This window comes from Phoxinus phoxinus (genome assembly GCF_949152265.1).
Source record: "Phoxinus phoxinus genome assembly, chromosome: 7".
Taxonomy (NCBI): Eukaryota; Metazoa; Chordata; class Actinopteri; order Cypriniformes; family Leuciscidae; genus Phoxinus; species Phoxinus phoxinus.
In genome coordinates this window covers 13431680-13503768 of record NC_136882.1, presented here as the reverse complement: position 1 = coordinate 13503768, position 72089 = coordinate 13431680, and the positions used below count along the sequence as shown (strand labels likewise).

General features: G+C 38.3%; 2 protein-coding genes across 6 annotated transcripts; both read right to left on the bottom strand.

Moving 5' to 3' along the window:
* Positions 1 to 28454: 28454 nt before the first annotated feature.
* On the bottom strand, positions 28455 to 47798 carry cbsb (cystathionine beta-synthase b). Of its 3 annotated transcripts, none has more exons than XM_079618141.1 (15): positions 47575 to 47798; positions 45338 to 45670; positions 44233 to 44339; positions 39441 to 39575; positions 38895 to 38974; positions 38579 to 38783; positions 37784 to 37875; positions 37379 to 37504; positions 36738 to 36822; positions 36519 to 36624; positions 35156 to 35233; positions 34824 to 34958; positions 33150 to 33258; positions 32707 to 32791; positions 28455 to 29560 (listed from the first exon to the last, which is right to left on the bottom strand). In XM_079618141.1, exons 2-15 carry the CDS (start codon positions 45661 to 45663, stop codon positions 29427 to 29429), a joined length of 1803 nt encoding a protein of 600 aa, XP_079474267.1. In that variant the 5' UTR covers positions 45664 to 45670; positions 47575 to 47798; the 3' UTR covers positions 28455 to 29426. The 3 variants fall into 3 exon arrangements, 2 of the variants coding, with proteins under 2 accessions (XP_079474267.1, XP_079474268.1); XM_079618142.1 differs by having other exon boundaries at positions 45338 to 45665; positions 47575 to 47727; XR_013798263.1 differs by lacking the exon at positions 28455 to 29560 and having other exon boundaries at positions 33150 to 33463; positions 47575 to 47710.
* A 1143-nt stretch (positions 47799 to 48941) lies between these two features.
* Positions 48942 to 59051, bottom strand: u2af1 (U2 small nuclear RNA auxiliary factor 1). Of its 3 annotated transcripts, none has more exons than XM_079618143.1 (9): positions 58785 to 58970; positions 58179 to 58266; positions 57997 to 58060; positions 57828 to 57877; positions 56506 to 56604; positions 54794 to 54927; positions 54507 to 54599; positions 51721 to 51780; positions 49190 to 49733 (listed from the first exon to the last, which is right to left on the bottom strand). In XM_079618143.1, the coding sequence occupies exons 1-9, from the start codon at positions 58826 to 58828 to the stop codon at positions 49544 to 49546; spliced, it is 822 nt and encodes a 273-aa protein (XP_079474269.1). In that variant the 5' UTR covers positions 58829 to 58970; the 3' UTR covers positions 49190 to 49543. The 3 variants fall into 3 exon arrangements, with proteins under 3 accessions (XP_079474271.1, XP_079474269.1, XP_079474270.1); XM_079618144.1 differs by having other exon boundaries at positions 49378 to 49733; positions 57828 to 57874; positions 58785 to 58940; XM_079618145.1 differs by lacking the exon at positions 51721 to 51780 and having other exon boundaries at positions 48942 to 49733; positions 58785 to 59051.
* Between the last annotated feature and the right edge of the window lie 13038 nt (positions 59052 to 72089).

The following is a 72089-nucleotide window of genomic DNA, read 5'->3' as shown; positions in this document are numbered from 1 at the left end:
CTATTTCCCCCATTGTCCAAAAGCGTTGGCCTAATAGGCCCACATCTGTCTTAGGACTGCTGTACTGGAAATGTCTGAGAGAAAAGCAAGTGTCTTTGTTGCGTTGAAATAATCTTGGATTATTTCCAACCTTACACCATCTATCCTAAATAGTATTACATTAGGTGTGATTAGGTATGATTACCTAATTGTGTCCCAAAGCATAGTACGTTGAAAAAATTATCTCAAAAGTCCCTGGATGGTTTACTAATGTAAGGCTGGAGAAACTGGTTGGAGGGATAGACTGGTCTATGAAACAAAGGACCTTGCTGGAAATTAACATCTGACCTCCCCCATACAGTCTCACTCCCTCTCACGCCTAAAGACTCACACAAGAATATATATGTGGTTTAATATGAATGATTATTATGTTTAGTATCATTTAAAATGTCTCAGACTGAGTGCTACAAATGTCTAATTTCCAACTTAGTTAAACAAAAAGAAATCAGGTTTTGAGAAGTTTAGAGAAACTGGCACACAAAGGAAGGTTGTCTCTAGGCAAGTGGTCTCCTACCCCAAAAAGGTGTCAACTCTGAATGTAATCCCATTATTAACATGTGAAAGAGGTTTTGGCTATTTAATGGAATGCAGTGGAGGGATCAGGGCGTGATGGCTGGGAGTGACCGAGACTTCCAGCCTCATGTATTTGCATCAGGTTGGGTTCGCATCTCTTCTTTTTATTCATGTTTTATATTGATTGTCTTTGAATTGATTATACAATTGACCTGATTTAATAAATTGTTACATTTGATTATTCAAACTGATTTTGACCTTGTTCATTTAATAGTCTAAAAGTAATAATCAAACATTCGCTCACTTTTAGTGATGCATAGATATTATCAAACCCTTTCATTTATGGAGTCAGATGAAATAACGAGTAAATACATATGAGAAATGTATTGCATTTAACCCAAATTACTTTGAGATGCTGGAAAGACGGAACGCGCAAGAAACCTTCCCCGTGCTATTGGAAACCCCCATTGGACCAATATAGCGCGGCTTACACTAATTACGGTAGATGTTCGAAATGTGGATCCGTGCACATATTGCCCACAACCCATTGCGCTTTGGAGGAGAATTCGGGTAACATGAGTAGAAGGTGTTAAAAAACTACAAAACATGGCAGATTTGCGCGAGGGTTTGAAAGGTTTGAGTGACTAATAATCAAAGTTTAACCTGATAAAAAATATTTATTTAGAGTTATCCGTGTTATATTTCATGTGCAGTAACATTGTGGACTTTTATAAAGAACCGTTTGGCTTTTAAATGCATCGTTATGCATTAATATGAGGAGAGTTTTCCGCATGAAAGACCTGTGACTGCAAATCAACGTGCTACATGCATTTCTCTCCGACACGGTAGGAAATTAAATGAAATAACAAAAAATGTGGATGATTTTTACTGTGACAAGATGATTGATAGGCCAGTTTATGGTGACTTGATGCGTGTCGGGATGTGACTGAGATTAAGCGATGAAAACGCTATTTTATGACGTGATATATGTCCCAAAGTAGTGCTGTGTTGAAAAAATCGATTCACCAATTCTGAATCGATTTTCATATTAATTTCTAAAGATCGATCCGTAACTCAGAGGATCAATTTAATAACAGGCCTACATTTTCCCCATAAACACACAGAGACATGGCGACCGGCGGCGCTGCTAATGCGGTCTCTCTGAATCCACTTGTTGACCAGAAAGGAGGAAAGAGCCGTTCACATAGTGCGTTTTTTGCGCGCTTTTTTTGTGGAGAGGAGAAAGCGGCGCAAACTGCGCTCTCCATGATGACGAGGAAGTATCATCAAAAAATGTATTGATTTCTAGCCCTTGCATTAGCTTTACTACTAGATATATTCATCGAGATGAGAAATAAAAAGCCGCCCTGTACAGCTATGATCAGCTGTTCGGCCGAGCTTTCCATGTTGTTACGGAAAGGCCGCTGGTTTTTGTCACATGACCTGTCCTGTTGAGATGCACTGAAGTGCTTCTCACTGAATTTGCACGCGCATAAAACGCGATATGTGAACGGCCCCTAAAGTGGTATCGTGTGCGGTTGCATCTTGTTTAAAAGGCCTTTTAAATCAAATAAAGTCAAGTCAAATAAAACACGTTTTATCTCCTGTTTAGTTGGTAACACTACATTAAGATACCATTCATTAACATTAATGCCTTATCTAACATCAACACATTGAGTGAACAATACATTTTTACAACATTAATGTATGTTTGTGAATGTTATTTAATACAAACACTTGATTGTTCATGAACAGTTAAAACTTTTGATTTTAAAAATATAAGATCGGATCAGATCGGATCGAATCGAATAATGATAATCGATTCAAGATCTTGAGAATCAGAATCGAATCGATTCTTGAAATTTGAATCGATACCCAGCACTATCCCAAAGCATGTCTACTCTTTTGCTACACGCTCAAAAGTGTATACATTTTCTTCATAAAAAGAGTACATTTAGGCTACTATAAGTAGGCGAATTGGGACGCAGCGCATCTCTGACCTAAGCCATGTGTACAGATATGGGCCGGATCTGGGCCGACACTATGTTGCTGTCTGGGAGGGTGATCAAGACCTTGATGTGAGTGGAAGAATCTTATATCACACTTTTATAGTTTACAGTTTATTGTGAGATAATGACTGGCTGACTGTACAATTTCAAATACTGAGTTGCTATCTTACTGTTACTTATGTAGCCTAAGTAGAAAGAGTGGAGTGCAAGAGAAACAAAACTGAGAAAATGGATTTGGACAACAGTCAAACTAAAGCCCATACTAGCGGGAATATTATTAATAACAGGCATAATGAAAATATTTGAGCACAGAAAGCAACGACTGACCAATCAGAATCAAGTATGTCAGAGAGGCATGTTATAGATGTTCTGTAAAACCTAAAAGTAATTTAGAAGATTGAAACTTCAGTATGTTCATCTCAAAACCAGTAAGCAGTGACTGCTTGTGTACTGTGGCAGATTTATTAAAGTTTAAATATTTATCTGGCAAACTTAATACATTTAAGGTCCGATTCACACAGAACACATTTTTTGCTTTTAAAAAATTGATATTCAGGGCAGTAGAATGGGGAAAAAAGCAGGTTCTCAAGCACCACGTGTTTAGTGTGTGTCATGTATGTGTCAAGAGCGCAAAAAAACGCGAGGTGCAATGGTTAATTCGGACACTTTGGTTTCCCATAATATGATGGAAAAGATTGTCACTTGCTTCTCTGACAAGAGTTCAGACATGGTCCAGATGACCAAATTATCAGAACATTTAGTGTATTAGTGCATTTGTTCTACACTTCATAATCCCTGTGTCATAAGCTGCACAGTACAGCCTATGCTGTTGGCATGAATCACATCAACAGCAAACAACAAGTCCAACCTTACTAAACAGTTCTTTCTTTTCTGAGCATTTTGATGTAATGGATATATCTATTTCACAAGATTTGGAAGTAGAATGACAGGATTTTTTTTTTAAAGCAGAGTACAAAAATCACTTTGACCAGAGTTGAGAAACAGTGAGGGGTTTAACCTTTATGAAAATGAAGTCATTAAGAGACCATTCCCATTCACTCTGTTGCATAACTCTTTCTTCCAGTCCACCGTAACACTCCCGGAGATTATTAAAGGAGAATGTGTGGTTCACAGGTTGAGAAAAGTTTTGCGTCACTAACCAGAAACAGCCGGTACTGGGTTGGATGTAATAAAGTCTTTCAGAAAGTGGAAACACCTTTCTGAAAAACACACTAAGTTTGCATGATATTTGCATTGACTTTTTCTCGTCAAAGGAATTTGTATGTTTGCATTCCAAAACTCTTAAGAGAGAAAAATGTAAGAGTTTAAATATAAACAAACTAATAAACTTGTGATGCAAATGTGAAATTTTAATGCATATTAAATGCGTCACGAACGATTTCTGTATAAAACAGCATTGCATAGTTTATTAAAAACTATTTGCATATATTTGATTTGAATATAACTTTTTTTTTTTTTTTTTACCCCAAAAGATACAGAAAGCTTTGAGAGAGAACGCCAAAGCATTGAGATATACTTTTCCCACCATCATGTTCCAGCTTTAAGGGCTTAGTTTTAATCTGTTTATTGTGAAAACAATTACATTTACTCAGTTAAAAAGTATGAACATGGTTAAAACATGGCTAGCTAGAAACTAATTAGATTTATTGGTGATAAATATATAAACCTGATTTTCCGCTTTGTCATACACACGTTCATAATATTGAACGTGAAATATTCATAATATTTAACCAAAAATATATATATATTTATAACAAAATACTCCATGTTATGTCAACTACTCATGTACAATATATAAAACAGTATGGCAAAGAGGACCAAAACAAGCTGTTAGAATTAGGCCAATTAAAACTGCTGTGCAATGAACTCCTCTATGTTATGCCATTGATCTGCATTATGTCCCTTCTATGTAATGTTGGTAAATGACCCAGACTTTGATCTCGGGGCAGATAGACAGAGAGAGAGGCCAGCTAAATCAGCACACAGCTGCTTAGTGAACTCAGCATGAAAGGCCTGTAATGGAATGCTCAGTCAGACGCCAATGCCTCCTGTACAATATTAACTGGGGCTCAATGTGCGTCATTCAGCAAACAGCTGACCCTGAGAGCACTGAAGCAAGTGAGAACCTCTCACCCTCTCCCTCTCTCATTACTTTCATTTTGAAATGAAAACTGCTCAAACTGAAATACGCAACAGTGTTTAATAATAATAATAGCTAGCTCCTGTTGATAATACTATTGTATTGACGACGATCATGATACTGAATTGTTCTCAAATGTCCTTAAATCTACATTGTCATTTTTTTGGTAAAACTTTATTTTGATAGTCCACTTTAGACATTACATTATAAGTTATTTTGCAAGTGCAACTACATGTCAACTATCAATCATTAGAGTATTAGTAGACTGTCTGCTTAATATCTGCGAACAGTTTATTATGATGGTCCCCCAACAGACATTCTACTGACTAGAAGTTATTTTGTAAGTACATGTCAACTTATTCTACTAACCCGAACCTAACAGTCTACTATAATACTCTAATGAGAGTTAGTGCATTGCAAACATATAGTTAGTAGAATGTCTAAAGTGGACTGACCAGTTCAGAGTCACCTCAGGTTCTCTGTCAAGGCCTTTTTTCCATTGCACCAGTTTGCATAGATGTTTTTTTTTTTTTTATAGAAATAACAAAATGTTATTAATGGGAGAGTGCAAAGAAAAATCCATCTTCCAACATGTCTTTACCCAAAGACATGCTGATAAATAATTATGATTCATATTTTAGAGCTGTCGGGATGGATTTCACAGAAATGGAGTGCATTCGTCATTTTGCGTGTGCATGTCACATTATCCGTACACAGAGAAAAGTGACTTCGGCTGTCGGTATCACAAAGCTGTAAATATTTTTCATAATAAATGAGAAAAAAATTAAACAAAAACAACAAATTATTTATTTGACCATTCTCTCTGACAAAAAATGTCCTGCATCTGTACATCGGAGCATCAAACCACATTTATCCGAGCAAAGGAGCAGAGCTGAAGCACAACTAAAACAATGTTGCATAGTTTACTTTTAAGGACCGTATAAAATCAAGATTATTATTGTTTTGTTGTAGTCCTGGGGGCTGTTCCATAAACCAAGATTAGAGTATAAGCCAGACTTATTTTGGTTAGTCAGACTTATTGTCGGTTGATTCTGTTTCATAAAGCAAACTTAAAATAGTTCAAACTCAGTTACCCTGGCAACTTATGCTGGGAAACTAGCCTGGTCCAGGGCAGGCTAACTGTCAGGCTAAGCCTCAGTTGTTGCACAGATCCTCTAACACTGACCAATAGGAACACAATTACTGACAATCTCTCATACCATTATTTGACTTTATTAACCACTATAAGTCCAAAAATAAATATACAGTAAAGAAAATCAACTTAAATAAGGCTACAATGATAAATTAGACAATATAGACCTAAAAACATAGGCTATATATGTCGGGGTTTATATACATATATATCTTACAGGTTTTATTTTCTTACTGGCTGAATGTTTTGTGATTTAATTAGATAGTTTTAAAAATATGAAACACAACATTTAAAAGAAATAATTACAAAAGCACAGTATACATTTAAACTGGTAAGATGAATCTGAGCTTAGTAATTGCTATATTAACCTACACTTGATTTACCATTACAATAGTCCCTTTACAGTTATTATCCTAAAAATACACTAAATTGTAGATGTAAAATTCTAAATAAGGCACATCTAATGTCCAACAACCAATATTTTAGCATATATATATTTTATGTACTTTATTATGTCTTTCAATTCAAATACAATTGACACAATTATACAAATGGACAGTTCCTTTAAAGACATAATATTTTCCCCCAATAAATCTTATTTTTCCTTCTACTTTTTTCTTTTGTGATAATACCCACCAACACATAAAAACAATTAGAACAACAACCATTAAGTACATAGTTAGACACTTTTACATATGAAAAAAAGGGAAAAAATCAAACATTCACATATTTATATCAAACTCTTATAATGACACATAATTCATAATAAGTTATTAAAGTAATATTATTTAAATATCAAATATTAAATAAGTAAATAAATAAAATAACAAATAACTAGAATTAAGGGAGGGAAGGTTATTTAGTTATAGGCTAATATGTATTCCTTTATTTTATGGAATATTCTTTGATTTTAGAGTTGCACATATCTTTTCAAAATGTATACTTTTGCTCTTAATTTCATGTTATCCTCTCCATAATAAACTGTATAAACTAAATCTAACCAAACATTCTTGCTTTCTCCAAAAAAAAAAAAAAAAGATTGCTTTAAAAGCTGTAATTCTCAGCATTCTAATTGAATAAGTATTAATTACTTATTACTTATTTCTTACTTTTTTAAAGTAGCTTAGGTCCTAAACCCAAAACTATATTTTGTATCTTTATTATATTATATTTGGTTTCTTAAAAAAAAATTCTTCCCTGAATTAGGCCTACTTCTGCAATTGTTTCATAAGTATAAAATATATGAGTTTAATGAGATATAAGTTCACTGCAACTGATCCAACATCCTAAAGATAAATTATTATAATTAGAAGATATTTCTGGTGTTATAAAATATCACATAGCCTATTAATTTTCCAAGCAAAATGTATAGTGAGAATTATTGCGCTCCTATTTGGCGCGCATGCGCGCAGCAGCGCTCGTTCAATGTGAAGTTTACAGCAAAATTGAACTATTTGCACGACTTTCTAAGATTTTCAGATGGAGAATATTCCTGTGAAATGTACGTTTTGCAAACACCATGTCTCAAACGCATAAAACAGCACAAAATATATGCAGTTTGATGGTGGATCGATTTGATCTATGATCGACACCCAGGGCTGCTTAAGAAACGCGTGCACACGCAGTTATCTAGACTAGATAAACCTGGATCAAATTAGTGGGATTGCGTGAACTTGAATTACCTTTTATGAAACCGCTTTAGCCCCAACTTATTTGTTAGGTTTATTCAAGTCGGGTTTTTGAGTTTAATCCCCGCTTTTCTAAGCGGCTTTTATGGAACAGCCCCCAGGTCTGTTGGCTTTGAGGTGTACAACTAAAAGTTGACAAAATCTACACATTTAAAATGTACCGTTTTTTTCTTGAGACAAAACGGACCAACATATTTTGATGACTCATCTTGCACTCACGGGCGTGTCCAGTTTTTGTCCAATCAAATGCTGAAATTAAAATGCCCCTAATCTGAAATATCCTATATTCTCCAAGACAATTAAATATAAAACCATAGTAAGATTCTTTACAGACTAATACATTTAAAAGTAATATAAAACTTGGAAACTTGAATAATTCAATTTGAATAATTCAATTTCAGAAAATGTACAATAAAGTTACTGACATTGCATTGTGGTGAGTGTCCAGCAGCGAGACGTGGAGTAAGGGAGGAGTGTGGAGAGCCGGCAGTCTGTTTCCCATTCCCATGGAGGACGTGCAGATCAAGTTTCCTGTCACGTGTCAGAGTTGAGGGTGACACAGGAGAGTGCTACGTGACCAGCATGTTGTGATGACAAGACACTCCACTGTACCCCGCTTTAGCACAATGCCTGACGAATAAACCTTTTAGCTATTAAGTTAATTAGATTATATGTTTTTCATTAATCACAAATATTTGCTAAGAAAAGCAATCAAAAGAAGATTTCAGACTAAAGCATAAAATGGACATTACAAAAAGTGGATTTAGACGGTAACAGTTTACAATAAGGTGTCATTAGTGAATGTTAGTTCATTCATAACTAACATTAACTTACAGTGAGCAATACATTTGTTTCAGTATTTGTTCATCTTTGTTAATGTTAGTCAACTGTTAATGTTATCTCATTAAATAAAATTAACATTCACAACATTTGATTTAAATAATGACAAAATGTTGAAATTAACATATAAGACTAATAATACATGCTTTAGAAGATTTTTTTCATTGTTCATTCATGTTAACTAATGTAGTTAACTTATGTTGTCACTTTCTGGAGGCTGCGACAAAAACAGTCTTTAATCAATAAATCATAGGAAATCTCTGGAGTAATAATAATTCACAAAGACATATACAACACCAAACAAAGAACTGTGTAAACTGAAATTTTGAATACACAAGGAGACTAATCAACAGAAACTGAAACAGGTGCGTTACAACAATCAGTAACCAATGAAACTAACCAGTGAATACAGATGGGCAGGTAGACAGGGCAAACCAAACTAAGGGTACATTTACACGACTAAAGGCGAAAAAGTTTTTCCTTTGCCTTTTTCAAGTACAGACGAAAACGTTGTCGAAACGATCCCCGTTCACAAGGATCTGTGAGAACGACTAAAAACGCTGTATTATTCATGTCAGGCCAGTAGTTGGCGATGCCACTTCGTAAAGAAACACTACGTGCCTATAGACTGAACGCATAGGCCTACAGTAATCCTCATGCGCATGACGTCACAGTGTTCACAAATTTTAGTTTTTGTAGTATACACAGAAACAATAACGTTATCGTTTTTAAAAACTTGCGCTTTGACACTCGTTTTCAAATGCTTGCGTTTTCATGCGTCCAAAATGCTGTTGCCGTGTAAATGAACGTCCAAAAAGCATTAAAAGTTAAAACGGCCGCAAAACACAAACAAACTGACATACACCTGGCATTAACAAATGAAGCCTTATTAAAAAATAATACCGAAGTCAACTTCCATATCGTTGAACTAAAAGGTTCACTAAATTCCACAACAATCCACATGGCAAATTGTTGGTTTATGTGTTAGACAGATGTCTTTGGCCATTGTGTCATGTTTGTACTTAACTGAACTAAATTAACACATTAAACTGTAATCCCAACATTACATATGACATGTAATGATAATTCCAACATTTTTGTCCATTTCTGCCATTTTGACTGTGAAGAGTTTTGTAAATGTATTGCCTGCTTTTGAGAACTCGGCCATGGGAGACAGGATGTAATTGTGCTTCACTGAATAGGTCAAATGGCTACCTTACTTAGCAGAAAAAAGGAACAAGCTAAAGATACGTCACGTCACGCTCATCTACAGTAACTTTGGCAGTGTGTCAAATGTACAGTCCGTAATGTTTACATAAGAGATAAACCACTGCGTAGAAGGGAACTGACCTCGTTGTCTCCAATGATTTTGGGTCACACAGACATGATGGTGCGCTCTCGGTCTGTTGCTGAGCCCTGGGTTTTCGTTCTGCCCCGTTTGCGTTGGCTGTCACCTCTGTTTGCGCCGCCTGCAGCTCAGCACTGTGGGGACCCGTGATGTCATCGATGTGTGAGTGCACTTAAGGCCTTCCCACACTGAGCTATTAAAATTCAAACCGCTGCTCGAGACAGTGTCATATCTCAGAGGAATGAACTTCTCTCTCGCCCTCTCTCTCCATGAGAAAACACAACTTAGATAAACACAACTTGATGAACATCTGAATCTGGTTACACACTACTGACAATAAACAGCATTTGTTTATGTAATAGAGAACCCCACCGATGACGCAAACAGCAAATCATTTATTTTCATAGATGTTTCCTTTTTTTTATCAGACTATAAAAACGTTGACAAAAATAGAGTACAGATACATCAAGATAAGAATGTGATTTGATGACTGAACAGAAATGGAAATACAGAAAATCGCTGGTTTTGATTGGCTATTGACGGCTTTTACCCATTTAAAGGGGTCATGACATGAGAAACCAAGTTTGCCTTGATCTTTTGGTATATAAGAGGTCTTTGTATCATTAAAACATCCTGCAAGTTTCATAGCTTAAGACTTCCTCCCCATTATAAACGAATCATTTATTTAATCAAGCTCTAAATACAGCTCGTTCTGGATCCATGGTAAGAAGTGACGTCACGGTACGAAGTGACGTACCAGCGTTTGCATATGACCGCCTCCAGGCACAAGACAACTACGCTTTAAGCGCAAGGCAACTACGCTCATTTCGTATCGTTGTCGCGCCCGCGCCTGCACGCCTCACAAGTGTTCAGTCGACGGACAGCGAGTGGGTCTGTGTACAGGGAAATTACGATGCCACGCAGATGTGCTGTTCCTGGCTGTGGACAAACAACATCTTTGAATACGCTGCGAAAGATCCAGTCGTCAGGGAAAAATGGATGCACTTTATTTTTTGCGGACATCTCAGTCACGGCAGTGTTAGTTTAAGCGTGTGTTCTATACATTTGAAGGATGACTGTTTTGAGAACAAATCCCAAAATGATGCTGGCTTTGCCAGAAAACTGTTGCTCAAAGATAAGTCCGTGCCGACTATTCTGGGCTCAACAACGACGACGCAAACTGTAAGTAATGTGTTTAAAACTTTAAACTACTTTTTAAATACGCTGAATCCGCACAGGTTCTGGCTGGGGGCGTTAATAATTGATGCATAGGCACTGACGTTAACCAATCATAACAGTGGGCGTTAACACTGAACTCTTAAAGGGGAAACACCCCCAAAACAGACTGTTTGAATCAGAGGATGAGAAACAGGGTGGGAAAAGGTCATAAATCACTACATTTTAAAAGTGTTTTGTAAAAAAAACTATAGTAATACTATATTTGCACCTAAGGGAACATCATAATAAAATAAAAAAAAACATGTCATGACCCCTTTAAGACCATATTGCCAACTGGGGGAACTAACTCCCACTCAATTTTGGATTGGTTAAACTATCCTGAAATCCTTCAAAAAGAAACACATATAGATTTATTTTTATTATATTATTGATAATATTTTATTATTATTACTAATCATCCGTATTTCACTCAAATTATTATGCTAGTTATGTTTGACTTGTTTAGTTATGTTTGAAGTCTTTTCTGGTTACCAACGCTGTACTTGAAAAAAATAAAAAAATAAAATAATTATATATATATATATATATATATATATAGTAAAAACATAAATTGTGATAATTTTTCACAGTATTGCTAATAACTTTATATTTGAGAAAGTCATTTATTCCTGTGATGGTAAAGCTGAATTTTCAGCATCATTACTCCATTCTGTCAGGACCACTAGCGTCAAATAGGATTGGCAATTGCATACAGTTTGGATTGGCGATATGGTTCTGTTCTGGGCAAGAACCCCCTGTGCATCCCTACAGCCTAGCATGGATAAGAGCAGCAATAACCCCCCTCAGGGCGTCCTAACTGACGAGAGGAGGAGCTGGGGATGGAGGAGGGTAATCAGCTCCTGAGAAACGCGATAGCTGCTGATAATACTGAAGGAGCTTATTTATGCATAAAGTGATAGGCGTCGCATTCCTATAGGTAGACATGGATCAGCTGATGCAAGCCAGACTGCCTGAACTGACGCTACGCTTTATGTCTTCAGTGTCACATGATCCTTCGTCATTCTAATATCCTGATTTTCAGCTAAAGAAACATTTATTATTATTATCAATGTAGAAAACAGCGTTGTTGCTTAATATTTTGTGGAAACCGTGACACTTCTTTTCAGGATTCGCTGATAGAAAGTTCAAAGCAACAGCAAACACAAAGAGTAATAATTTAGGGCACTATTTTAGTGATCTAAGCACATGGTCGGCCCATGGTCTAAAAGGGTTGTCGATATTCTCTTAATGAGTAATGGGTGTGTTTTGGTGTTTGGGTAACGTGCAATAAACCAATCAGAGTCTCATCTCCCATTCCCTTTAAAAGCCAGTTGTGCTCGCGCCATTGCGGATTCGCTATCGACTGAACGCTTCTCCAGAGAGGAAGCGGATCTGCTCGTGCGCAAGATTAAAGTGCACAAGGATACCATCTATGGGACAAGCCGGATTCCACCATATCTTTATACACAATAATAATATTTTACATTGTAATGCTTTAATATCTGGCATGTTTGCATGCTGCTGCGCGTCGCTGTGTGTGTAATAAGCAGAGTATCTACGTGTTGTGCACCTGCCTATAGGCGCATATTACGAATGTGCCCTTTAAATAACAAAATAAATACTGCGCCATTGACTTTAGACCAGGTTTTGGTTGGTCAATGGCGCAGTCTATTTCAGTTGCCTCAAAATAGCAACGCGCCAACAATGCGCCTCGTTTTCAGACCAGCTTTCATTTTCGTTTTCATGGGCGAACAGATGGGCGCAAATGCATTAGTTATTTAAACAACATGGCGCAGGATGTGAAAATGATAACTGTGTCAGGCTGAAACTAGCAAAAGACACTTGCGTTGCGCCTGGCACTGCATTGTGCCGGGTGTATGATAGGGCCCTTAGTTTCCAAGGTACAAAACAGCATACACTTGATTCCAAAGGCATAAAAGGAATTAACTAAAAGGTAATTACAAATGTTGAACATTAAATAAGATCCAAATGTTATTTTGATGTAAATTCTTTAAGTGTTTTGTAATCTCAAATACAACGCTATGTGACAAACATATTGTCAGATTAAGATTTCTTATTCAGGCTACTGGGAGCTGCTGTATAGCACTAACTCTACATCCAAATGTATAGATAGGCTTCAGGGCAGTGCACAAAATCTGTCTAGTTGTCTAGTCTTGTGTGGCAGAATTTCTGATCTTTGGAGACAGACCAAAATCCCCAGGGTGTAAAGACATCGAGGCTGTTTTCCCTGAATAACACCAATCTAATGCAGTTAGCCTCTCCCTGCGGAGAAGAAAAACTCCTAATAATCCTTTTGCGTCAGCAACTTTGGAAAACCGCCTGTGTGTTGATTCATACACATTTCAGTAATGATGAAAGATAGCCCTGTCACTGAGTGGAAGGAGCAGTGTTAGCTGCTATCGCAATCTGCGTAATTACAAATAATCACCACACAGAAGAATTCATTAGAAGCCAATTTATCAACTGCTTGGCATCTTTTCTCAGCCAGATATCCAAAAGATAATAATGCTTTTACGCAATGTGCCATCATGAAATGTACAAATGGTATGTGACAAAGGAGATTTCAGTGTTATGCTCATTATTACAAATATTTGGATTATGTAGCTGAAAATATGGTGATGAATATCTTCACGACTTTTGAGTTTTTTTGCAAGAGTTCCAAAGGTTATGTGCTTCATACCTCATGCCAATTCAAGAGCGCCCTCCTCTGGTCAGAATGAACTCAGATACATAGTAGAAAAAAACACAATGACATTAAAACAATTATTTAGATTTCTTTTTTTTTTAATGTTGCCCCCATAAGATTTTTTTTGGAGTAGATGATTGACTATTCTGACATATGTACTGTGTTATTTACACTCTTATAAAATAGGAAATGCTGGAAATGTGATAAGACGTGCTATATATAAAAGCAAGTAATGCAGCACAGATTATAAGCCAAATCATGATTATGATCTGTTCAAATACAATAAAATCAGTGTGAGGGTCAACCAAACCAACTAAGACGTTAGCCTTCAGGGGGACTGACTCACGAATGAGCACAAACGTTTGTAATATAATATTGTTGTATAATATAACACGTTGGAAGTGCAAGGTCATTCCCAGAATTTTCCTTCTTCTCGCAGTGACAGGGTCAATGACTCACTTGAATGACCCACAAACTCCTCTCAAATCAAAGCATTGAGTCGGACTGCTCTTAGAGCAGTAGAGCAAATTGTGCGCATCCAAAACATCAGGGAAATGCATCATTACTAGTAGTATTCAATCCTTTGTTTAGTGGGCATCCTGTGGTTATTATGCTCAAATGAGTTTCTGCAGCTCAACTAAAGCATTGCATTAGCAAGGTCATGGGTTTGATGCCAACTGAACACACAAAAAGATACAATGCATACATTTGCTGCAAAATAAATAATAGTGAATGAACAAAACAAAATATGGAAATGGTCTGTGAGAAAGGTCATTAATTATATATACACACATCTCGGACAGCAACATTTGGCCCAGATCAGGCCCACATCTGGTACATGTGGAATGATGTGAGCCGACACTATGTTGCTATCTGGGATGGCAAAAAAAATGTGTACACTCCTATTTAATGTTTTTGGCTAGACTATAGTGATCAACTGATATTGCTTTTGTATGACTGATACAGGGAATTTTTGTGCAACGGCCCAATAACCAATATGCAGAACCTTTTTTTTTTTTTTTCGATTTATTTCAGATTTTGACCCAATAATGATTACATGGTCATTATTCAACAATAATAAATATGCATTATGAAGATTGCTGCTATACTACTACTACTAATATTATTATTATTAATAATAATGATCATAATATTATCCATAATTAATATTGTTAATAAAATAGCATGTGTTGTCCTTTTTTTTCTTATATATGCCAATATATTTATTGTTTCACTATTTACAAGGTCTCTAATCTTTTATTTATCTTTGTGCTATGTCCTAATGATTAAACTATGTATTTTTCATTTGAGAATGGCTATTTTAAAGTAAACAAAAACACAAAAAACAGGAGTAATTATCCAAACAAGTCATTAAACAAATGACTTTGCCTGAAGGTCTTTGACGGAAACAGTGTGCTAATTTAATAAAGGTTATTTATTTAATATGTATTTATTTATTTAAATGTAATCCTCACAGCACATATTGATATGCTGTCCTGATTCCCAGAGAAAACCAGCTGACTAGCCCCACAGTTCGCAAAATAGAGAACATAAAACCACTGCGGCTGAAACGCAGAGCTTAGACACAAAAACAGGCACACAATCTAAAAGTGAAAAGGTGAAAAGCCAAACACATGTTTTTCCTCTCAGCCTGAAGCTGCGCTCCGAGCACTGGCTGTGACGTCAGCGAAGACTCAAAGAGAGAGAATATTCATCGTCAAATGCACACAGCTACTCCGCTTCCCTTCTTTTCAACCGCCCCCCAGTTACTGTAGTTCTCTCGCTGACTCTTTCAACAACCTCTTTCATTTTGTCTTCTGATAACCTTTTCAATTACACTCTCAGAGCCACTTGTTCTTTCTGCTTTCACAGTGCTTTTCTTCTCCTTGCACAGTGACATTTCATACCTCGCCATGTGAAGGAGCAGCTGAAGGCTGAGAGGAGGCAAGGGAGGGCGGAAGCCTGGAGCGGGGCTAATGGGATGTCATTTCCATGATTTATTATGGCATTCAGAGGAATGACGCAAAAGACTCAAATTGAAACCAAAGCTGTTTTTCCTTACGTCATGTCTACCCAACCATCAACCCTCCCAGCAACTTCCCATTACGGTTTTCAAGCACAAGCACAATCACCACCTTCTCCTGCATTTCAGAGTAAATGGCTCTTCTCAATGCCTCGTATTATGTAGCGCCCTGGCTAGCCTTTTCGGCAGCGCTCTCTGCAGGGGGCTGAGTACGTCTAAAACACCTCCGCATTCACTAAACATTGACTTTCCCAGCAAATGTGGATAAATCTGAGTTTCTCTGCCAATAAATGTAGGTAAGTTGCGTATTTGACCTGCGTGTTTGTGTGTATGCATATCTTTAACTTGTTCTTCTCCACAGGTTTGACAGGACAAATGTGCTCTGTCAACTTCTCATCTGAACAGGGTTGAAAACTGACAGGTCTGTCAAAAGTTCTGAAGGAAACAAGAAAAAGTGTTTAAAAGAGCTGTTCGGGATTTCTTTAAAGCTTCAGATAAAGGGTTCACTGTAAAAAGTGATCAGTTCACTTACAAAAATGTAGTAAACCCATTGCCTTCAAATTATTAAATAAACTTGATGCTTAATTGAAAAAAATAAGTATGTGAACTTGACAATTCCACATTACTTAATTTATTTTGATTAAGCATGAAGTTTATTTAATTAATAACTTTAACTTTTATATTTAATAACTTTAAATATAACGGGTTTCCTTAATTTTTTTAAGTTAAGCCAACTGGTCACTTTTTACAGATATCACGAAACAGCTGCCTACCTGGTTAATAAATAAAGCAAATAAAGTGACCCCAGTTATTATGGGGTTGTTATAATTTGGGTAAGGCCTTGTCCACACTATTAAGTTTTCTTTTTATCTCCGTTTTGGCCTTCCGTCCACACTGAGACAGCATTTTTGTCAACAAAGATGGAGCTTTTTCAAAACACTTTCCCAAGTGGATAAATATGAAAACGCCATTTTAATTTGCATGTAATAGTGTGGACTGTGAAAACGGAGGTATTCAAAACCGATGAGGCATGTTTAGTCATGTGACACACATTGTACCCATAACATATGGTTATATCGGCATTATTGGGCCTGCTATTTACTTTCATAGTGTTCCTTTATAGAATCGTCATATTACATTCCTGGAAAGATGACAGAAATTACTTGCAATTGCTGTTCGGTGGCAAAACATAATAACAATTGTGTACTTTAGACCATATGATTTTGAGTGCAACAATGAGTGTTGGGATATTTTGCTAATAAAATGATTCTGCCAGAATAGCTGTCACACCCCGGTTTATCCAGCAGAGGGAGACTGAGCACACAAGACCTTTCACATCTTCCTCCCAATCCACTGCTCGTTATTGGGTCAATTAAATCACCTGTGCCTAGCTTGTTAGACAGGTGTATATTTAAAGACTTTAATTGTCTTGTACCCTGGCTCACACTTGAAGGTCTCCTGCTTAGCCTATGCTTTTATGGTTTCATGTTTGGTCTACCCTGGAAGGCTTTTGCGCAGACCTTTTTGAACAGCCTCTCTGGAAAATGTTGTTTTATGTAATTGGAATCTGTTGCCTGCATCATCCAGTGTGGATTTGTACCTTGCTCAACCCAGCACTGATGCTGGATCCTTTGTGTTTGCTCAAAAAGAATACTTAGTAAAGACTATCTGTTTTTTCATTCTAAACCTGCCTCTTGTGATTATCTGCCAATTGGCTCCACACACTGCCCCATAGCAGTGGTTAGAACCTTGGGTTTCCAGCAACACACTCTGGGTTTGAATCCCGGAGCTGACAGCAAGACTGAGCCAAACAAGATATGAACCTGGCAGATACTGAACAGATTCACGGAGCCATTAGCAAATGGGGTTTTGCTTGCACACATGAGACACAGCTCCAGAGACTGTCATGACAGAAGCTGTGAACCAGATTGGGGAGTTGCTGCAATAACTACAAGCATGCTTGCCTCGATAACCTGTGGTACTACCAGCACCAGAAACCCCACCATTAACTGCACCAATGCCCCAAGAACCAAAGATTTCTTGGTTTTGCCAACTTCTATAAGGAGTTTATTCACAATTTCAGCATATATTGCAGCACTCATCTCCACACTTACTAAGGGATCACTCGCTCATATCCACTGTACTGCTGAGGCTTAGCAGGCGTTCTAAAGGGACTGTTCTCTTCCACCCCAATCCTGGTAAACCCAGATTCTGAATTGTCGAAGTTTAAATCTTTGAAGTTGGAAGCGGCCTTTGTAGTCGAATCGTTAAACCGAAACTTTGTGGCAAGACTTAACTTAGAACCGAGACTCTCAATGGATAAGAAAAGAAAGAAAAGTGAGACGAGTAGTTAATAATAATAATAATAATAATAATAATAATAATAATAATTCATTACATTTATATAGCGCCTTTCTGGACACTCAAAGCGCTTTACATAGAAGGGGGGAATCTCCTCAACCACCACCATTGTGCAGCACCCACTTGGATGATGCGACGGCAGCCATATTGCGCCAGAACGCCCACCACACACCAGCTTACTGGTGGAGAGGAGACAGTGATGAAGCCAATCAGTATATATAGGAGGATGATTAGGAGGCCATGATGGACAGAGGCCAAGGGGCAAATTTGGCCAGGATGCCGGGGTTACACCCCTACTCTTTCGAAAGACATCCTGGGATTTTTAGTGACCACAGAGAGTCAGGACCTCGGTTTAACGTCTCATCCGAAGGACGGCGCTCTTTGTCAGTATAGTGAATATAACAGTACAGTATAACTTCCCTCCGCCTCGTTCACTCGGATGTATGTCATTGCTTACGTTGCACGAGTTGTACCCACTACTGGCGGAAACTGCAATAGGCTGAATTGAAACGTCCTAAGCCCTTGATCACTTGGAATCAGCTATGGGGTTGATCGTACTGCATTGTGGGATATATAGGTGCCTGAAGTGTATATGAAGTAGACTCGGTCAAAATCAAGGGAACGAGGGTCTGTCCATACAAATTTCCCTCATCCAATTCAAGAAGTGGAACGCACTTCAAAACAGTGGCAGGGATTGCCCCGAGGGGAAGTGCTTAGGGAAGTTTGCAAGTGCGAGTCTAAAAGTGGACTGGAATGCAGCCCATGACTACTCCATGTATCTTCTCCTGCATTCTGGAATCTTCTCATGCTTTGTTCGTGTCCTAAGATTTTAAACTTAAATGTTTGTCCAGCCTCCTGGATGAGTTCTGACTAATTAGGCACGGTCTTGAGAGGTGGCATTTTCTTCACCTCTCATCGTAAACCATGCCTTATCTGTGATCTCTTTACTCTCCCGCTCTAGCAGAGAGCACAGAGGGTGCAGTTTAGACATGATTCCTATTACGGTATAAGAATACGAAATATTTTACACAGATTTCTATCAAGCCATCTTCTGGTGGAATACTGAGAGAAAACAAGACACACTTTCATTCAAACATCTAATAGTTATAACAATTATAACTTATACTAAGCATAATAGTGACATAGTAAAATAGTAACAACGTCAGTCAGGAATTGTTTTGGGATGAATTTATGTATTTTGATATGTAAAGTCCAATCCTGGGGTCGTTCAGAGGTCCTTAAAGGACAAGTTCGGTATTTTACACTTAAAGCCCTATTTACAGATCGTATCTGATGAAATAGAACGGTTAAGTTTAAAATTTGGACACATGTTCCAGTCCCGAGAATTTTAGGTTTATTTCGCTTCCCCCCCACCCCCACACAATGGTTGTCTATGGACACTGGAAGATTCCTTCCTAAAACACATTAAACTTTCGTTTACAAAGACGTGAAACTCACCGAGTGGTCAGGGGTGTTCACTGATACGGGCCCAAAAAAAATCGCTGAAAAAGATGCATTCCAACAGGTTTTACCGTAGTGTTTGTCCAACTCCATTGATTGTATTGAATGTGCTGTGTGAGGTACGATATTCCTCCGCCGCTTCTTCTTCTGCTTCTTCTGTGTATTAAATGAAATGCCAGCGGTTTGCTTGCAATCGGCAAAGGTGCATTATCGCCACCAACTGGTGTCTATTATTCAAGCTCTCAACGGAAGAATCTGGGTGTGACGCGTTTGGCAAAATAGGTCCACAAACGCTAAATAAAACTAAAATTCTCGGGACAGGAGCATGTGTCCAAATTTTAATCTTAACCGTTCTATTTCATCAGATACGATCTGTAAACAGGGCTTTAAGTGTAAAATACCGAACTTGTCCTTTAAGAAGAAGGAGGTCTGTTTTAAATCCATTGTCTTGGGAACAAACCTCTGCCGTTATTTTTCAGTCTCTTCTAAACTATCTAACACTGACACGTTCTTCCTTTAGCTGGGCTCATCTCTTTGAAGCTGGCATGCCCATAAAGTTCTTAGCTGGGGGTTTTCATTGGTTAGCGTAGACTGGCTGGAACCTGGATTTTATGTTTCTGGATCGGTGATTTGGGGTCTGAGGTGTTGATTTTGTGTGAAATTATGCTTGAACGAATCATCTGGAAGATTCACTTGTGTTTGGATTATAAATCCTACATATATAACACTTTTTAATAGCCCACTTAAAAGTGTTAATTACAAATAAATTACATACGAAATGCTAAAAATTAACAAATGTAAATAAATAAAAAATGGGTTGCATTTACAATCCTGTGAACACAGGGGGTGCTGCAGCCCCCATACTCCCCACACCCATCAACAATATAACATTTTAAATAAAAGCATTTAATTTTTTTTTTATATTATTAATGTGTTATTCTATTAATCTTTTGTCTGTCATCCAGCTCTTTGTCTCTGACCGGTTTGTTCTTGCGAGCGATGTTTTTATTTTCTTGCTTGTATAAAAAACTCCTGAGCTTTTACCCATTTATCAAAAGTTTACAATTAATACTGAGCTCCGAGACCATTTTTTATTAAAATCGTAGTATTACAAACAAAACATTGAGTCTTTAGATTAGTATTTAAGATTATTCGTAACATTACTGAAATATTCTAAGTTAAACAGGGGGACGCAGAGTGATAGAATAAGTTAGCGCTGATATGTTGCATGGAAACCATCAAATATAGTTTAGCTGTCATGATATTGATCGTTCAATTTCATTATTAACTAATCAGAATCATATATTCCATAGTGCGGTGCAATAAACCAGGTGTATAACTTCTAAGATATTTAACATCTAAAAAGCATAGGTAGTCCTAATTTTAAAACATTGTAACAACAGGACCACATTTATTCATTACATTTAATGAAAAATCCAGCAAACCCACACTCCCAACAAACTATGTGTCAGAATTCTATGTTAGTTAGACCATCCCCCACAAGTGTGACTAACAGGAAAGAGAAGACTGGTTTACAACCTAAAAGAATGTAGGATCCGTTGCTCTAGACTCACTTTTTGAACCAGGCTACAGGAATGACACATAAAGCCTGAGAACAGACTTTTCTGCACTCATTTATAGATAAACTGTTCTATAAATGAACATGCATATCTCCAGAATATTGTGTGTATGATCATTACTGTCCTGAACAGTGTCTGGTATTGTATACCATTTTATGCATGCTTTATGAGAGCTATAGTTAATGTTATCCCACCTATATCGTGTCTTCTATCAAATTAATGCTCACTTAACTACTCACCCTATAGTGTACATCACCTCCTCATAGAATACAGTGTTTGTTATATTAATCTGAGTATAAATGGACACAAACTGCCAGACCCATTCTTACCATGCTCCAGACAGAGGGCAATAAAACCTCCCAACAGTGCAATTTTCAAGTAAGCATTAAATTAATCAAAAGTGACAGTAAAGACATTTCTGATATTATAAAACATTTCTATTTCGAATAAATGCTGTTCCTTGAACTTTCCATTAATCAAATATTCCTTTAATATTCCATTTAATATTAATATTCCATTAATCAAATATATATCAAAAAATGTATCTCAGTTTCCACAAAAATAATAAGTAGCACAACTGTTTTCAACTTAATAATAATAATAAATTATTAAAGGGGTGGTTGATTATGATTTCACTTTTTTAACTTAAGCCTAGTTAGTGTGTAATGTTGCTGTTTGAGCATAAACAACATCTGCAAAGTTACGACGCTCAAAGTTCAAAGCAAAGGGAGATATTTGCTTTTAAAGAAATTGCTTTTTAAGGACTACAACAAACGGCTGGTAGGGACTACACAACATTCCTCCCGGGTTAGTCATCCAATCCTAGAATTTACATAAACCCCGCCCCCGGAACTCGATTTATTATCAAGACAGAATATGCTAATCAATGACTAGAAGATAACTACACATCAGCTACATGAATTCATGAACTAACCATTTAGAAATGTCCTGTTGCATTGTTGTCACTTCTTGAGTCTCTCCATCATTGACTCCGAGATCTATCCAACGTTTTTGGGTTTAAAAGATCAGAGATATTCAGGAGCCGTTCCACTTAAAACCAAAGAGTAAAATACCGTAAAACTAGGTTCAATAACAGACCGGTAGCCCGTGAAAAGAGCATAATACAGGGGAGATATGATCAAATTTGCGGGTGCCAGTCAGAATTCTGGCAGCTATATTTTGAACCATGCAGACGATTTCTGTTTGATTGACTTATTCCAATATAGAGGGAATTACATGAATCAAGCCGAGATGTCACAAATGCATGGATCACTCTCTCTAACTCTTGTAAAGATAAGAAACTCTTTTTGATAGCAATTTTAATTTGAATAAACTGGATTTGACTATAGAATTGATCTGTTTATCAAATTTGAGTGCAGAATCAAAAATAACACCCACATTTTTCACAGACGGTTTTATGTAGGTGTCTAGGTCTCCCAAATCCCAATCGGTGGTACCTGAAGGCCCAAACACAATGACTTCCATTTTGTTCTAAGATGCAATAAATTAAAAGAGAACCAAAAACTTAATATCAGACAAACACGTAACTAGTTATCTTAAGACTCTTTTGTCATTTTTCCTCAAGGGCAGGTAGATTTGGGTGTCATCAGCATAAAACTGAAATGACACCCCATTCTTGGTAAGAATGGACACCAGAGGAAGCATATATGATGAGAACAGAATAGGGGCCAAAATGGAGCCCTGAGGAACTCCAAAATGCAGGGTAGAGTTAGATGAAGAAACACCATCAAGATGCCCACACATTTTTTAAGGCGTGAAATAAGGATTCTATGATCAATAGTATTAAACACAGCACTTATATCTACAAGTATCACAGAGTCTACAGATAATAAAATATAATTCAAGACTTATAACAGTGCACTCTTAGTACAATGTTGTTTCATAAACCCAGACTGAAATTTTTCAATAATACTAACACAAATAAATAAAATAAAAAATAAATAAAACTCCGCAGTAAAAACCTTCTTTTCTAAAGCGTTTGAAAGAACAGATAATTTACAAATGGGTCTATAATGTGATAGGATAGTTGGGTAAAATATTTTTTTAAGCAAGGGTTTAACAATTGCATGCTTTAGGTATTTTGGTACATTCGCTGTAAGAAGAAACTTGTTTATAATACCTAAAATACTTGACCCAACAACATCGAAGACCTGAAGCAAGAACCGTGTGGGAATGATGTCTTGCGGACACGTGGAACGCTTTAGCTGCTTAATTATATCTTGGAAGGAGTTTAAAGACATCGTCTGGAATTATTTAAAGGTAGAAGTACAAAGAGAGGGAACAGACCAATCAGAACTTGGAGGTATAATATGCTGCCATATGTCAACTATTTTGCCTGCAAAAAAAACTTAAGAAAGCTTTCACATACTGCAGCTGACGCATTAAAATAAACAGCACTAGTTGGGTTTATGACTGTAGTTTTAGCTATAATATCCAGATAATATCTTATAACTATAGCTATAATATCCAGATCTGATGAAGGACCTGTCATTGGACACGACGACAACACAGCCATGAAATGTCAAATCCCACTGGCGTAATCAAACACTGGTGAGAAGTATCAGCAAAACTCTCCTCCAGTCCTCTGTGAGCTTCTCTGCAAACTACCAAACACTATGAATTTATATTTTTCAGGGATACATCAGAATGACTATCAATTAAGCATTTGAATGTAAAATTCACTTAACTTCCCAGACACTCCAGGCTGATTCCAGGCATTTTCACCCACGCTCACCCCACTGCATCACCATGATTACGTATGCTAGGGATGGGTAGTTCGACACACATTGTTGATACACATCTTGCGTTTTCGACACTCTAGTGCTTCGAAACAGTGTTCCGGAGCATTGCTTGAAATGAGGCAGTCACGTGACCTGTGGAAATGAAGCATCGTTACCTTACTGACACGCTGTCCCATCCCCGCTATCCATTTGCACATGTTTGTAGCTTTTTTTTTACGTGGTGTATTGTTGTTAATTAAATTACTACTTTTAAAAACAATGCCGTGTGAATGTCTGTTGTCTGATTTAATTATTTAGCCTATCTAAATTAAAACACCTTGCGAGCTCAACCACTGAGCATGGTCCAATGAAAAATCACATAGGCCTAATTTATTGGTATAATATTAAACATTCTATTTAGCAGGTGAAGAAACAATTTTGATGCAAGAAAAAATAAAGAACAGAAAGTTTTTATTGTCATTGTAATTTGCAAAATACAATGAAATTTGGAAACTCCATTGCACACACGCGCGCCTCCATCTTGCTAATGACATCCTTTACAAGGCAGTTTGTTGTAAAAGCCTCACTGCTTCAGAAGCCTTGTTCCCAATCAATCGGTTAACTCGGTACAACACATGACTATGGGATATCGCGCTCTTGCGCTATCTGCTGAAGACACCTTTATTCATGCCTGAAAAGCCAATGGCACATGACGACGTGGATGGGGCCACCTGCCCACAGCATATAAATGCAATCGTATGCGTCCTTCAGCTCTTCACCGTGCTGTTAGAACACCATCACGCCATATTTTCGCAAGAGGAAAAGCCCACGGTGGAGATTACTAAGGCAGAAAGAAAAAGCTTGTAGCACAAGTTTAGCTTTGCTTACGAAGGGCTAATACGTTTTTGCTCAAACAAAATGTTCAAACATGCCACATTCCCAAGAAAACCTACGGTGGCGACTCTTGTTAAAGGAAAAGGCATAAAAGAGAAGTTTTTGGCTTGAGTTTAGCACAACTAACAAATGGCTAATAAACTTTTACATAAGAAATATCTGAACATTCTCATCCCTATCCTATTATGTGGGTGTTAATGATATACTCACAAGCACTGTCCAGTGTGTTTAGAATTGTCCGCACTAGGCTGGATCTCTCCAACCCCAATGTGTGCGGTGCACTATTGGCAGCTCTATCGTTCCTCCATCAAACGATGTGTAGCGCGTGCTCGGCGGGGCAGTGGCTAAAAACCGTCTGCTCCTGACTTCGGGTTCTAATCAGATGCGGCGATCGCCGTTTTTGGAGGCCAGGGAGAGTTGGGGCGACCATGTTAAGGCCGAGGAGTGTCGGTGTAGTGTTCACGTCAAGGTTCATCTGACTGCCCTTTGTCTGAACTCTGTCTTGCTGGATGCGGGCGAGGAATGCTCTGACGATATATATATATTTTTAAGCAGGGCAGATCACAATTCCCCCAAGGTGGGTCGAAGTGAAGTGATGGCCCTTGCATTGATCTGTATTGGAGAATGGCAACAAAGTTTATCGGTCGAGTGACCTGCTCTGCTGCAGAGAAGCTTGCGGGTTCTATTTGACTTAGTCGTGAGAACTCGCCTGCAGATCTATCCAGTTTGGGTAGAAGCAACCCTGCAAGATAGCGGGTTCATTTTTAAGTATGTTGTCAAGAAAAGAAATCCGTGTTCAGCATACAAGGCCTCATGAGTATGCTTGTCAAAACAATCATAATGCATTAGAACCGCTGACCTCACACAGTCTGGCTGTGTGCCGACAGAGGAGAAAATGCAGTGATATGCAATATACAGCGATGTGTGCAAAAGGCATAGACAGTAAAAGAAATGGACACAGCGACCCCATAGACTTCAACTGAGAAAAGTGAAGTCAATTAGAAGCACTCGCTTCCTGATGGCTGAGCGTAGTGCGCAACCTCAAACTGAGCTTGACGACGTAGATGTGACGTGAGCAACCTGTCTGACAGTTTTAAGTCTTCTAGTAGCTGTGCCAAGAGAATTCTGAATCATTCCCTTCCGAATCTTGCAGAGACAGAGAGCTTGAGTAGGAGCTGTCCATGAGCTAGCAGCAGGATCAACTTTTGGTAAGTATTCCGATTCATTATTTTGTCATTTTGCCTCCACGTCCCCCCGATTGCCTGCGAGCTTCTCCTCCTGATACGGTAATTTCTCTATTGTGCGACATAGTCGCGTGGTTATGACGCAATTGTTAGCTCTATCTAATTGCTCAATTAGCTCTATTCTAATTGTAAGAATCTAGAGCGAGCGAGCATGTGAAGTTAAGATTATGTGTAGAGCGCACACGGCAGAGAGAGGGAGCGAGAGACCTTGTGTGTGCCTCACGAAGCATCAATTGTCAGTGCGGGCGGGCTTTTATCTCCACTCCCAAACCGAATTTTATCTCTAATATAATAGCGAGGGCTGGATGCAAGCATTGCGATGATTTCTCACTCTTCATGAGTGAAGAGAGTTAAGCAGCTGAGCCTCTTGGGAGTCTCTTGAAGGAAACAAAAATCTGTTTTAAGTTGTTTGGCAAATAAAAAGAGAAACGCTTAACGTGAAACTTTGCACGTTAATTTAATATTCTTGTGTATCTGTTTGCCTGTAGCCTCTATAGTATAGCCTAATATCACCAAAAAGGTATAAGTGTGGTCTTTTATATCTGTATTAGTCTATTAAGCTACGTTATGCCTTTTATATGTCCCAACGGCTGGGGAATCCTGGAGAATGATGACATATGAGGGAAACCCAGCACAGCCAGTTAAGAACTAAACAACCAAGAGAAATATACAGTATGTGTTCCGGGAATAACGTTATAATCTTGTTCGTGTTAGAGAAAGCTGATTATATGTACACAGGTAAAGTAACCATGAAGACTTAAACACAGCTTTTGTGTCTTTATCAGCATTTCCACAAACAACCCGATAATCATCACATACCGCTTGCTCAATTTCTGTAAATTTGTTTTTGTGAATGAATGACTTTCTCTACCTTTTTTTGTGAATGAATGACCATGAGCCGACTAACAGCAGATGAGATCATGCATCGGCACTCCACTGCTATTCCTGCAGTTCCCGGATGTGTTGAATGTTCAATGTTGAATTTGAACCACTGAATTTGTGGAAGCGAATTTGTAATGCAAAATAAAATGGACCGCAAAATGCCTGTCGAATATAATAGGCTATGTTGTAGTTTTAAACAGACAGACTATTTTGAAAGCGAAATCTGAAATAGATTATTGAATGTTTAATGAAAAGGTGTGAAATGATTTGGATTTAAAGTCCCTGAAAAGTCAAAATTAAGTATGTATTCTGAGTTTGTGAAACCACAGAAAAAATTGTTATCAGCCACCCAGAAAATTGAATGATAAAGAAGCCGGCAAGTACATAAAATAAGCTATCAAAATCTTGAAAAAATGAGCAGTAGTCACAGCTCTCAAACGCTGGGGGCGTGTCCGCTGGCTGCGCTGAAACCACGCCCACTCGCGGGAACGCTGCAGTCGCCACACACAACTGTGGAGTTACTGTGTGGACTACTACCTACTATAATTATAACATAAGCACACAAGGCAAGGCATTTTACCCTCATTGGTGAGCACGCACTGCCGATGATGGCACCAGTTGTCGGCGCGACGGGAGGATGAAGGCCGAGGCGAGAGATAGTCGGTTCGGCCCCATTCACCAGTAACAGCGAATTACCAGTGAATCCTGTTGTCTCCGACGAAAGTTTATAAATCTATAAATGTTAAATGATCACTACAGAGGCGGGTTTTGGCGGCGATCCTCAGCTCTTCAAGGTGGCTCTTCCCAAAATTAATCCAACTCTTCTTGATGTGATCGTTTTTCGGAAATGTAAATAAGGACACCGATCTGTTTTGTACGTGATCGCATCCAAGTAGCCTAGTACGCATTTCCGTGACGAAGGCATAGCTAGCTAGCAGACTGTAGGCTGTAGGAACTACTGGCTACTGACAGAGCGGCAAACTGGTGTGAATGTGCTCTATTGTTATATTAGGGGAGGGGCCAGCGTCAGTGGCTCCAGTGCGTCATCGAGCCACCGTTTTAGCCCCGCCCAAAAAAATCCAGGAACAGAGGAACAATGGTGAAAAACTGTTGAACGGTCTCCACAATTCAGCACTTCAGTCTTTGTAATATGTTTTAGCAATACATTTCTAACATTTATAATGTGTTTAGATTTTTTTTTTTTTTAGAATTGCCTTTACAGGGACTTTAAATATTCAAAGCTTAAATCTACAACCATGTTGAATTTTAGCCCATAAAAATATGCACGGTTAATGCCATGTATTTTTTTTTTTGGTGACTTTTTTTTTAGACTGAGGTTGAGACTGATCACAACCTGTAATTCTCACCAGCCAGAATGAGAGAAATGTTCCGTTACAAATGTTTCCTTCGAAGGCAGAGAGACAAGTGAAGTGCCAATACAATTCACACAACCACTCTTGCTTCCGGAAATAAAGCCTTTATTTGTAACCAGAATTTATTACAGCAATAAGATTCAAGTAAAAGCTAAATCAAATAACAGAGCATCATAACAGAAGAGTAAAGACATTCTGCTCCGGAGACCTCCAGCAGCATGCACAAAAACCATAAACATGAGATCAGCCTAATGCACATTCATACACTTCACATCACATCGACTCCTATACAAACAATCTTATTCAGTCTCCAGAAGTTTTGATTTACAAGACATCAGTCAATAAGAACATAGAAAAATGAAAATAATTATCAAATTTGCTCAACACAAAGTGGTGTGTTTTAAGCAAGTCCGAACCACCATTATTTATTTACATTCTATATCGCGTCTTGTTTCAATACAAGAAAAATACCAAGTAACCCTGTCTGGGTGCAGTTCGGTTTACCAAACACACTTATTATTTGCTTTGTCAAATATTATTAATCATGCCTGCAAAACTCCCAGAGATCATTGTGCCAAGAAGCAGAGCATGATTGATGAAGATCAAAGTCTCCGTGATTGTTGTAAACTATTGCAGTCCCTAGGTGGCAACGTAGCTGTAGATCAGACAAGAGAGCACCTGAATCTAGCACTTCAACTAAACCCAAAAATACTTAACTGCATGCAGCTTTTGAAAGAATGAAGTACATTCATTTAAATATATACACCTCTATAAAATCAGATTTGCAAAGTAAACAAATCTACAAAGGGTGGTTAAATGACCTGTGAGATTACTTCATTATGTTGACGGGTTAACAAAGCACAAACTGAACTAAAAATTAAGAGAGACCAAAGAAGAGCAAAATCAAGTCAACAGAGTAAGAATGACATGTAAAATTATATTGACTGGCTCTTACTTGTAGTAAAAAAAAAAAAAAAAAAAGGATAATTCTTTAAAACTGAGCTCGTCACTTGCCGAGAAATTAAAAAAAAAATAAAGAAAGAGAGAAAGAGAAAGAGAAAGAGAGAGAGAGAGAGAGAGAGAGAGAGAGAGAGAGAGAGAGAGAGAGAGAGAGAGAGAGAGAGAGAGAGAGAAACAACAACAACGCTTCACCATTGTGTTCCCACACTCATTCGATCACTCGATCGTTCACTACTCTTCAGACAGAGAGCACTCGGACAGCGAGCGTTCCCTCCTCTCACGCGTAGCCACGTAGTTCAGCAGGTCAATGGCTGTCACGACCCCAAACACCATCTGCCTCATCTTGGGGGATCCATTACTCATGTCTGTAAGACAGGAACTGCAATTCAGACTGCGGACACCATCCACTGCAATGACATCACAGCCTGCATTTACTCTATCTCAGAATAAACCCCCTTCAGGCTGATGCAAGAACGAGCCATTTTTATTAACTAAAATTAAGTAAGGAATAATGTACAAGTTATTTCACATTTACAGTGCATAAACAGTTTTAACAAATACAAGTTTCGATTTTAATGTAAATGTTGAAATTAACATTAACTAAGGTTAATGAATTCTGTACAAGTATTATTCATGTTAATTAATGTAGTTAACTAACTTCTAATTTTATCAAATGAAACCTTCATGTAAACGTTGTTGGGGGTAACACATTTACAAGTAACAAGATTTATGTCATATTTTTTTTTTCCAGTAATGCATTACTTTTAAATTTACAACAAAATATCGGACTTTGCTTCCCCATTTATTGACTGACAGCTCTCCTGTCCCCATGTTGAGAGAAATCGGGAGTAAGTGCAGAGGCGTTGTGTGTGAACATGATGGTTATTGTAGTTCTAGACTAAATGCGAGCATGCATTTACTCATCTCACTTGCACAAAAACAATTTCAGTATTCCTCAAATTGAATAAAAACAGCGAAATGCAAACTCAATATTACACAAACCTGCAATAATTAAATATGCTGAATTACACAAATATACTTTATGTATTGTATCTCACTTTATTAACCAATGTATTTGCCGATGACATTCACATGGTTGAATTGGATCAAAAGAAGCAAACTGAGGAAACTGAGGAACTGCACCCTCTACTTTACAGATGTGAATTTGCATTTCCTTCAGTCTGAGGCTTATTAATTTCACTTTGTGTAAAAGGCCCAGCCTAGATGAGAAAAAAGTAACGCAACTCGTTCCTTTCCATAAAAAGTAACACAATTAGTTACTTTTTCAGGGAGTAACGCAATATTTTAATGCATTACTTTTAAAAATAGCTTTCCCCAACACTGTTTGTAAATTACTACCACAAAAACTATACAAGTATGCCAGTGATTCTACAATAACATTATTATTTTCATTTACAATAATGATGTTATGGAAGTTATAAAAGCAGTCCCGCCCTGTATTCCTATGTAATGTTTGTTAACCTTAGCTAGAAAACGGAAAGTCCACAGTGGTGTCCTAGCACTTGGCTGAGTATATGCCACAGCAGGTGTAATGTCCCTTTGCCACTAAGAGCAAATAGAGGGGCGCAGTGATCCGAAGTTCAGGAAAACACGTGTCCTGTATCACGAATTGGTGCCGTATTGTATTAAGCTCCATGAATAAGACTGTTGTTCCTGAATAGTGCTGTGTTTTGTATGAATAGACTAGTACATTTTGTAAAGTACCTGTTAATTCGTCATGTGATGCTAGATGCTAGATGCTAGACTACGACACTTCTTTGACAATGTTTTACATTCACCAATGGTTTTGATTTAGGACCCACACTTTACATTGTTACATCATGTGGTGACCCAATACATTACTAAATGGAATCTGTATTGAAGGTCACATTTTGTTTGTTTGCATTCTGGCATCTGTCTAATTCGGCAGCTTCTACCAAGTGAAGGATGATTTGATTGTGTAAAGCACTGACCGTAAAAGCCTGTGCATCCAGTGCATTGAGTTTTTGGGAATAGTGTCAATGCCCTGGTTTAATAGATAATTATTGACTAGCGAATCTATTTTAATATACAGGTTTTTTTTTTTACCAGATATCACAATGATTGACAGGTCAATAGATGCCATTTACACTAGATGCCATTTACACTATGCTATTTCCACTTAGTGTAAATAGCATCTATCGCTAAAAAAACATTGCAAAGAAAATGCATTGATGCTATTTTTACATAAGTGTAAATAGCAGTTACAGTAGATGCCATCTGCCACTTATAAATAGTGGCAGATACTATTTGCACCTCAGTGTTGTTGTACATTAAATGGTATGCAATAATAGCTGTTTAAATTATTATATTTATTTAAATTATTAAATAGATGCTGACTTATTAGGACAATAAAGCCCTCCCTACACCTAACCGATACACTTTATTATTATTATTTATTTATAACTTAATTTCCACTTTTTTACTAATTTCTTCATTGAAAATAAATGCCTTTCCGATCTGATCGGCAAAAAGATTTGAACTTTTCCCGTAAATTTGTCTGGCCCAACCAGACGTCAGAGTTACTGTAAATGGCCTCTGTAAAAAGACACTCATTTGAAATGAGTTCCAAATATACACTAGCATTCAAAAGTTTGGGGGAATTGTTTATATTTCTGAAAGAAGTCTTGGTAACACTAACTAATGTAAACAAATGAAAGATTATTGTAATGTATTAACTAACATGAACAAACAATGAACGACTATTGTTAGTTCCCAGTGCATTAACTAATCTTAATAAATACAACTTATACATAATTAAAATCAATAGTAAATGTTGAAATTAACTAACAAAGAGGTAGAAGTGCAGTTCATTATTAGTTCATGTTAACTAAAGTAGACAACTAATGTTAACTAATGAAACCTTATTGCAAAGTGTTACTGAAAATCTTTTTTGTTCAAGGCTGTATTTATTTGATATCAAATATTTCACAATGTTACTATTTGTATTGTATTTTGTATTTAAAATAACTGTTTTCTATTTAAATAGATTTTAAAATGCTATTTATTCCGGTGATGGCAAAGCTGAATTTTCAGCATCATTAATCCAGCTTTCCGTGTCACATGATCCTTCAGAAATCACTAATATGCTGATTTTATGCTTAATAAACATTTATTAGTATTACTGTGGTTAAATTTTCACGGGTTTTCATGTTTTAGGGGGACTTTCCATTGACAACTATTTTTATATGGTACAAACTGCATATCCTATCCCCTAATCCTAAACAAAGAAAAACTTTCAGCATTTTTACATTTTCAAAAGGTGATTTGATTCAGAAGCGGTTTTCCTAATGGAATATGTCCCCACAAGGACAAGGATTTCAGACATTGCCATCTTTGTGGGGACATTTCCCCGTAGGGTTTACCAGGACCTCACACACAGACACACATGTAATGTTCGTGACTAAAAATAAGAAAATGGAGATTGGTTAGGAAAAAAAAAAATGGAACAGAGTTAAAGAACTTGACTTACACTGAATCTGTTCATGCACAACAAGAGCAAAATGGTCCGTCTCCAGGATACGTGAGAGTTTGCCCAGGTTATCAGTTAGGCGCACCTACAGGAAGACAGACAAGTTCACTATTGAGAGATCACATTACCTGTTATTACTGGTTGTTAAATAGCACTCGTGTACTGATATTTACTCTGACGTACAATTAACACATTATCATTTCCTTCATCCAAGCCTCAGAAATCAAAAAAGTCTTCGCTCTAGACAATCATATAATTAGATCCCAGTTATCCTCATTTTGAGCCAGAGGGGAAATAAAAAACATAAAATAACATGCACTTATAAGGATTTCCGATGTCTCAAGGTTTATTTGAACAAATTGTGTGAATACTTTTTCTTGAACCTTCTGCTGCATGTACAGCATGGCAGAAAGGGGTGTGTGTGTTTGCATGCGTGTGCCCACCTGTTTAAACTGTTTGTAGAGAACTTTGCTTATGGGATCAGATGGCCTAACCTTCCCAGCCAGAACCGACGAGAGCATGTTCCCCAACGTGACCATGCCCAGAATCTGCCTGCAGGGAGAGAACCAGACACCAGACTGAGCCACACCTCCCTCCACTTATTTCTTCCTACATCTGTTTGATCATTTTGCTATTTTTGGGTCAATGACAGGACACTCTTTTTTTAGTCCAGATCTATTAAGTCTCAATCTTGGTCCTGGAAGACATCAGCACTGTACATTTCGGGTGTCTCCGTTGTCCGAAACACTTGGAGCCTCTAATGAGACGATGATATAAATCAGGGAGACGTCAAATGAGCAGTGCTTGGGTACACAAATGTCCAGGATATCAGAATGTATGAAGCTATTCAACATAACTAAATAATAATAATGAAAAAAAAAAAAAATCATATTAACATTGACTTTCTATTATGAAAGTTTTCAATATCTGAATTAATTTGTAATCATTTTAGAAAAAATATTTAATTACAAAATAATAAAGTACTATTAATATTAGGGCTGGGCAAAAACTTTTTTTTTCGATTAATCATTTTTTAAAAATGTGGTCGATTCAAAATCGATTCTCAAAGGCCACGAATCGGGGGGTTTTTCCCCATATTGATTTATCCATCACCCAAAAGCCAGTATTCGTTTTCCTGCACTGTTAGGCTTGCAGCCTCCATGTTGCAGCTAATGCTGTGAGATTTTGTTTGTTTTATCTTAAATATTAAATAACCTGATCCTGTTTGATCAAGGCATGCGACTGTTCTGACTTGTCCAATTTTCAGCATCAATTTTTCATCTTGCATCAAAATCCTGTCTATTCATTGTATGCATTTGAAATCTAGAGTCGGTTCTGTTTTAATGTACCCAAGTGTATCTAAAATAAAACGTTTAAGAGTTCTTCATTTCTTTTTATTAATCAACCACTCAAACTTATGTTCACTGTTCTTTTTTTATAAATATTTGTATTAAATCTATATTTATTGAGTCGAATCGAGAACCGAAATTGAATCGAATTGAGAGCTTGCGAATCGAAATTGAATCGGAACATCAGGATCGATACCCAGCACTAATTAATATACAATTAATTACATGCATACACAAACAACATATCTGGTGGGGCAAAAAAGGTGTTCAACTGTATGTAAAACATTATAAAAGAAAATATTTTCAAAATAAATTAGTTACATGAATAGAATCATTAAAATCCAACTATTTTATTAATATCATTATAATTTTTTTACAGTATATTTGTTTTCATATTGTGCGTCAATATCAGTAACTTCAATATAAGATATTTTGACCTTTTTATAACATGGTAAGGTTAGTTCAAAAGTTCTCAGGAATGGAATACCCCAAGAAAAGTTTGATATTTGTAAAATATTTTACCTAAAATATATGTTAAAAAAATCTTAACACATGTATTCAAATGTATAAGGGGAAAAATACTTAGAAATATAGTGGAAAACTATTTTATTTTTTATTCAATTAAATTTTATTTTTGCAATGATATGTAATAAGAACACGGCACCTTAAACAAGGTTTTTGATGGATTTCTTCACCTCATTGTTTCAGAGATCTTTATGAACACATAATAGGTTAACATAATAACTGGTTTCTGAATGAATGACCTACCCGGCATCATCCACCACGGGTGCTTGGTCAAAGGCCTTCTCTTTCAGGATCTGAATGGTCTTCTTGATGGACACTAAAGGCAGCACAGTCAGGGGGGCGGAGAGCCGGAGCTCCTGTAGAGTCAGATTCCACCACCTACCGAGAGAAAGACAGTAAAAACTCACGATAAGATGACACACATGCAGAGTAATCTGGGAGAGTGAACATGCCTCCACATATAGAAGCTTAACTGTAGCAGTAATGCAGCCCAGTGTAATATCAGATATCAGAGTGTAAATAACAAGGGTGCTTCCAAAGACAACATGCGTACGTGGGTATGTGTATACACTCACCATTGCTTCTTGACAACAAGATCCTCCTCACTCAGGAAGCCCTTTTCACACATCCACTTGTCACTAAGAAATTTAGACCTAAGAGGGAGAACAAAGCATTTAGGCCAAGACTACGAGTGTACTAACACATAGCCTGACCCATGCTGAACTATGATTACATTACCAAGTGGCTTTTCAGTTCAGTGGAATGCTATAAGTGACTCAAACTCATATCAGATGCAGAGAGGAGTTCATGTAGAACAGCATTTACTGTAAACAGTTGCTCTGAGACACTGGATCACAAGCGGCTCACATGCAACTGAACACATCTGAAACACCCAGAATACCCATTTCATTAAATCACAGCCCATGTGATTTGATAATCGCACTAAGCTGTATCGTGATTTTGGTTTTATTTCGATCAATAGTGCAACCCTAGGAAACAGTATCTAACACAGTGGGAAAATATGCATACTATGTATTGTACACATACTGCATTTGAGGAACAAGCACGCAGTATTGGGAAGTATTTAACTAAAAGTAGTTATTTTTCCTGAAATCACTATTTGTTTCTCAAAAAAATATGTTTTTGCAAATTGGTTATTTTAGATGCTTTATGTAAAAGTGTGTGTGTGTGTGTGTGTGTGTAAATGCTGATTAACAGCTGCTGTTCATCACAATGTTTTTGACTATTATATAAAGGTGTGTGTTCTCTAGTTTGATTAGTATTATGTAGTGTGTGTGTGTGTGTGTGTGTGTAAACGCTGATTAACAGCTGCTGTTCATCACAATGTTTTTGACTATTATATAAAGGTGTGTGTTCTCTAGTTTGATTAGTATTATGTAGTGTGTGTGTGTGTGTGTGTGTGTGTGTGTGTGTGTGTGTGTGTGTGTGTGTGAAAACGCTGATTAACAGCTGCTGTTCATCACAATGTTTTTGACTATTATATAAAGGTGTGTGTTCTCTAGTTTGATTAGTATTATGTAGTGTAAATGTATCTGTTTAATCTTGTTAAACATCATGCTAAAACCCTTGTTGGTTTTGTTTTGAATAGTTATACATTGGTAAAAGATATTTCCTACATCCTACATTGATACTGTTTGTGCAGCTAACTGACTCATTTAAACACTATCTTAAGATTAGCATAGTTCAGTAGACAAGACTAAATAAAACCGTAAATAGCTTGTATTTTGGGAAGCTACAGCTTTAAAGCAGATTCTCAACTCTGGTGGAACGGTGGCATACTATTCTGAACATACCGGCTGTCTAGGTTTAAGTCTTAAACATCACAATAGTATTGTTGTTGCTTAATCTACCAGGCAACACAAAACACATTCACACCACAGCTAAGCACACTCGAATGCTGGGAACACCGAAACCTACATGTAGTTGCGGATGGAGTCGGGAAGGATCACCACACAGCGCTGGCCTTCCTTCAGCTCTTTGGCCACATGCACAGCTGCAGCCATGGCTGTGCCTGAACTACCGCCTACAAAGAGTGATAGAGAACAGACTTTAGTTCATTAATACTAAATTAACTAAATTAATACACACTTAATTTCACACACATTAAATGTGAGAGATGTATTACGAGTCACATACCGCACAGAAGACCCTCCTCCCTGATGAGCATACGAGACATGGCAAAGGACTCATCATCATTGGACTTGTACCAACTATCCACCACCTGAGACAGAAAATTTGGTTAAAAAAAAAAAAAAAACACCCTTCAAGGATTTTGTCTAGCATTAATTAAGTGCGAAATCAAAATAGGGGTGGGCGATATTATCAAATTCTTCTTTCACGATCACGATATTGTTCTTTTATCTAATTTCTGTAATTAAAATAAAAAAAACTAAATGCATAATTTTCTTTTTTGTTCCGAACCAAAAGAACCGAACTACAAGTGTGAACACATCCTTAGTTACTATTGCCTCTACTATGGGTTAAAACGATATGCATCCATGTACTTTTAAGAGTTGAATATCTGAAAAATATTTAAATAACTGTGCATTATTTCTAAGTAGCTTGTCTCTATACAGTATATGGCATATTTTTTTTCACAATTTGGCTTTAAAACGACCCTTATTGGTCTAGGCTAAATATGACAATAGGTCGGATGGCAAACACTGGAAAGGAATGACAATTTTAGGGGATAACATTTAAGGTGGGTCCTTTGCCATAAATAAACATCAAGTGTCATTTCAACTACATCAAAACCTACTCTGCAAATACACACTTACAGATCTGTCCAAAACAGTGGGGATGAAGTCATATCCGATGCCCTCCACCTCATACTGAGTCTTGTCCGTCTTATTCAGCTCCTCCGGCTCAGCAAGGATGGATCCCTCAGGATCCACTCCAACTATCTGAGGAACAAAGACAAACACATTATAGGTGGTGTAAAAATAAATGCAAGTGGAAACAAGTGTCTCTCCGAACAAAGTAATGATTATTCAAAATTCCTTTGAGTAATAACTATGATGTGAAATAAAAGCTAATAAAAAAATAAAAATAAAAAAAACTTAGAAATAGTAATAAAATATAATGCCAAAATACTTATATCAGGTAAAAATCAGATAAATAAATAGAAGAAAATATGTTCATTGACAGCTGTATCAGAATTCATAACCCAATCCGAGTCTCACCTTGATATCAGGGCATTTCTCCTTCAGCTTGCGGGCGATACCAGTGATGGTGCCACCAGTGCCAGCTCCAGCCACCAGCATGTCTATTTTACCTACAGAGGGCAAACAAAAAAATACATGGTTTCAACATTACTCATATGTAGTAATTCTTGGCCTTTTTTACTTTCTTTAACCTTTTGTCAATATTTGAAGGCCCTATTATCTGATGTCAGCTGTATATGTAAATCAATAATATGACAATTTAGGGCTGGGTAAAAAAAAAAAAAAAAAGTGATTTCTCAATTGTAATCAATTCTCATTTTGAAGAACCAATATCAAATTCTTAAATCCCAAGAATTTCTCTTTTAGTCTATGCGGAGTAGAAACATAATTATGTAATTATAAAGTTAGTATCACTTTTTCCTTATGAACATTCCTTGGGTGTAATAAAAAAATGTGTCCTTCAATATTATAGTGTAGTACCAACTGACTTCCTGTATAGTTACAGCATTAGTTTTCCTTGAGAAAAATCAAATTATATTCAATATTATATTAAAAATAATATATTTAAATAAATCAACATCAAATTGAGAAATTTGTGTATTTGTGTCACAACCCAGCCCTACTAAATTTTAATTATTGCAAGACTTCCTGGAAGTTTGTCGAGGCCCCCTAATGTGTCCCGGGTCCCTGGTTGAGAACCAATTGTAAATTATGAGCATTTTCATAAAAATAATCCAATTGACTGAAGCCAGAAGGTTAATGATTAATTTAGAAAAAGCCACAAAGTTGCTTCTACACAAATTCTGCAGTTACCGTCACATTGTTTCAGAATCTCCTCTGCAGTGGTGTCGTAGTGGGCCAGGGGGTTGCTGGGATTACGGTACTGGTCCAGAATGTGAGCATTAGGAATCTCATTCTTCAAACGCCAAGCCACACCCACATGAGACTCAGGAGAGTCAAAACGGGCAGAGGTAGGGGTACGAACAATCTCTGCACCCAGAGCACGGAGCACGTCCACCTGGGAGCATGTGAGGACACGAAACATGACTATTCAAACACACATATCGACAGAAGTCTTCAGAAATCGAGTGGACTCACACCCACGCCATATTTATTTTCAGAATTTCACCTTTTCCATGCTCATCTTTTCAGGCATGACAATGATGCAGCGATAACCTTTTACTGCTGCTGCCAGGGCAAGTCCAATACCTGAAAAACAAAACATTTATTCATTTAGAAGACACTTTTATCCAAAATTCAACTAGCTTCAAATGCTAGCAATACCACGTTTCAAACATTGTCCAGAAAAGTACAAACTAGAACAAGGAGGGATAGCAGATAAAGTGAGAGCATAGAAAAACATTTTATTTTTTCTTATCCATCAGTCTCAATCACGATTTAATATCAATAATCTTCACTAGTTTATTGATTAGTGAATGTTAGAAATGTTGTATAACACTTAGCAAACTATATTTGTGACTTTGGTGCCATACTAGTTGGCACATGACATGTTTAACTGGTCCTCCGGCATTCCAGTGTCCGGATTAAACAGAATGGAACAGAGGCGGTTTCTCAACATGGCACAGTTAAAAACAACTAGTACTTTCTTTCAAGAAAAATATTAAAAGACATGACGAGAATAAGTATTATTGTGCCAAATGGTGCACACACACACCTGTGTTTCCTGATGTGGGTTCAATGATAGTGTCTCCAGGTTTAAGGACGCCGTCTTGCTCAGCATCTTCTACCATTCGCAGACTGATTCTGTCCTTTACGCTTCCACCGGCATTGAAGAACTCGCATTTAGCCACTAGACAATGATAGAAAAAAAAAAAATACCAGTCCATTTAGGCATGTTGTCAATTCCACATCATCATGCTCCTTAGATTATAAATTTAAACATCACTGAATGTATAGTTTCTTTATAATAGGAGTGTATGGGGCAGAAGCAAATTTTATTTGTTACAGCACTTTTGATTATTTCTGGCCAAAAATGTGCTTTAGCTTTACAGGTAACTCCGCGCACAGGTAACTCCGCGCACAGGTAACTCCGCGCACAGGTAACTCCGCGCACAGGTAACTCCGCGCACAGGTAACTCCGCGCACAGGTAACTCCGCGCACAGGTAACTCCGCGCACAGGTAACTCCGCGCACAGGTAACTCCGCGCACAGGTAACTCCGCGCACAGGTAACTCCGCGCACAGGTAACTCCGCGGTTCTTAACCAGGGGACTGGGCCCTAGGAGTCATCAGTAAATTTCCAATGGGGCTTCAAGTTATCTTTTTATTTTTATATTTTTTAAAAGTGTGAATTCTAGACCTAGTCAAAAAAATGAAACATTGACTACATTTATAATGAATAGGGTAAGTGTACCAATTAAGCCCATGTACCCTTTAAGCCCACTTTCAACTTTGAAGTCTAATATAAAAAAGAGAAAATCATATTTTTTGCTGCTCCTTATTTTAACCAATCCAGTGATTTGTAACTTACCTGACATTTTTTATTGCATGTTAAACACATTTGGCAATGTTAAGTTAGCCCCACTCATGTGCATGCGGTCTCAGGGGACCTCAAACAAAGACACCCAAAAACTTTGGTGTTTCTGGACCCTTCAGAAATCAACACATTTCTGCAATTTTCAGCCATTCTTTTGGTAATTACATTGATTTTATGTCAAATAAGAGATAAATGTATTGTTTTTTGTGTATGAACAAATAATAATTAATAATTTTATATAATTTTCCTTTAAATTGAAAGATGAATTTTATTAGTTTGCGCTCAAAGCCAATCTCAAGGTCAAACCATTAGCCTTACTGGAAGATAGACTGCTGAAGAATTAAGCATGTGAACTACAAACACTAAATATTTTGTGATTTATTTTACATTAATTTACAAATAAATACATCATAAATTGTTTTGTTGGGAAGATTATTTTCATAAATTAACTTTTTTTAAAGAAGGGCTTAAATGGTACAGCGCCATAAAACGCATGCAAACTAGAGTCAACACAAGCTAACCTTGAATGAAAAAAACATAACATTTCTCAATGTGGGCACAATGGAAATTACTATGATGCTTTGTCCACAGTATATTTAAGCTCCTTGCATGTCTGTGTAAACATACATTATATATTTTTAAAGGAAAACTGTCTTTTTTTCACCTTTACTGACTGTGGAACCATTTAAGCCCACCTTATGTGTTTCATTGAGGAATCCCTCAAATTACAAAGTTTAATCAACTTTGTGAGAGAAATTGTTTAATGGCCTATTAATTGGATACTTCATGTGGAATTTTGACTTCATGTGGAACCAAGCCGACTCAAGGCTCCATACTTAGGACATGGGAGGACCACTAGTGGACCCCCCCAAACCAATCCCAACTCGGCTTCCTTCCCAGGATACACTCGGTCAAAGTTCCAGCTTTGACCAGGCATAACTCCAGAATCCAGCCAATTTAAGGCTCTATACTCCCGGCATGGGGGGCCCACTAGAATACCCCCTGAAAGCCAAGAGTATGGATCCGCAACTCGGCTTGGCTCCTGAGATGCTCCAGAGTCAAGCCGACTGAAGGCTCCAGACCACCGGCCTGGACCCCCAGCCACTAACACCTACCAATCACACCCAGGGCTCTAATAAAACATTAGCAAAATTACTTTTTTTAATGCTTCCCTGTCACTGAATAAATATATCAATGTTTTACTTATTAAAAAATAATACAAATAATTATATTGTATAAATCAATCATGATGTGGGCTTATTTGGAACACATGCGGGCTTAAATGGTGCCAAAGTACCAATTAAGCCCATGCCAGACTTCTGACTTTATTAATAAAATATCTTAATTTTATATTCTAAAATGTACATCAACTAATAAATACATTTTCAAATGTGAGATTAATCTTGCATTTTAACAAATAAATTTTCTTATAAACCATGTCAATATCTATGAAAAAAACCTAGACTTAGATTTTGGTGGGCTTAATAGGTACGCTTACCCTACACATTTTTGTAGTTATGCGGTATGCCGAACTAAGATATTTTATCAGGTAGAAATTGTGAAAAATATTTGTGGGGCCTTCGAATATTGTTGTGGACAGTGGGGGTCTTGCAGTCAAAAAAGTTGAGAGCCACACAAATAACTTTGGGTTATATATACACACCTGTGTGAAAAAAGTATACAGCAAATACATGGTGCACTTAATTCGATAGAAAGCATTTACTGTCCAACCTGAACCTCCCCTCCATCCCAACCACACACAGTCACACACTCACACATGCAAATATGTGAAATCTGCACCAACTCAGAAACAATTAGTCAGCTAATTCTACGTCTGTATTGCCAAAGCCTGTCGGCTCAACTGGCCAAGGGGTAATCTTGTTCACATGAACTCGCTAGACATATTGAATCCCTATTATAAATCTCATTAAAACATTTAGGATCAAAGGCTTTGACTTCCACACAATAACACTTTCAAACAACGTTCGTTAAAGCAAAGAGGGGCTTAACTACAGCCCAGCGACACTTTTGACCCAAGCGACTAAACTCGCTCACCTTTCACAAAAGAAAAGAATGAATGCCGCCATTTTGTGAGCCTGGTTTTGTCAAAGAATGCATTGAGTTTCAATTTAGCTCCTTGAGTACATTCTGAAAGAAAGTTTTTGTTCCAAACCAAAACAAAAACAATACAATGCAACATGTCCATGTGAGGTATGGATCTGCTGCAACACGCAATGCATTCCTCCCTGCAGGAACTACTAAGTGGTACTTAGGCCTTTGATTTTATCGGAGGAAGATAATTGTACTTTCCAGCAGATCCAGTCATCTTCAGAATTTTGTATTTGAACTTTCGTTTTTTGCGTCAGCTCTGTACAATTCAATGGCATCGCTGTCGAAGAGTAATTAGCTGGTGAAATGGATTTAATTATTCTAGAGTTAACAAAAGTTATCATGAGCGTTGTAATGTTTGAAGCGGATGTCATAACAAATGTCTTTAGACCAGGGAGATTTTAAAACGAGCTGTTCATTCATAAATCTGTAAGATCTTAACTTCATGCTGTAGAAAAACAAACCAGAAGACTGAACACAACGAGTGCAGCGCTGAAAAGGGGCGGGGCTACATAAGATCTATATAATTTATGAAGTATTACAAAAACAAAACAAAGACTTATTTAATTCCATCAGCCGTTCTTTAAAAAAATATTATCATTTCATTGGTGACTCCTGGATTCTGCGCTCTGTTAAGAATTGTTTCCCTTGTTCATTGTGGATGAGCATAAACTCGGAGTTTCAAACTCTGGGTTGACTGGACTCTTGGTTCAAATTAACCCAAACCTTAATTGCGGTTTTCGGTTCCAGTAAAATGGCCTGGAGTCAGTTCAAAGTTTATGTGAAGGCAAGTTAACACTGGATTTCCTAGTATCATCACTCATGAAAGTGCATCAGGGAGGTGTTCCATAAACCAGATTCATTCTTCCAACTCTATGGCAGCATCCAAAATCACAGTAAGTACTTCTAAATAAGTTCTTTGTGACCGTTAAAAAAATACATTCTATACAGTATGAATGTGTGAAGCATGGATGGATGTATTACATCTGTCATGTTGTTACTGTTAAGTGACCTACAGTGTCAGTTGCATTGCTTTGCTGCCATTCACAACTTCTCTCCCATGGGATAGTAAAGTATCTATTGAATGCATACTTCAGAATCTCAGCAGTAATAATAGGTCTGTTTTTGCCTACCATTTCATTAATTGTGAATTCAGACATACTATTTCTCACCTACCACGTAGTAGGGAAGTATGCATAATCGGATGCAGCTTATTTAAAAAAAGAGATGGTGTTAAATGAGTAGTCCTGTTCATTTACGTCATCCAAGATGTTCATGTCTTTCTTTCCTCAGTCAATAAGAAAATAAGGTTTTTGAGGAAAACATTCCAGGATTTTTTTCCATAGAGTGGACTTCAATGTGTTACAACAGTTTGAAGGTCCAAATTGTCACCCTACCCAACCTTTATAAACCATTTGTGGCAAAAAAGTATATATTCTTTTGTTTTTTAAATGACCGATTGTTTCGTTAGATAAGACCCTTTCCTCGGCTGGGATTGTGTAGAGCCCTTTGAAGCTGCATTCTGAAGTGAACTACTCCTTAACTACGTGCATGTAATTGAACTAAATAAATAGGTTAATGCACTCAAAATGCTTGAATGAACCGTGACTCAGTGCGGTCAGTCTAGGAACGTTTGCTTCTTCACGTCCTCAATCAGCGGAGAAGAGTGAAACCCAACACCTGCATTCCTCACTCCAGAACTCGACCCCTTACTTCCCAACGCAGACACACGTGCCGATACATGCATTTTACAGGCTGTCCTTAAATGATCATGTGATCTTTCGTGTCCTCATAGGACACGACAGAAAAAAGAAAAAACGGTTGGAAGACATCCTCTGCACACGTATTTTACAGATACTCACAAAGCTCACACTTGAGGCCAAAAGCATTGGGAATCTTGTTCATGCGGACCAGTGGGGTGTCTCCGATCTTGCTTAAGATGTTGGGGAGGATACTGGGTGTCTCGGTCCTGTGAGAAAAGGGAGCACGTCAAGCGGTTACACATGCACTACCACAAACACACATTAAGGTGAACGTCAATCATAAAATAACCACAACTGAACTGACTGCATCACTGTGACTCTGCAGACTGTGGCTTTGGTTTATGTGTGTAGTAAAAGTGTGGTCATTCACGGTTACATTTCTAGATGAGTCATTCTTCCTGAAAAATCACTGTTGTTAAACAGGAGTTACTTGAATGGTCATGAATGGTAATTCATGTGTAGAACGAAAGCATATTTTTTATATTAACTGAAAAATAATAATAATACGTCTTAATTTCTTTATTTTCAAAAGTTTTCTGGCTTTACTTTAAAGTTTCTCCTTTGTTGGCAAGATGTTTTATTTATATATTGTGCATATAGTTTATTATTTAAAAGTGATTTTTTTTTTTAAATAATTTAGAACCTCAGTGTTCACACATACATTGCAGGCAATACATACAGGCAATTTTACTGTGTAGGTAAACAACAAGTGCCTGCATAGTTTGATTTTAAAAACATCCTGCTTCATGTTAAAACAACCCTATGCCCTTACCACTAAACTTACTACTCTTAAAGGTACAGATGTACCTTTAAGATGGACTACACCCAAAAATGAAAATTGTCATCATTTACTCACCCTCATGTTGTTCCAAAACAGTATGTTCTTGTTCTGCTGAACACAAAGGAAAATATTTTGAAGAATGTTTGAGACCAAAGTTACTGGTCCCCATTGACTTCCACAGTATGAAAAAAAAATACTATGGAAGTCAGTGGAGCCCCACAACTGTATGCTTAACTGGCATTCTTCAAAATATCTTCCTTTGTGTTCAGCAGAACAAAGAAATGAGTATGAAAGAAATGAGAGGGTGAGTAAATGACAGACTTTTAACTTTGAGTAAACCATCTCTTTAAAATCTATGCACTGACAAATCACATATGCATTTTTAGGAAAGCATGTAACAGCTTGAAGGTGCCGCATGCTTACCGTTGGAAGTGGTTGTGGGGCGACTCTGTGTTTGGGTCACCAAGTTTCCAGGTGCATCTGCTGGGCAAATCGGGTCGAATCCATTTCCTCTCCATGGTGACCTCTGATCCATTCTCCGTGTGCTCTCCATTAATACTCTTCACATGGTGACTGTTTGTTTCATTCACATGGGCTGTGCCCTTCACATTTAACTTTTGTCCAGCATTTCCGTTCGAGACGGCATCGACTTTCAGCTTGGCATCCATGTTGATGCCAGATTCTCCATTTGCATGTGGGCAGATGGGACCAGTCCCAACTGACTCTGAACTAGATGGTACTGATGGCATGGCTTACCTGAGGAAACATTTTAAGTGTCAGTCACCAAGGCTTTGTACTTACTGTTTTTCAGTATCCATTAAAAGATAAACGAATAAAAAGATCCACAGTTATAAACATTACTGGTATTAGGAAGCATTACGCAACCCTCCCATCATAAATTTGGGCGTATCACTCTAGAAGTTCATTCCGGTTTTCACTCTATTATGTTTAAATACAGTGTCTGTCCATGTCATCCAAGTGCTTATGCAACACTGACAGATCATAACATGCCATTTAGAAAGCCAAACCACTGTACAAGTTCCATGAAAGTCTCAAACACCCTCCTAAAAGATAATATTTATAGTGCTTTACTTCATTGACATATCTCTATGTATGATAACACTTGCGTGCTTAAAGACAGTGAGAGGAAGAATATAAAACATTATCATTTAGAATGTGTACAAAAACACTCACTTCTTGATAACAATATCTATTAGATTAGACCTATAAATCACTATGGTCTCGATCGGCAAACATGAAGATAAAACAAGCACCCTTATTACAGCCTCAAGTTGCTCCTGGTCAAAGCATGAATAAGCAAAAGTTGATCCCTCATTTAAAAAAAACAAAAACAACAACAACTAATGATCGCCACAGAAAAGGAGATGCAATGAAATCCAGGTGATATGGAAGATTTGATCCATGTGGAAAACGTTTATCCATGTTTTCTTTCAGTTCTAATAGGAGCTGGAAATGTTTAGGTTTCTCTTCAGAACAGAACAGCTGTAGGCTACTTGTTCATATGTATTGCATACCTCACATGCTTGTAAATTTGCTAGGAAGGGACTCTTAGGCAATGAACAGTACAGTGATACACAACACCAACAAAGCCTTTCGGCCAAAAAAGAGGAAGAGGAAGAAAAAATCCAAGCACTTCATCAGGAATATCGCTGACATCAGGGATGTTTTGACTGTAGCTTTTAACTGCATGTTATCTCTGCTCTCAATTGATAGCATCATTAGTTACATAATCATAAAGGAGTCATCCATACTCTGAAAATAAGCTACTGTAAACTCAACACAGTGAAATAAGAAACTTCTGCTTACCACAGACAACCTTCAAGGAAGAGGTGTGGCTTTCTAGACAACTGAGAATGATCATGCAAAGCCAGCTAGTCTGTACAGAGGGATTCACTCTTACAAATCCTGTTTAGTCATGGTCACAACACTGAAACACTATCTAAGAAAAAAAAGTTCATAACCATCTTCAAAACATTCTCAACTAAACCAAAAATTGTATGAGAAAAGAGTTGGTAAAAGGCTGTCTCAAGAAATATCAGATTTTCTTTTTAAATGTACATTTATAAACTATTCAACAGCCGCTGCCATTTATAATACCATACATTTATTAATAATAATAATAATAATAAGCAAAGAGAGTTTTGGTGGGCTTTAAAAAGAATCGCCAGTCATCCTGCTTAAATTATAGTGAATAATATATTGAATAAAACAAATGAATAATAAATTGGAGGAGATCGCCACCGCAGATACATGTATGTATGAGTTGTAAAACATGTAAGAGCATCACATAATGAACGAACATGGTAAAGTATGCTGACGCAATCGCGTGGCTATTGCATTGTGCTCGCGCTGATCGTGATGCTGACGCAGGGGCCAGGTTTCATCATGCGCGCGCCGCATTCTCATCACTTACGACAAAAGGTGAAAATTGCATTTTTTTATTATTGATAATTTATGTGTGGAAAACTCTTCTGTGGAATGCAATCGATTAGGATATGTTCCTCAGACACAAACACCACCATTGTGTAGTAGTAATGTCGCAGATTGATGCTTTTACCGTGTCTTGGTCGGACTCGTTATCAATAAAAGGGTTATCTTTAGGGGTTACAACTAAAATACGAACAGTCATTTTTACTCACCTGTCCTGATATAGACGAACTTGTGAGCCGGAGAGGTCCGATTACTCAGATGACCTATCCGTATGTGAAAGTAGTCGGCTTGCCAGCAGCTCACATGCGTTAAAGAGTCAAACTGGCGTCCAATCAGGTGGCAGCATACCTTGTTGGGGTCGAGCGCTGATTTGCTGTTTGTTCTTTTCTCATAACCAATGAAAATGTCGGCATTTAGTCGTGCCCTCGTGCACAGAAAACATTAGGACAGTTCTGCAATTTATATCTAACATACGGTAGTAAACTAACATCGGAGTATTGTGAGCAAATCTTACTGTACTGATTATGAAACAAAAAAAATATCGTTTGAAATAGGCGTATCATTAGCTACTTGCCTTGCAACGACTGGCTGTACTCGAGATTCAAATGTATTTGTTAATGTCGTCTTAAAGGTTTACTTAAAAATAGCCTATTCAATTTCCCAAAAAGAAAAATAGCCCATTAAAACAATCGTCAACAATAACATTATGAATGTAAATATTTATTAATCTGTATCATTCTATAAACCTGTTTCTATGGAAAAGTTAGCTAACATAGCTTCCTCTATTTTGTCCGTCGCCCAGCTCTTTGTCTTTAACCGGTTTGTTGCTCTTGCGAGCGAGGTTTCCATTTTCTTGCTTTTATTGAGGATCCCATGAGCTTATTTATCAGTTTTATGCTTATCATAAAATTAATACTGTGCTCCGAGGCCATTTGTTCTGTTACTATCGTAGTACAAAACATTCTTGAGTCTTTAGATTAGCATTTAAGATGAATCGTAAGATTATTTAAAATATTCCAAGTTATAAATACGGGGACACAGTGATAGAATAAAGTACAAAGTTGCATGGAAACCATAAAATAGTTTTGCCGTCATAGTTTTTGATCGCTCAATTTCGCTATTAACTAATCAAACTTACGTATTCCATACATAGAACATAACGCCAAAGACATTTAACACCTAAAAAGCCCATAACAGAACCGCATGCGTCTTGCGGAAGAACATTGTAGCTGGATCTTCTTCTCTCTGTTTATATCTATGACGAGTCACGCAGACACTGGGCTACTCCGAGTCCGCAGCAGTACGACCCGGGCCAGTCTAAAATAGTCCGAATATAAACACTTATTATAGGTGGACCGTAGTTATTCAGGATAAGATAACAACACTTAGAAAATGGATTCATGATGTTCTCGCTCATTTTATAAATTTTGTCCCCGAGTTCAAAATGGGCAACCCCCTTTTCCTGAGCATGTTATTGGCCAAGGCTTTCCGTCCCAGGCAAGAGCTTCTCATCTATTACAATCCTCTATAATACACAGAGAAGATAGCATCATAAAGCCTGTTTTTTTCTTTTTTTCACAGATGATTGCTTTTAAAATATATTATTTGGGGTTTAAACCATTTTGCCCAAATAGAAGAAAAAAGTATCAGGTATTACCTGATTATTATAATTGAAGGTACTACCTTCAAAGAAACATTCCTTAAATTAACTTTAAACATTTACCTCTTAAATAGTAGGACACAGTTACCATATCATTGATGTGTTAGTTCATCCAAATGCGGTTTTGTTATGAATATGAAGGCCATTTGTTGTATGACCTGATACTATCCGTTATCTGGATATCACACTTTCCTGCCATTAAAATAGCTTTTGCAACATGCATTAATCTCTTCTTGAGATCACAGCAAATTTGAGAAATTGCTACTGCTTTCAAAAGTACAAGTGGAAACACAGTAAAATAACAGTAGGCTATATAATCACATATAATAGAATATATCTACTGAAAAGAAGTAAAATGACTAAGGTATTTTTATTGAAAAGCAAACAAATCTTGAATAAAAAGATGGGAGGACAAAGAAATCAGGGAGGGAAATAAATTCAACATTTATCACATTTCATCAGGAGAGAACAGGGCAGGGTTTGGGGACTGAATGATGGTTTTAAGAAAGAAGGAAATTTTAAAATCGTCCAGAGCGTTCTCGATCTCTTGACCGCCGTCTCTCTCTGTCTCTTCCTCCGCCTCCGCCTCCACCACCACCTCCTCCTCTTTCTCCTCCACCTCCACCTCCGCCTCCACCTCCACCTCCACCTCTATTGCGTTCCCTAGAACGAGAACGGCGTTCACGGGAACGTGAGCGGGAGCGATGCCTGTGAAGGAGAGAAAAAAAATTAACTAAAGAGACCAAAACCTGTTCATTTATACACTACCATATATATTAATTTTATTAATACTTAATTCAGCAAGTAACCATTAAATTAATAAAAGTGACAGTAAAGAAATGTATAATATAACCCCAATTCGAGAAAAGTTGGGACATTGAGGATTCAAGATTCTTTGTCACTATACAAAGGTATAGCGAAATTGATGCAATCCTTACGGTACCATCACATATAGCTTGTGCGGACTAACATTTAATTTAAATAATACAATTTAAGTAGAATAATATACAGTACAATACATCAATAAACAATATGCCACAATCAAAGCGACAGTCAAATAGTTCACATAAAAATAAGTACTGTATGATATTGCACATAAGGAAAAAAAAGGTAAGTGCAACAATGTAACCCGAATTAAAGAATAGTGAAATGTATATACACTCAAATATACAGAGGGTGTTGTTCACCTTCTATAGGTTGAGATATAACATGCCCCATCAGATTGGTGCATTTCTCAGATTATGAATAGGTGTATGTGTGTGTGCTGACAGTGTTCATCTCCCGTATGGCGCTGGGGTAAAAACTGTTCTTGCGTCTATTGGTCCGCGATTTGATGGACCTAAATCGTTTACCAGAGGGCAGCAATTCAAACTAATGATGTCTCGGATGGAAAGGATCCTTTAAAATGTTTCCTGCTCTTCTGAGACAGTGTGCAGTGTAAAGCTCTTTTAGGGATACAGGGGTTAAAGCAAAAAAAAAAAAAAAAAATTGACACATTTTTCCTCAAACCACAGCCTGTCACACACACAGTTTAAGAGCAGTTTTTCTTCTTGTAATTAGGATGCCTTGCGAACAGCATCTCTTGCGCAGATTTTTGTGCTTTTAATAGCTCTTTTTATTGTTAAACGCGTCCCGCAATTTAGCAACAGCAGCTAGATTGTATTTTACAACAATCACCGATCGTGCTGATTCTGTCGTTAAGTTTGAGATTTAGGGAGAAATGACAGCGTACTGCTGCGAAGGGAAGAATGTTGCGCTAGACAGAATGCGGCTATAGTTTTTAATGGTTTTACCTCAATATTATTTTTTATAATCTTCGGAAGCCGAAATCTAAAATAAAATCAGACTAATAATATCACAGACCTAAAGTGTAACCAGGCTACGTTTGAATGTTTGAATTCTGTCCTCCGTCGTCACTCATTAAGCAGGGCTGTCGTATTGTGCGAGCTGTGGCACCGCGTGAGAGATGAGTGCGAGTTCCCATGAGTGTGAGTTAGGATGTTAGGTGCAGCGGTGCGACCTTGGAAAAATTTGAGTCGCACCCTTACAAATTTTGGTCGCACTCTAGAGCCCTGCAGAACAGCGAAACTAATAGCACCAGAAAAAGTAGGGATGGGCATTAAGCAAAAATTATATTTGATGATCGCTGGGAATTCAATTATTTCAATTATTCGACTATTATTTGAAAATCACACCCCTCCCCTCATGCTCACCAGTAAACGTATTCACTCAAATTCTGCTCCGACATTACTTTTTCTCTGTACTGTAGGCCTGCTGTACGTGTTGTAGCCATTAAAGAAAACGCATTTAGTTTCATAAGCATGTTTAAAAATATATAATGTTATTTTTAAATTTCACCTATGTTGATTATATGAAAAGTGAACAGCAATGAGTAAGATAGGACCATAAGATGCGCAATATATCGGGAGACATGGAGTGGGTTAGACTAGGGCTGCACGATATTGGAAAAAAAAATACATTGCAATATTTTTCCCCCAACGATATATATTGCGATATTGAGAGCCATAACTCCAGACTAAAGTCAATAATTACCATTCCATGATATTAATAATTTCACTTATAAGCAAGCTTCATTACAAGTGACAAAAAGATCACGTAATATTTTATTCCAAAATTAGAACATTTCTGTAAACAGAAAAGCAGAACGCCTTTAAACAGCAGCTTTACACCATACCGCCTGTCTGCGCCGTCGCTCCCACCACGTGCATCACGCGCTGGCTTAGGGCACCAAGAGCTGAGGGGGCACCAAAACATGAAAAATCAATAAATATAATGCCGATATTATTTCAGTATAGAAATACAGACATCCCAAGTCTCCCGGAAGTTCCGGGAGTCTCTCGCATATTGATAGCGGCTGATGCCCGCGAATTAGTTAAAATCTCCGTAATCTAGAGCGAGCGCGCCCTCCAGACAGACACTGTGAGAGAGCAAGAGACCGCGGCGCGCGTGCCTCATGAAGCGCATGTAATATCTCCCGCTGGTGCTAACTGTGCTACTACCCTTCACATCGCATGTTTCGGCCATGTGACTATCGCTCACTCGCACATCGCGATGTTGATGTTAAAACAGAATATCGTTCAGCCCTAATTTTGACCACTTCATTAAAGGCTTTATACAAAACTTAGTGAATTTCGTTTTGTATAAATTATATCTTACTTTTAATCGATGTTTCATCAATCAATTGCCTATAAATTGGCATAAATGAGAAGCAAATATAGCAGACAATATAATCAGGAGGCGCCGGCACGATTGCATTGCTCGTGAACTGGAGCTAGTCTCATAAATGAACCGAAACTCAGCGTATAGGCTACTTCACATGCATGAAAAATATATCTAAAGAAAGCTTTAAAATGTCTACTTAAACAAAACAATTCATGTATTTAGGACGCATTCAAAACAATTCAAACATTTATGTAGCTAATCCGCCTACATTTGGACATTTTTGTGTAGTTATATTTATTGAACGTGTAGAATACTTTCCAAACCGTATAGTATTATAAATGTTATGTTTAGACATTCATGATGTAAAAAAAGAAACATATCTGAATAACTTTAAAAAAGGAGTGAACACGGAGCAGTTTTTCCCGTGAGCGGAGTGATAACAGAACGCGCTTTCGCTCCACTCCAGGCTTTGATCACATCCCCCTCAGCAGGGTGAATACACCTCGTCTCTCCTTAATTTAAGAACTATTCAAACTAAAATGAAGACAAGTGTTTTTATTTGCTTAATCTCGCCATGATAGGCCATACATTTTCAGTAGGAGACAGATCTGGACTGCAGGAAGACCAGTCAATTACAATCCACCTCATGGTGTATCGTCTACAAAACCTATGGTGTATCGTCTACAAAACCTTATCTACTCTGTTGTAGCACATGCTGAATGAGGCATTGTCTTGCTTCCCAGGAAAGATATCACACATGCCGTTTGCACTGACCCATACCAAAGACGTTCGCTTTAACACCCGTCATGGATGGTTCCTTTCATCTTTGGCACCGAAAACTCGATGTCCGTTTTTCCCAAAAATAAGCTGAAACGTGGACTCATTTGACCTCATACACATTTCAACTATGTTTTGGTTCATCTGAGATGAGCTCAGCACCATCTCTGCATAGAACTGATGTATAGCTTTCTCTTTGGTTTACAGATTCAAGTTGCATTCCCTGATGCAGCGGCAGACTGTGTTAAGTGACAACGGCTTTACAAAGTTCTCCTGAGCACGTGTGGCTATATTTCACTCTGGCTATACTTCAGATGGTTTCTCATGCAATGTCGTCCGAGGGTTCAAAGGTCACGCACATTCATCGGAGGTTTCCTGCCTTGCCCTACACAAACTGAGATTTCTCCGAATTCCCTGAATCTTTTAACAATATTACGTATGCTAGATGGTGAAAGTATGCTAAATACTTTGACATCTTGCATTGAGAAATGTGATTTTTTTAATTGTTTGGAAATTCTCTCATGTAATTTGGCACAAAGTGATGAGCCATGATGCAAAAACCGAGATGCTCTTTTCACACTCAATCATATTACCCTCAACAATTACCAAGATAACCAAGTTATTTTTTTTTACCAGTTTCACTTTGTTATTCTATTTATTTATTTTGTCTGTCCTAACTTGTTTGGTGTGTTGCAGCCATCAAAATAAAAAATTGTTTACATTTACAAAATACATTTAATTTGGCTTTTTTCTTTGTACATTTGTCAGCTGAATTAAGGTTAAAGAGAATTAACAAAATCAAATTCTTGATGTTATTACATTTTACACTTTTCTGGAATTGGGGTTATTACTTAAGATTTCTATTTTGAATAAATGCTGTTCCTTGAACTTTCCATTCATCAAAGAATCCTGAGAAAATGTATCTCAGTTTCCACAAAAATAAAGTATCACATCTGTTTTCAACTTATAATAATAATTGTTTCTTCATCAGCATATTAGAATTATCTTTGAAAGATAATCTTTGAATTATCATGTGACTGAAAACTGGAGTAATGATGCTGAAAATTCAACTTTCCCATCACAGGAATAAATTGCATTTGAAAATATATTAAAATAGAAATATTATTTTAAATTGTGATAATATTTCACAATTGTACTGTTTTTCCTGGTATTTTGATCAAATATATGCAGCCTTTGTGAGCATAAGAGATTTTTCAAAAAGATTTTAAAATGAACCCCAAACATGTGAACAATACTATATTTAAAATTAGCTATTTGTCACTCGTTTCACAGAAAGAAAAAAACCTGCAGTTTTTACAAGGTTAAACATTTGAACTAAGTCAGTACGCTTTAATATGCTTTTATATCAGGACCTTTTATCTTCTGGCAGACCATAATGAAGCAAGACCTTAAGACCATAATGAAGCGAGGCCTAATGACACCAATGTGAAGATTACAAGTAGATCTACTCAAGTGTTCTGTAACAATCTTTATGCGTTTGACTTTAAAAAACAGACATACCTCTTCCTTCTGCGGCCATACAGTTCTCTTCTGAGTTCCCTTGAGATTGGCTTCAGGTGCATGAAATTGCAGAAGCCACCTCGAGTGCACTCTCTGCGGGAAGATACAAGTACTGCAGTCAGTCACAGTGAAGCAGTTTAAAGGTGAAGAATGTGAGATATTTTTATGTTAACATACTGGGCATTGTGATGAAATGCGTTACAATGGACTCTTCAATACCATTTTCTTGCTTCGCGTTCCTGTATTATGGAATGTGTGCAGCACTCTCTGCTGGTTTAGTCACTTACCCCATTTCATACTGTCGACAACAGGCCTCTCTGAAATCGGTGACAGGCGAGAGCTCAGCATGGATGGGCTGTCCATTAAACCAGCGGTTATTCAAGTTAATCACTGCTTTCTCTGCATCTTCCTCACGGCGGAACTACACACACAAAAAGGTTTTTGGTTGCTGAATCTTGGCAATGATGCGTTTAACCATGATAAAACATTGTAACAGCCTCAAAGAAATGACTGTTTATACAATGGTTGCAACACCAACATGATACAAAAAAATTCAGTTCATTTTAATAATAATAATAAATCATAATAATAATTAGGGCTGTCAAAATCAATGTATTCAATTTGTGATATTTATTTTCATTTTAACACGTTTAAAATATTTAACGCAATTATGGCATCCTTGGGCTAGTGATACATTATATGATCACACTTTTTTTTTGGCATGTTCGCACCGCAGGAACTAGAAACAAAATTAGCTCCTACTTCAGAGTAGGGTCTAACCCAGCACAATAGGAAGTACTAGTGACGCAAGTGTACGCTGATTGGTCGAATGCACGCAAAACACCAGCCATTTGAAAAAAAAGCTGTGTACAAAGATTATAGGCTACATATTTACTCCACGAACTAACTGTATGAACATGGAAAACAGTGATAGATGGACATCCCATCAACCTTTACACTAAGGAGAAAATCCAACGCAACTTTGAGGGGATCAAGTGAAACATGATTATTTATTTCTGCTTAGATAGCGATATTGGGCATCAACCACACGGCAATACTTTTTCATTTACGGTCTACTTTCTTTGTATAACAGTTCTGTCTAATAATGTATCAGACAGGATTGTTAAACAGATCGTAAACGAATGAAGACGGAGAAAGGGAGCGCTGTGTGCTTAGGCTCTGCCGTTACTAGGGGAACAATTCGATCTCGGTGGCTAGTTCCTAGAGCTACCTAGTGTGAAAGCTCCTAATAATAATAGTAATAATAAATGTCAGCTGGGCAATATTTTTACAGTTGCACAAAAACAAAGTACCAGGTAGCAAGTAACACTGGCTATAACAAAATACATGAAATCATAACATTTGTATTTCGAGTTAGCAGTTAAGTAGTCAATAACAGTAACATAAGCACCATTAACGCTTTCCCCACCAGCGGGTCTTTTAAAAGTAACATTGAAAAAAAAGCAGAGAAAAATCACGGTTTTGTTAAAGACTACATTCAGAACGATGACCAAAACACAGATCGAGTAGATTGAGTCCATCAACACCCCTAATGCTTGCTCAGTCCTATAGGTTGTCCCTGGGTCGACATTTCATTCAGTAACATTAGGCAGTTTTTGATTTACACGCCGTTTAATGTTGGTGAACGCGTAATATTTTACATTTGCATATGAGATTGCTTGTTTCTGCATCTTCTTCACATGTGTTCTGATCAGGAGATTCAGTTTATGTAGACAATCTTTTAGAAGATGTGTCTTAGCGCCCCATACCGTATAACAGTGAAAACACGGAAAGCCAGGAAATTTCCGTCAATGGCGGGGAAAGAGATAATAAACAATGTGCAGTCACAGGATTAAGTATGCTGGCGTTTTACCATCCTTTTGTTTTAGAACTAGATGTTTTTATCATTTTAAATTATCTGAAATGAGTGCATGTGTATTTTAGTGGTTGACATTACATTTATATTACATAGACATGACAGTACTGTAAATTCTCTCACCTTCACATAGACATTTCCCACCAGGTGATCTCCTAAATTATCACACACATTCATCTCCTCAACCTCTCCATATTTCTCCTCCATTTCAGTGAAGACCTCCTGTACACAATAAAATTGACAAAGAATGATTTATAGCCTACAAACACAACCGACGCAACTAATGTGTCGATTATTCAAAAAGACTGTTTGTGATAAGACGCTGTACAAACGTTTGAAGTTGGTAAGATTATAATTTAAAATAACTGTTTTCCATTTTAAAATTATTTCTTTTGATGCAAATCTGAATATTCAGCATCATTGCTCCAGTCTTCAGTGTCACATGATCCTTCAGAAATCTAATGAGGATTTGCTGCTCAAGAAACATTTATCATCATCAATGTTAAAAACAGTTGTGCTGAGTAATATTTTTTGTGGAAACCATGACACGTTTTTTACAGGATTCTTTAATGAACAGAAAGTTCAAAAGAACAGCATTTACTTAAAATCATTTTGTAACAATGTAAAAGTATTTACTGTCTATGTCGCAAGTATCCAATTATAATCGGCCTTACAGTCGTTAAGTATGTCCCCAGCTTTATGTCACACCCAGTTATTTTTTGGAGACTCTGCCCAGATGTAAAAATCATTTTACTGAGACCGATTCACTAAGTTTACACTAGTGCGTTTTTGTTTTTAAAACGCATAACTTTCGCTTCGGTTACGCCTGTCGTCTCCACTACACCGTTATGGCGTGACTTTCGAAAATGCTGCAGACCCCGTTTTACTGTGAAAAATTCCCCATTCCGGGGGTAGCGTTTCAGTGTAAACAAAGACTTAAAAAAATTATGGCGTGGCTGCCTACATTACGCTACCAATACACGACAATAACAGACCAGGGCTCCGTTTCCCAATAGCATCGCGCATTTATAATAGAAAATTTGAAGTTTTGTATATGGTCACAAATTTCACGATTCAACCATATTTGAATGGTGCAAGTATGAGGTCAGAAAGTCTAATTTGGCGCTGGTTCCTTCAATGGGGTTTTTTGCTTTATGTGTTAAATAAACCCTGTGGCAAATGCAAATTTTGAAGCCGTGATGTTAATTTTTGGAAACATACAATTTTGATAAGTAACTAGATAAGAACGTTTGGGGTGTGAGTTGTGTGCAGTGTCCGTTGTAGAGCAAAACATCACATTCTGTTTACCACAGGCTTTATTTTACTCATAAATTGAAAAACCACATTATAAAACCCCAAAGGAACCAGCAGCGGACTACGTCTTCAGGGTTCTGACGTCACACACCAGTCTATTTCAACATGACTTTCAAAGAAAGACCACCTACCTCAAAGAACTCATCATAGTGTTCCTGCATCTCCACATCGCTAACAGCATCTGATGAAAAAAGAGTAGACACCGACCAGAAACAGTAATGGCTTCAGTAACTCTTGGAGGCTGTTCATTTCTGTGCCACTCCAGAATTTCATGCAAGATGTAAACTATTCAAGACTTACTTATGCCATCAGCAGACTGAGCTGTGTTTTGTGGGTTCCGGTAAATGTTCAGCAGAGCAATGGTCTGAAACACAACACAAATGAGAATTACAATGCAAATCTACCAAAAGAATCGTGCATTGCAGAACTACATAAAAGGGTCTCTGTTATTAAAAATAATAAATTAAAAAACTGGCACATACCTGGCTGAATGTGGGTTTGTTATGGAGCCTAGAGCATCGGTCTCCATGACGACATGCTCCAATTTTAAAGTAGAAAGAGCAGTTAACCCTGTTGAAAACAAGAGAAGTTCAAAATACATACACTTGGACTTGTTCACACACATGATGGCTAATTTGGATTTCTGTTCACATGACTATTTCTTCCCAAGATATTAAAATACAAAGCAATGAGAAACCAAAATCAGCTTATAAAAACTATAAAGCAATAGAGGTTTTGATTTTGCTATGAATAAGATCGAGCCACACAAGCAACACAATGAAAGAGACACGCACAGCACAGCTACGCCGAGATGAAGCAAACAATACAAACCCAAAATAAGCATTTAGATATATAATGATTATTCAGCACATTAAAGCTCTGTGATGTAAAACAAATATTTATTATTTTTATTATTATTGTTTTACTAGAGGCGAGGTTGACAAACAGGTCAGTTGATAACCACACGAGGCATGATATAGGAAAGGCAAATATCCTTATATTCTACCCGTAATCACCGGTTTGTAACAACGCATACGATTACTAAGCATACTCAAATACACAATATTTTAAGAAGAATATATACTTACTTGTCTTTTTCTGTACCGAAAATCGACGCCAAGTATTCGGCCATTTTGAAAAAAAGAAAGGCGGTGGGCGCTTTTTCTTCTACTGGATCATCAAGAACAGAGAAGCGGAACACAAAGAGTCAGAGTACTGCCACCTAGCGTAGAGAAGCACGAACTGCAGGGCCATTGCATCTTCTTCTTCTGTGGATTTATTGGCGGGTCGCATACCAGCTTTTTAGGTGCGTACCGCCACCTCCTGTGCTGGAGTGTGAAGTGATTTCAGTCTGTGTCCGACATCGCCCCCTATACCCTTAAATAGGGCACTATTTGAGGGGACAGCCATTTGTAGTGGTGTCCAAAACATAGAGGACGTTATTGAGTGCACTCACATTCAATCCCACAATGTACCGTATGCTCAACCATAGACATAATAAATAGCCCTCTAAACCCTCATTCACTGTACGTTAGTCCACTAATACTGTTTACTTAAAGGAGTCAATGAAAACGAGTGAGAGAATTCGGACATACCCATTATTGCGGTGCAATGTGGGATTGAATGAGTGCACTCAATGACGACCACTATGGTTTCGGACACAAGTAAAAATGGCTGTAGTGTACCCTCAAATAGCGCCATATTTTAGGGTATAGGGGGCGATTTCGGATTCAGATGTGCTCAACATAATAAATGAATATGACTGCCTTGCTCATTCTGTCCACAATGTCGTGCACAGTAGACTTTGGGATGTCAAAGGCGAGTGACACTACCCGGTATGATGCTGCATGGGCCAGCCAGTAAGGAACACCAGCACCTCAATGTCGTTTTCCCACCCATGGTCCCAATCAGGTCCATTTCCTGTCTTTAATGGAAGTTAAGGTGTCTGTACCGAAGTACGTGTCAAATAGGCATTGTCCTTTTCTATTGCAGTGCCCTTGATGTCTATACAAAGCCCAGTCTGTGGTTCCCTTGAGCATCCAAGGGAGTAGCAGCTGCTCGCTCAGTGTGTGTGTGTGTGTGTGTGTGTGTGTGTGTGTGTGTGTGTGTGTGTGTGTGTGTGTGTGTGTGTGTTTTACTGCTATTAATCATGAGTGCCCTGCATGGCTAAACACTGTTTGAGTTGAATCTGTAAACATTGATAGGCACCCTTGTGCAACTGGAAAGGTATGATATGGGCTTTAAACTTATTTCATTTAGGGAGGAGGGGGACTTAATGCTCAATAGGATGTGAGTGAGGTCACGGGCTAGCCTATATGCCCCAGCATCAACATTTCTATTCAGTTGAAGTCTTGATCATTATAATATGTCAAAATATCATTCCTAAATATCTTCCCCTCAAATTCTGCTCTACACATTAGATGTCAAGAAATTAGTTTTTATCAATTAACCTGAACCTGTAATCTTGTTTTCTTTTAATGAATCAACTTAATACATTCCATGAAGTCCATTGGTCATTGCCTCCTTAAAAATGGCTTCATAAATGTGCAAATTTGACATGATTGCACGATTGTTTTAAAAAAGGAGAAGAAAATGATTGCCCGTTTCGAGCAGCAAGATCTGGGTGTTTGACAAAGCACACTTGTCTGTTCTTCAAAAATCGTTTTCCAAGCCGGTTATGTTCATGTGCTCTGGGTGCGTGTGTGTGTGTGTGTGTGTGTGTGTGTGTGTGTGTGTGTGTGTGTGTGTGTGTGTGTGTGTGTGTGTGTGTGTGTGTGTGTGTGTGTGTGTGTGTGTGTGTGTGTGTGTGTGTGTCTGTATGGAATATTTTCTGTGTAAAAGGGTGTTTAAATATTATTCCTGTAGGCTATCATTATAAACTTAATTTTACAACTGCATTGAGTAGGCTACTCCATGGAATTGAAATGGATGAATTGCCTCCAGTGAAAGATCTCATTAATTCCATGAATTGCATGCAGAATGGGTTGGCTGCTGTTTGTTTGCACTGGCTGAATGACAGCTTTGTGTTGCTGCACAAAGTTGTCACAAAATGACAATTTTGTGATGTCAGAAGTCACTTCGACTTTTGTGTCAGAAATTTGTAAAAAGGAAAATATCCGACCGCTGTCTTGTTAAAACGCATCACAAATAATCCAAGACTCTCTATATGGCCCTGAACCAACCCAAGCCGTCAATATGTCATCAGAAAAATAACCATTCCAGACCGGAAGTAACTTTTCAAACTTTGATCAAAGATAAATACGGCAAACTATTTTTTTTCGGTGTATTAACTTGCACGGATTAATTGTTCACCACAAGACTATAATATCCACTAACAAAGTAAATAGGGTCAATTTTGATTTCATGTCGACTTTAAGTGAATAATTCTGACCTTCTTCAGCAGTAGCCCTACAGCACTTTTTCATTTAGAGTGCACTGAAAAAAAATGAATAATAATAATTATCAAAAAAAGAGTGCCCCATAGTGACCCATAGTGCACTGTGAGAGTCGCACGCTGAATGGATTCCCGCGTCTCGCCAGGAGATGGCGCCACAGCGCAATCAATCATCCAATCCATCCATTTTCCAAACCGCGCTGGTCCAGCGTTTTACAGGTATTAATTCCTTTTTTATTTGTTATTAAATTGTTTAATTAGGTTTTATATGCTATAGTTGTCAGGGCTCAAGATACATATTTTCATTAGCCTACTAATGGAGCTGCCAGTTTACCAAGTTTCAAATGATTATTTTTGCTTAATGTTATAAAACAAGACAGGTCGGACTATTTTGCTAATCTTGTAACTCTGAACAAGAAAAATCCTAAAGTACTGTTTGATACAATATCTAAGATTGTCTCTCCCCTTGCTCCCCAAGTGCGTACACTCAAAGACAGATTGTAACACTGCTTTTGTAAACAAGGTTCAAGATATTAGAGCTATAAACCCATCTTGTGAGATCATATCCTGTGGTTTAGCTGTCTCATACTCTTGGGATACTTTTTCACCTGTACTCGAGAGGATATTAAGGGTTTATTAATTAAAGTGAAACCATCCAAATGAATACAAAAAAAGACTGAAACTTTGATCATTGCTCCAGAACAAAAACTACCCCAAATTAAACACCACCTCTGTTCCTTGGACTCATCCGTCCAGTTGAGCCTATAAGAAACCTTGGTGTTTTGTTCGACCAATCGATGTCTCTGGATGGTCATTCTAGACAGTTGTTCAGAAACAGTTTTTTATCATTTGAGAAATATCTCTAAACTGAGAACAATACTGCCCAAAGCTGGATATGATCATTTTATTTCTTCATGGTTAGATTATTGTAATTCTCTTTTTACTTGTTTCAACAAATTTTCTCTGAGCCATCTCCAATTGGTGCAAAACGCAGCAGCCAGGGCCAGGCTATTAACAGGAACCAACAGAAGGGCATACTCCGATTTGATTTATTCTCCATTGGCTTCCAGTAAAATATAGAATTGATTATACAATTTTAGTTTTAACTTTTAGAGCACTACATGGACAGACCACCCCCAATATATCTCAGACATGTTGAAGACACTTCTATTCAGACAAGCTTTCAGTTGACTGAGCTATTATGTTTTATGTTTTGTATGATGTTTCTTAATAATATGTTGATTGTAAGTTATTTGCATGTTCTGTAGGCTAGTTCTTGTAATTCCTTTCCTTTTCATACCAAACAGGAAAACAACACATAATCAACAGTTTCCTTTACTTGGCATAGGTCATACTCATACTGTGTTTTCGATTGAAGCCCACGCCACATAAGAAAAAATGATGACATAGGCTACTTAAGTCATAATTATGAGATAAAAATCATTTCTAAATTATTATGTGGTAACATTTTAAAATAAGGTATCATTCGTTACCATTGGTTAATGTATTAACTAACATGAACAAAGAAAGAAAGAAGATATACATTTGTTACAGTATTTATTCATCTTTACGACCCTGTTTCTCTTGGTCCTTCAATTGGATTTGTCTGCCGCCAGGTGGTGACTTTGTTCTGTTTTGTGTGTGTTGTGCTGTGTGTTTAAGAGTGGAGTTGAGTGACAGTTGCTGTGGATAACCTGTGATTAACTGTCTGATGCTTCTATTCCAGTGCGGTGGCTTGGGCTTGTTTTCTGTTTATCTTGTAATTCTCGTTTATTTTATTTAGTTAACAATGGTCTTCTCTATTTATACAAATTAGATGACTTGTGGTTGATAAATTGATGCTTATAAAATATGCAGATGACATGACACTGGTGGGATATCACTGGACATTTATTTTAATTTTGTTCATTTTCTCACAGCCTGGACGGAGGAATTTCTTTTTTTTTGCAGCTTAATATTAACAAAACTTAAAACATTAGTTGTGGGGCTAATAATGCACGCACACTTGATGTTTTAAATACCTGGGATACAGACCTGTTTACATTTGATTATCATTCAAAATGTGTTTTAAAAAGGCTTCCCAGTCAACGCACCCATGTGTGGCTGGTATCTGGGACCCACCTGGGCTACCCAACTGGGACCCAGCTAATTTTGTCCTCAGTTTCCATGGAAGCCCCCACATGGGTTAGCCCACATGGGTTGATGATGGGCCCGTGATGGGATCCATATCAGGCCCATATGGGTTAGCCCCCATTTGGGACCTACAGGGGTCTGCCCACATGGGTTGATGATGGGACCCATAGGCTAGGTCTTATCTAGGGCTCTTATGGGCCACAACAGGTATATGTATGGCTATACCATATTTGTCTGTTTGGGTTTTACCTTATTTTACAGTAAATCCCTACATGCAAACATTACATGTTATCCACTACAGTAAAATGTTAAAGGTATTCAATGAACAGAAACCAGTAGTTCATGCTTTAATTTATCAAGCAACATTTAGTTTGAATAATTTGAACATGAATATTAGAACTTGTACATTTACATCTTTTTAAAACAAAAAGTATCTAAAAAGTTAAAGTGAAGCTCCTGACAAACTTTATTTGGCATACCTTGTATTGTTCATGCGAAATACAATTCAATACAGATCATGCTACAACCTGTCTCCTGAGATGCCTTCATCTGATCGATTTTTGAAGGCATAGATGTATCCCTCACTGCCTTTGATATCCCACAATCCTGAAAAGAAAAAGAAGAAAAAAAAGCTTATGACTTTTAAACAGTTAAAAATCTAATTTAGGCAAAATCATTTGTATGGTCATAATATCTATTTGTACTGTATGGTTTGTAATAACACCCGACTGCAAACTATTGCAGATTTACATAGCCAGAAACATCTGTTTGCATAATAAATATACAATACACATGTTGCAGGACATAGACAAATCGCACTGTTGTAATATTAGTGTAAGAGCCTTATGGTTTATTTCTCAAATCGTGTCTGCCCCAAGCTGTATAGCTTATTTATTTACACTAATTTTATTTCTACTAATCACTAATTTCTTAGTTTTATCTCAAGCAAATTTCTCTCAAGTGCACTCAATTTGCAACATTTTTGCATTGAGTATTTAGACCCTCCCATGCCTGTTTTGCATTAGCCATATAACCTACTTTCGACCTTATTCTTAAAATCTAATTTCATTTAGCTTTCTTAATTTGACTTCTAAGTTCCTTTCTTTTTTCTCTAAACTTTAAAAAAGCAGATTTTTTCTCATTATGGCAAGTTTTAAGATATTTAATGAGCCATAACCTGTTATTTGGATATATTCCAATTGACCGTTCGCAAAAGCCACGCCCCTTAGTTATTGTTACTACGCCCGTCAAACAATTGAGAACCAGACACATGGCTGGGTTGAGCTCCATATATTAAGTGATTGGTTTTGGAGTAATGCAACAGACATATCCTCCAGGGCACGACAGAAAGTATAGACAGAATAGCGCACGGGAGCACATGCACTAAACAGTTTTGTAAAATTATATATCAATCATTTTTATTTGATCATATATCATTTTACAAAACTGTTTTGCGCGTGTGCTCCCGCGCGCGCTATTTCCGTCACAACACTGCAATCAGAGGACGCGCTGAAACCATCAACTCTCGATGCTGTTCTCTTCATTCATAACTCGTAGCCGACTGAGAAGAATATATTTGTGTAAATAGTTGTGCAACTGCGCGAACTTTGTTTTGAAGTTCAAAGTTTGAGTTCCAGAGGAATTTGTGACTGTGTACCTGTTCAAGTTTCATTATTAGTAAGTCCGTGCTTTTTCAATTTTTTTCTCTCTTGTTTGCTGACTGATGAGGGGCCGCAGTGCCGTAGTGAAACGGTGTTTGTACATGTAGCCTATTTTTTTATAATAGTTGCAAGCAATCATAAAATACAGCAAGTTTTAAGCCCGTGCAGACCTCACTGCCATAGGCGCATCGTTGCACTATCTTGCTGAAATCGGAATGTTTGACGGAGGTCCTTCTCCTTAGTTACAGTTGCTGAGCTAGGATTGGATGAGAACGGTTCGAGGGCGGGGTTTTGCGGAAGGTCAATTGTTTTTGTTTTAACACAATTATTTTCACATCTTTCTTATATAAGATGTGATCAGTGTCAGTAATTTCATGTACAGCTAATATAGGGCATAGGACTATGGTTAAGAGCTATGGGCTTATTCTTGGGCTAATGGTTAATTATCTAAATTAGATGAATTTTCACTGACAGCCCACATTTTGCCTTGTTTTAGCCTAAATGTCAGGGTTTTTTGGACGGTTAATAGATGTCTTTTAAATGCAAAATTGCTTGCTACGTTTCTTGCCAGGGGTAATAGCCTAAGCCGCCCCAGCTTGCCAACTAAAGCCGCAGTAATCAGCCTGAGTGTTTCTTGAAAACTGCATAAACTTCTTGGCTCGGATTCAAGCGAGAGTAAATTACAAGGCCAGCTCGCATTACAATAAAGACCAGCTCTACTCCCTAAGAAGGGGATTCTGGGTGGTTGAGAAGCAGAAGCATGTGCCTGTGATGGTTTAAAACACACTCTGAATGAACCTTGATCAGTCAATCATCCAAATCATTCATCACGCCAACTGCACTCATTTAGAAGGGAGAGAACCGCATTAAACATTTCATGAATGCAGAGTTTTCTCATTTGAAGGGACAGTTGGTATTCAGGAAGCAACCTCAGGGACACTTGTGAATAATTCTCCAGATGCACTGAAATAACAGTCCTTCGGCCAGCCTGGGAGAGATTTCTGTTTCCGCCTAAGCAGATGTTTATCAGAGATGATGAATGAGCGAGTTGCCGGAGTTGTCTGTGCTACTGTTTACGGGACAGACCGTTCTTTTGAGGCGAGGGGGTTTTGTTATAAGAGTGAGCGAGCGACTGAAGCACATTGCGCTTTATGCAAGGCAGACTGTCGTTCTGAGGTGGCGGCGGTTTATACTGCTTCAGAGTGTTTAGTGAGCAACTGAGACGTTTGTCCTCTGCAGCAGGTCACCTCATACGGAAATGTAATGACATATGTCCCTATATCGCTAGTGACGCCATCATATGCTAAATATAAGACAATATATTGCTACCATCTCACACCGTATCCACTACAAAATCCTGCTCCTCACTTTCAAAGCCATCCATAACCTTGCCCCTTCATACCTGACTGACCTAGTTCATATTGCCACACCAGTCCGCTCTCTCCGCTCCTCCTCCTCTCTCCATCTCATTGTCCCACCCACCCGCCTCATCACTATGGGGAGTAGGGCCTTCAGTCGCTGTGCTCCCCAGCTTTGGAACACTCTCCCCCCTGACCTCTGCAATGCCGATTCTCTCACACACTTCCAATCTTCACTAAAAACTCATCTGTTTAGACAAGATCACTGTGTGTGTGAGCCTACTGCATTATCCTCCTATATCCCTTCTAACCGATGTATGTATTTAACTGATGTATGATGTATACATGTTTTATACTAGTTTTAACATAGTTAGTTTTTAATTTGTTTTAATGTACCTTCTTGTAAGGCGACCTTGAGTGCCCAGAAAGGCGCCAAATAAATAAAATGTTTTATTATTGTGGCAGTTTGGGTTTAAATCAAGTCCGACTACGCCACCCGGAAATAGTCCGGGAATCCACAGAGAAATTCAAATACATAAAGCATGCAGATACTGTGGTGTGGAGAGAAGAATGACCCAATAGCGAGATGCGGAATAACAGTCTTTTAATAACAGAAAGTAGCTGTCCAGAGGATGAGAACAAATATCTTCAGCGATAAGGGATAACAAAAGATCTTCCAGAGGAATATTGACAGAACGTAACTTGATCCTCCGATAAGACAGCTGTGCGTTCTCGGAGACCGAAAACACCGAGGCGATGTCAGGCAATCAGGAACTCACAGGAGGTCAGATCTCAGCAGACGGAGACGAGCAGGTATTCTGTAACAAGCACAGCTTAGTCGCAAATGTAGAGTGGTAGAACAATCTCCCAAGGAGCACAGGACAAGATAAGACAGGAACGAGAGGTTAGAATACTGACGACTCATACGTATAACACATGAAATAATCTGGCAACGAGACAGGGAGAAACAGGGCTAAAAGAAGCAGACATAATTAGAGAAAGAGAGAACAGGTGTGGAAAGAATGACATAGTAATGAGTGGAGAGTGGAAACAGCTGGGGATGATGAGAGAAATGTGTGTGTAATGAGAGGTATGATGATCAGCGAGAGTGCATGAGTGTGTGTGATCAAAAGGGGGAGACAGAGTAAAGGGAAAGAGAGCCAGGATCATGACAGTACCCTCTCCTCAACGAGCGCCTCCTGGCGCTCCCGAGGCAGGAAACTGACGGGACCGGAGGAAATCATCAATGAGCGAGGGGTCCAGGATGTCCCGAGCTGAAACCCAACTCCTCTCCTCAGGACCGTACCCCTCCCAGTCCACTAAATATTGATGCCCACGACCTCGGCGTCGGATATCTAAAAGCTTGCGGACCTTGTAAACCGGCGTCCCCTCTACACGAATAGGCGGAATAGAAGGGCAAGAGGGCGCGCGAACGGTCGGTTTTATGCAGGAGACGTGAAAAACGGGGTGGACACGACGAAGACTAGGAGGAAGGGCAAGCTTAACAACGACAGGACTGATGACCTTAACGATACGAAACGAGGAGCTAGCTTACGAGATTCTGATTGAAGAGGTAAATTGGACGTGGAAAGCCAGACCCGTTGGCCACAAACATAGCGAGGGCTCTTGACGCGACGTTTGTTAGCGGTGTTGCTCATGCGCCTCCTCGTGCGACAAAGTGATGATCTCACCCCTCTCCAAGTGCGCTTGCAGCGATCGATGAACGCTTGTACAGAAGGAACATTAGATTCAGCATTCTGCGAGGAGAACAATGGGGGTTGATAACCCAGGCAACAATTAAATGGTGAGAGACCCGTGGCGGAACTGGGAAGCAAATTGTGCGCATATTCTGCCCAGGCAAGTTGCTCTGACCAAGACGAGGGATTACGGTGTGCAAGACTGCGGAGAATGCGGGCGACAATTTGATTGGCTCGTTCGGCCTGGCCGTTAGTTTGGGGATGAAACCCGGACGAAAGGCTAGCGGAAGCTCCGATAAGACGACAGAACTCTCTCCAAAATTGAGAGGCGAACTGTGGTCCCCTATCAGAAACCACGTCGGTGGGAAGACCGTGTAACTTAAAAACATGATCGACCATGATCTGGGCCGTCTCTTTGGCAGAGGGAAGTTTGACGAGCGGAATGAAGTGCGCGGATTTAGAGAAGCGGTCAACAACAGTTAAAATGACCGTGTTCCCTGCAGACGGAGGGAGACCGGTGATAAAATCGAGTCCAATGTGGGACCAGGGACGTGAAGGAACCGGTAAGGGACGAAGTAGACCTGCAGGTGGCGAATTACCGGCCTTGGTCTGGGCAAAAACAGGACAGGAGGCGACAAAACGACGCACGTCACGTTCCAACCTAGGCCACCAAGAGCGTTGACGGATGGAGGCGAGAGTGCCCCGCACGCCGGATTGGGCGGACAATTTAGAGGAGTGGCCCCACTGAAGGGTTGCTAAGCGCGCAGGAGTAGGAACAAACAGAAGATGCTTAGGACAGGCGCGCGGAACGGTAGCGTGAGTGAGGGCGCGCTTTACCAGTCTCTCGACTCCCCAGACTGCCGCCCCCACTACACAGTTAGAAGGAATAATCTCCTCCTGTGCAGTGGTGGAAGTCGAGGAGTCGAAGAGACGGGAAAGAGCATCTGGTTTAACGTTCTTCGACCCGGGACGATAAGAGATGGAAAAATCAAAACGCTTGAAAAACAGAGCCCAATGAGCCTGGCGAGCGTTCAATCTCTTGGCGGAACGAATATACTCCAGGTTTCTGTGGTCCGTCCAAACAATGAACGGAACTGGAGCCCCTTCTAACCATTGACGCCACTCTCCCAGTGCCAAACGTATGGCGAGTAATTCACGGTTCCCGACGCCATAATTACGCTCCGCGGGAGAGAGATGATGTGAAAAGAAGGCACAGGGGTGTACCTTCTCATCGACCGACGAGCGCTGAGAGAGAACCGCCCCGACCCCCACCTCAGAAGCGTCGACCTCGACGATAAACTCTCGCGACGTCGGGGGTGAGCAGAATGGGGGCGGTAGTGAAAAGGGATTTAAGAAGATCGAAAGCGCGCTGAGCAGGAACTGACCACACGAATTTAGACTTGACTGAGGTCAAGGCGGTGCTACCTGACTAAAGTTGCGTATAAAGCGGCGATAAAAATTAGCGAAACCGAGAAACCGCTGCAGCGCGACACGAGAGTCGGGAACGGGCCAATCAATAACCGCCTGGACCTTAGAAGGGTCCATACCGATCCCCTCCGCAGAAATGATCGAGCCGAGAAACGTAACAGAGGGAGCGTGAAAGGTGCACTTCTCAGCTTTGACAAAGAGTCGATTCTCTAATAACCGCTGGAGAACCCGACGAACGTGTTGGACGTGCACCTCGAGAGAGGGTGAAAAAAATCAAAATGTCATCGAGATAAACGAAGACAAAAATATTAAGCATATCCCGAAGGACATCGTTGACGAGGGCTTGAAATACGGCAGGAGCATTGACCAGACCGAACGGAAGAACCCGGTATTCAAAGTGACCGAGGGGCGTGTTAAAGGCGGTCTTCCACTCATCGCCCTCCTTGATGCGCACGAGATGATAAGCATTACGAAGGTCAAGATTAGTAAAAAACTTTGCTCCCTGCAGTAGTTCAAAGGCTGAAGACATCAGTGGCAAGGGATAACGATTCTTGACAGTGATCTCATTCAGCCTTCTATAGTCTATGCAGGGACGCAAAGAACCGTCCTTCTTTTTAACAAAAAAGAAACCAGCGCCGGCAGGAGACGAAGAGGGTACAATGGTACCTGCATTAAGGGAGTCGGAAAGGTAATTCGAGCGTTTCGCGTTCGGGGGCTGACAAAGAATAAAGTCTTCCCCGCGGGGGCATAGTACCCGGGAGGAGATCGATGCCACAGTCGTACGGTCGATGAGGAGGAAGAGAAGTGGCACGGGAACGACTGAACACCTCCCGCAGATCGTGATATTCCTCCGGTACCCCAGACAAATCACCCGGCCCCTCCTGAGAAACAGAGACAGAGGACACAGGAGGGATGGCAGAGGTTAAACATTCGACATGACAAGACAATTTCCAAGACAACACAGAATTATTAGACCAATTGATCTGAGGATTATGCTGAACCACCGGACTAAAAGGTGAACAAAAAACAAAAAAAGAAACGGTCTCGCTGTGGTTCCCCGAGACAGTAAGAGCGAGAGGAACGGTCCTCCTCCGAATCCGAGGAAGGGCACTACCGTCTAGGGCATAAAGTGGGGTGGAGTCTCTTAAGTCAATGAGGGGAATACCTTGCTCTTGAGGCCACGCCTCGTCGACGAAATTCCCCTCCGCACCAGAAGTAGTGCAGACTAATGATCATTACTCTGGGTTTGTCGTCGGGACGGGGCTTCGGAGTTGAAACTGTGGTTTTCATTGTTTTTAGAGAGTCATGATGGGAATTGAGTGTTTTTTCCATATTGTCCATAGTATCAGACATAATGGATTGCTTAAATTGCATGGAATTAATTTGCCCCGCTATCTCCAGTTGTAGAGCATCTATTTTGGTTTTGACCTCTGATCGAAATGCTTTGACAACCAGTACAATCTCAGAACGAAAGCTCACCATCTTTGTTTTTTTCATGGTATCTGCCATCTGTAACAGACGTACCAGGTTCAATTCAAATTCAAAATTCTAATTCAAAAAAGCTTTATTGTCTATCCCCACAGGGGTAGAAAATTGTCTTTAGACAAGAGGCTCAACAAACAATATACAGCTAACAATACACAGCTAACAACAATACAATACAACAGACAACCACACAATTTAAGATAAACCCCTCCCCTATTTTCTATTTAAAATATCAACGGCCATCGGAATAAAAGTCTTCTTATTTTTGGCCTTTTTCGCCAAAGGTACTTTATATCATCTACCAGACGGAAGTAAATCAAATGAGCTATACAGAGGATGAGCAGAGTCTTTCACAATAGCTGTTGCTTTCCTTTTTACTGCCACAATGTAAAGATCAGACAGGGTTACTTGCTTCTCACCAATAATTTTACCAGCTATATTTATAATTCTTATCTTTGCATTTAACAGAAAGAGAATTATACCAGGATACCATGTTGAAAGTAAGCACAGATTCGATAAGAGATTTATACACCAAAATCAGAATATCTTTTTCAACATTAAAGCTCCTCAATTTCCTCAATAAGCCTAGACGTTGAGGCCCCGTTTACACGTACATGGTTATTTTGAAAAACGGAGACATTTCCCTTCGGTTGTGCTCCTCGTTTACACGCAAACGGAGAATTCTCCTCTGAAAACGATTCTTTCTAAAAACTCCGGCCAGAGTGGAGATTTTGGAAAACTCCGTTTGCACGTTAGCATGTAAACTGAGAAAAACTGAGTTTTAGGCAGTCGACGTCACAGTATGCGACAAAACTTGCACTGCGTCAAAAGTGCGACCTATATTTTCGGGATTCTGATTGCTAACGTGGGCTTGAGCTTCTCGTTACACTGCCACCTATAGGTTTGGCATGCTCTTGACGGCATATACACGGGTTCGTGTAAACGAACACTTTTCTGAAAACGGAGAGGGTGAAATGTCTGTTTATGAAAATAACCGGCCACGTGTAAACGTAGCCTCATATGCCTTCTTAAAGACATTTTCTGAGTGCTTGTCAAATCAGCAGCCAATCACAAAGAGTGCCATCCCCAGAGTACTGATCACGCACACCTGATACCAGTCAAGTCATTAATCAACCACAGCATTTAAGCACACACTTCAAGCTTCATTATTGTCTTGTTTTGAGAAAAGACTACTTTCCTCTTTTACAGCCTATCATGACAGAAGTTATACCGCTTA

Bases quoted from the DNA above. Each gene is read 5' to 3' on its own strand.
- cbsb (XM_079618141.1), bottom strand. From the start codon at position 45,663: ATGCCATCAGTACCATCTAGTTCAGAGTCAGTTGGGACTGGTCCCATC. The intron at 35,234-36,518 runs GTAGGTTTCGGT...TCTCCCTCTTAG, and splicing joins GACTCCATCCGCAACTACAT to GTCTAAATTTCTTAGTGACA. The intron at 29,561-32,706 runs GTAAGTCAAGTT...CCTGTCTTACAG, and splicing joins TGTGCATGAACAGATTCAGT to ACATGAGTAATGGATCCCCC.
- u2af1 (XM_079618143.1), bottom strand. From the start codon at position 58,828: ATGGCCGAATACTTGGCGTCGATTTTCGGTACAGAAAAAGACAA. The intron at 54,928-56,505 runs GTGAGAGAATTT...TTGTGTGTGTAG, and splicing joins TGGGAAATGTCTATGTGAAG to TTCCGCCGTGAGGAAGATGC. The intron at 54,600-54,793 runs GTAAGTGACTAA...ATCTTCCCGCAG, and splicing joins TGTCGACAGTATGAAATGGG to AGAGTGCACTCGAGGTGGCT.